The sequence below is a fragment of the Protopterus annectens genome, chromosome 3.part0, assembly GCF_019279795.1.
Source record: "Protopterus annectens isolate FY-2018-M chromosome 3.part0, PAN1.0, whole genome shotgun sequence".
Classification (NCBI taxonomy): Eukaryota; Metazoa; Chordata; order Ceratodontiformes; family Protopteridae; genus Protopterus; species Protopterus annectens.
This window is the reverse complement of record NC_056731.1, coordinates 1,593,155,343-1,593,227,431: the sequence shown is the minus strand read 5'-3', so window position 1 is coordinate 1,593,227,431 and position 72,089 is coordinate 1,593,155,343.

Below are 72,089 nucleotides of genomic sequence, written 5' to 3'. Positions count from 1 at the left end.
GTATGTCAGAGTATTATCATGAGTGTCAGTGAGCAACATACCCAATGTGTGGTGTGGGTGTTGGGTATACTGTTGTGACACCATGGTACCCCTAGCACATGTTCCAAGGTCCACTGTATGAGGACCACTGTCACCATCAACCATACATGTAACTGAGTACACTATACAGACCAATGATGCTTGTGCTGTGTGTAAGATATCTGTAACAGAATGGACTCACTGACACAGTAGTTTGCATTGGTAAACCCAGGTCTGTCAGATGTGTCTATGACTGTAATGTGTTTGTCAATGTGTCTATGACAGTATGGCATACTATGTGTTGTCCAGTAACATTCAATACATCCCCCATTACCATACTGTACAAGGCCTGGTGATGTTCCTCACCTAAGAAGAGACTCAGGACACACCTCACCCTACAGCTGTGTGTTGTGTGCAATTATGCCAAAAACATTATTATCAATATGTACTTAGGTAGGGGTTGTACTGTCAGTGCTGCCAAGTACGTGTGTGTGTATGTGAAGGGATCTACTTCAGGTCGCTGAATATACATGTCACAGGAGGTCATCTGTCCATGAACTGACTGGCATATGATGACATTTCAAAGGACTCCTGTGATGGGAATTATTTCCATCAAAACTAGTGGTAGATGTGTACATGCCCTCTTTCCCACTGTAGAGCTGAACATTGATACTGGAGTTGGTGTATATAGTTGGCTGTTAATGTTGTGGACACATCCACCCTCATTGGGGTTATTGTTGTGTGTATCCCGATGCTTAGTCTGCTGTAATACTGTCCAGTGCATGTTAACAGGTTATGTAGTCATCAGTCACATGATGTGCAACTGTACACCACTCCACAATCTCCAAAGTGTAGGGCTGTGCCACACACAGCAGCACACTTATGTTTACCAATGCCAAGATTGCCATAAATATGGGAAGGGGACACATACCCTGCCAGTACCATTGTTGATGACATTAAAGTAGCAGACTGATTATGTACTGCTGTGATGTTTTGCCTATTATGTCTTGGTGGAATTAAATAGGCTAAAATGTGTTCACTGAAAAATACAGTACATCCCTGTGTACAGTAATGTGTGTGTATAGCATCAACACCAAAGACTGTGTGTGTGTCTGTTATACAAAAACATGTGGTGTGTGCCACCCAGTGCACTGTACATTGTCCACTGTAGACTGGCTGCTGACATCAGCCACCATGCACTGATGTGTATACACCCCTCAGACCTATGAACCATGTGGGATATGCAGTAATTATTATACTGACCTATTACCTGCACAGCTGTACCCAGGATATGACACAATCAAAATGTGTCACCACAGTGCCAAACCCTTGTAGGACACAAAAGCAGACCAAACTCCTGATGACACATACACACCTCCAACAGAAATGGAATACATTATGGAGACCACTATCAGTCAGTGGTAATACCAACTATATTGCATGATGCATACACAGCTACATATCCTGACATGTAAGCATTAAACTTGCCCACTGAAAACATATTACACAGCATTACATTGATGTACCTTCATACATTCACCCTGTGCATCAGAACCATAGTAGCCTGTCTCTGCATCAGTGGTATGAATGACAGGGATGTGGCACAGGTATCATCATATGCACAGGGTGTGGTGTGGGTTTGCCAAAGACCTAGGCTGAGCTGTTTGGTTGACATCATGTGTGTGTGTTGGGGGCATTGCTATTAATTGGGCTGTGAAGATGTGGTGTGTGTAGGTATGGAGGTGCCCTAGTTCTCCTGGTGATGTTTGTGTGTGTGTGTGTGTGTGTTTGTGTATGTATGCACACAGTTTGGCCATTTGCCTGCCCTAAACATGGGTTTTGTTGGTCAGCTGCAGACCGTATATAGCAGGGTGTGCAGCTCACTGTCTCCAACCACAGACACAAGAACTATGCCTACCAGAGGTTCCATGGGCACTACCAGGTACAAGGCCAGATATGTTACTCTCCCCTGAGGATGACACCTGTCTGCTGGATCTGGGTCCCTGTTGGGACTGGCCAAGGCCATGTGTATGTGGACTGCTATGGTGTGGTGTGGACAGCACCCCCCTGCAGTGCTGGTGCTGGTACTGCCACTATGGGAGTGGCTACGATGTCTTGCATGTCCACGTAGACCACCACCTGTTGGCGTTGCTGACCTACGTCCACATGGCTATCACTGTATTCCCACCATACACTCTAACACAGACAGTGTATGGTTGACCAGTCCCACCAGCTCGCCAAACCATCTATCCTTGACCTCTGCAAAATAAGGGTGGGCACCTGCGTGATCATGGATGGCATCAATAACAGCTCAATGAGTAGCCCTCTGTAGCCTCAGACCCTGTCTGGTATACCATTCCATATGTGCCTGTGCCTCCATGATGGCCCAAAACATGTGTCTGGTGACACCAGCTGTGGCACTGCTGCCAGGGACATTATGTCCGGCAGCTCTCCTATGAGCACCCCTGTACATCTGCCTGTGTGGTGACCTGCCAGACATCTGGCTATGGCTGCTGTGTACAGACACACTTGCCATAGTCCCCACACTGCCCTGTTAAATGCCACCACCCGCCAACTGCCACTGATCTATTGCCACTGGTGATTGGGTATGTATAGGCAATGTGATTGTGTGCGGGGCTGGGGTGGATAACAGTGGAATGTCAACCAATGGCACAGCTTCAGCCACTGACAACCCCACCTGTGCCTCACCCCACCTATTATCATTGTCAGAGTCTGTATGGACACTAACTTCAGATTCCCTGCAGGAGGGACCCTGACCCACCTCGCCACCTGTGAGGGGAAAACAGAAACCTTACTTTCAGTCCTGTATGTCATTGCTTACCTCTACACCCACACCCCCACACACACACACACCCCCGACACACACACACACACACACACACACACACACACACACACACACACACACACACACACACACACACACACACACACACACACACACACACACACACACACTTACAGGTGAGATGGCATATAGATATTACAGACACCTCTGATTACCCACATGTCAGCATGCATGAAATATAGCAATCAACAGCATGCAGTGCAGCTATCTCAATCCCTGTTACCATTATACATCTCTGTGATGTGTGAGTTGTGTTAGTAGGTGATGGCCCTTCCCCTGGAACACACTGCACCCATGTACACAGTATTGCTGTGCACCTGTTCAGCACCCTGCCATGTACTGTGCACCATGCCTCACAAGTGTACACACCATTGCTGACTGCGTATATGTGTGACAGTTATATTTGCTCTGTTGCCACAGCCCCTATGTGTTTGACAGATACATACCTGGGCTGATATGAGGACAGATGGCAATAGTGAGTGCCTGATGTTTGATTTTCAGAACTCATCATCAGCAGTGCAAGTCTCGGCAATGAAATCCAATTATACTGACAACCTCCCAAGCTTACTGTGGCTATGAGGAGTGCACACACCCTTATTGACATGCCACCATCTTCCCTGATATGCCCACAATACTGCATATGTTACCATTACACATACCTAATATGTGACATATAACCTGTGCAATCACATGCAGTATCAAACAAATGTGTTAGTTGTGCAGATGTTGATAGTGATGCATACAATATGTGGGTTGCATAAATGTGCACACCCTTAACACAATATTTTGTTGCAGCACCTGTACGTGAACAACAGCAGTAACTTTACATCTTCACTTGACATTACGTGGTAACCCCTCCCTACAAATGTCCCCCAGCTCTGCCAGATTGCAAGCATGGCTCATCACACAGTCCTTACACTATTGCTGTTGAGTCACTGTTATGTCTTGCACAATGCATGACCTTGACTGTGTTCAGATACAGCCATTCTATGTGACCTTCGATATATGGTTTGGTTCACTGTTGTGTTTCAGGGTGACACACCACCCCATCCTCAGCCATTTTGCAGATGCATGACAACTATGGGCCACACATGAGTGTCACTGGGCAGTGTCCCACAAGCAGAACAGCATGTCTACCACCATAGTTTCTGCTAATTAACAATAAACTTACAGGTGTACACTGGCACCAGCAGGGTACAGATGGGGATGGTGGGCATGAGGTGGACTGAGGTGATGCTTGCGCAGCTCATGTATCTTTATTAATATTGTCTGTACGTTTCAGCCTTGGTCTTGGAACACCATAATGCATTGCAATACATGCCTGTGGGAGATTTGATGCTATGTATATGGTACCTGGAGAGAGCCCTGGTTGATGTCTCCAGTGGAACAACTGTTTGATCTGAGTACTCTAACCCATAGGCCACAATTATGCAAAGTCCAGGTAATTGTTGACAATGTGCAGGCAGTACCTGTTAGACATTCCTGCAAGTCCCCACTGTTACTGCATGTGTTTGGGCAGCCTCCATGACCAGTTTGCAGCATGTGCTGTCATCTGTCTTGGATGGGCATTTGTTTATTTCTGACATGAATGTTGTCCCATACGTCATACACACATACATGACTGTCTGCACTGTTTGCCATGGTATATGCAATGTTGATGTAAGGCTACTTTTCATACTCCTGAGTGCTACCTTTCAGATATGGAATGTATTCCATGGTTTGTAACAGGTGTGCAAGTCAGGGCTGCCTCTGTTGCAAGTGAGTGGGCAGATGTCATGGACAGATGTCTTGGGCAGCAGAACATTACTTGGTGTTACATTTAGGCCCTGTACGTGATGGAAGGTGTGTATTCCAGAAGAGTAAATGCTGTCATTACCTCAATCTGCTTCCACAGTATGTTATTTGCAGTGTGTGCACACATATGCATCCAGTGTTTGTTAAGGTATGTATTCCCCATAATTGTTGTCCTAACATAGGGTTCCATATTACACATGAAATGCTCATTTTAGGATCAAATTACAGGTTGTAAACAGTGTGTAATGTGGTACTGTGATTTGCCAGTGTGTAGATCTGGAATAGTTGCCATTTTGATAGCGGTGTATACAGTGTTTTACACACTGTAGAAGGGTACTGTGTCAAACATATCTGTACTGTAGGCCATTCCCCCCACCATTATGTTCATCTCTGTCCACACATCTTGCACTGACAAGTTGTGTGGTATACTGCAGGACCCATACATACCCTTCAGATATGGCACCAAGGTAACCACTGTGATGCAGTGCAGTTAACAGCAACAATAAGTGAGCATGTACAGCATGCATTATGGGTAGGTGTGTTACATGTGTGCATGGCACATAGCATGGCCATAACATGGCCAGTGTATTGGCAAACATGAAATAGAAAAAACTCCATACTCACCAGCTGCAAGCTGCTGCCCTAGTTGGATACCAGAGGGACCTACATAGTTGTGTGAGAAATGTAATGTCAATAGCCACATCTGTGTCACTGGTATAGAGTGCGAGCAGCATTTCAGAATATCATCTATACAAACCCACAATACTAGAGATTATGCACATCTGCTCTACACTGCAGCAACAGACTATATTATCTGATATATACATATATATATATATATATATATATATATATATATATATATATATATATATATATATATACTTTACAGATGAGGATAGATAAGCAGCACTGGTCTACTAATGTGCCCTGGGGCCTTACCTGGATGCTCCTGCTCCATTGTGTGAGTGGCACCCACCTCCACAATACTTTCTTTGGCTGCTGGAATTTTCCGGCATGTAGGTGCCTCAAGGTTGGCGGGAGCTCCTCCACATGAGTCAGTGAAGGCTGGATGGTATGACCCCCACCTGTGGCTTGCTGGTCCCTTCTGACAGCAGCACCACATTGACGGGCGAGGCAGATGAGGTCAGTACAACGATGTTGTACCTGCTCATAACTTTGGTTATGCAGGCCGACATCATTTACCCTGCAGACAAGCACAATCCAGAGGGCAGTCCTCTACTGCATGTCATGTGACGTTTGTGAAAACAGGGTTTTGTGACGCTGCATGAGGTACTGCACAATGATGTCCATTTTGTCTGCAGTATATGCAGGCAACCTTTCCCTGGACATGGTACCTGAAAGACAAACAGGTGACAAGGTCTGAGGACATCATACTGCAAGGTTATCGGACTTGATACTTAACATCTCCCTCACCCCTGTCATATATGCATACCTAATCTGAACACACACATCACTCGGTATGTTTACAACAAACCTTCTGTTGGGACATATATCCTATTGTGCAGCACATACTGAACTTTGTTTTTATTCATGTTCCATGTTTAAACAGTATCACTGGTGTCCTATTGCTAACAATGTCACCTGCATGCCATTGTAATGGCCACTGCGGTTCCATATATGCATCTGTTCTGTTTGCTATGCAACCATTCCAAATCTGATGTTTTGGGTTACTGGGACTATGTATGCATGCTGTTATAGCTAATCCTGGATTATGTTGACTATTTCTGACAACATATGTTGTAACACTTTAATTCAATATCACATTTGGGAAGGCTGCTCCCAGCAGACCCACCACTTCCACCTCATCTGGCCATAGCTGTAGGCTGCATCACATTTGGGACCCGACACGGGACCTCTTCATCTGCTGGTCCTGCACTAGCTTTATGTGGACCCACCTCAGGGGATTTGGCCTGTGCTCCCCCTAGGAGTGCATGCAGACAGGATCTTGTAACCTGACGTCAGGTCCAGGGTCTGGTGCATAGAGAGCTCTGCAGAGAATTGTGTGATCAGCAACACAACCGTGCTGTCCTCATGTCACATGCAGAGGTTCAGTCTGCCCCTACTGCTTAGCCCCCAGCACAGTCACCTTCAGGAATGTGAAGGTGCAGTGGTGACTGCCTATGTGTGGGGAACTCAGCCCCACTATTTCCATTTGGCCTGTATAGGGCTTCCTATTTCCAAACATCCCTCCCTGTCCAAGGTGTTTACCCACCACATGTGTCATACACCAAACCTGTATGCTGTTTTGTCCATTATGTCTGTCTTCCAAACCACCCTACCTCCCCATATATACCTACTATCCTTCCTTAACATTCCACTCTCACCTTAACACACACAGGGCAATGTGTTACCAACACAAATGTCACACTATACATGACTGTCTATTTTGCACCCACTAACATGTGCTTACAGCTCCCTTAATCACTATGTATTTAGCAGCCCTTGTTCTGGCCAGCACATACATTATCAATCCTTGCAAGTGTGTAACCCAGGACCCTGCACACCATAGCCACATATATTTACCAGTAAGCCACCTGGGCTGCAGGTATGTGTGAGGTGGTACCAGTCATATCATACAGCACAGCCATTCAACAGCAGGGACATTTTTTAATATATATATATATATATATATATATATATATATATATATATATATATATATATATATACACACACACACAGATTCATATCACTTCACTGAAAGACCATTTCACTGAAACCCATTTCACTGAAACAAATTCACCTATGGTTAATGCCACCTAACAGTCATTGCACCTAATAATCATTTCACTGACAAGTAGTACTGTAAGGCAAGTCAAAGGTATATGTCATTTTCCCCACTGTATTGCAATCCTGGTGTTAGTATATATAGTTAGGGGTGGTGTGGGGGGGCGTAGCCCCACACCAAGTTGGGTTTTACCATATAATGTAAAACAACACTAGACAACAGAAAACCAATGTATTTGGGGGTCTACACCCCCCATTGTGGGGGGGTGTGCCCCCTACAACCCCCCTAAGTATATCTACTAACACCAATATCGCACTATAGTGGGGAACAGGACATATACCTTTGATGTGCCTAAGACCACTACTTGTAAGTGAAATGGGCTTTGGATGAATTAAACTTTCAATGAAATGAACTGTAGGTGATTTGGTCTTAGTGAAATGGTCATTCAGTGAAGTGATACGAATATATATATATATATATATATATATATATATATATATATATATATATATATATATCTATAGTGACCTCAGACATGAAGTCCACACTCTGACACACCTTCCTGAACTGCTGCACTGTTCTGCCTTGCTGCAACACAGAGCATCACCTGTGAACACACCCTCAGATTAGGGGGAATATATAGGTAGAGATTGTAGATAGGCCTATTACACACCTATGATGTTTGTGCATGATACATTTCACATTGGCATGACTGTTCTACAGGTGGTGAGGTCTGAGACTCATGTGTGTATAATGACTTCATTTCTCCCACCTTCAGCAATTTGCTAGACTCATATACATGTTTTGAGGAACAGCACAGACATTATGATGGGTTACATCTTGCCATTCTATGCAGATCCACACAGTTGACAGGTATGGCCCACTGCCCACAGGGCCAGATGCTATGTCCATAGTAGTTGTTCAGCAGGCCATCATTACAGAAAGTCTTGATAGCACATATCAAGCCTTCAAAATCATCAGTACCATTATTACAGACCAAATACTACATTCATATACAGTGGTGTCATGGTTCACATACCTGTTGTAGTAGTATGCTCTTTTCTGTGTTGCAACTCAAGGATGTCTGGCTTGATTGCTATTTTTCCTGTTTGTATAACTTTTGTTTTGAACTTTTAGTTCTGTTTTGGCTTATTTTGTTTTTGGGATCTCAATCTCCCTCTCTGTCTCAGTCTCTCTCTCTCTGTCTCTCTCCACTACAGGGATCAAGCTACTTTGAATAGGCTGCAGCATGCCTTTTGTAGATGTTGCTCAGGAGCAGGCAATGGCCTCTGCACCAGTTGGTGTTACTTACTTGCTAACTGCAGCCAGCTGTGTAGTACTTCCAATAGCCAATCTCATAGCAACCCACTACTATAAATGACTGCAAAATTATGGGGGTTGTCCCTTTACCTTTCCTGTATGGAAGACATCCTTTCTGTGTGTAGGCAGCATTGTTACAAACAGCAGGTAGCAATACCTTCCACAACAGGACTTGCGGACACAGGACACATACAAGTTTGCATAAGGTTCAAGAGCTACAGACAGAATGTAAGTATCACTGTGTCTGCATTGAATACTGCTGGTTTTACAGGATTCGTGTGCACATGCCAGTTTTGCATGGAATGCAGTCTGTCTGCATAGCTCTCAACTGTGGGCCTATCCACATGATGGCCAGAGGGTTGGCTGTTATGTTTTGTCTGCTCACCACACAGGTCATGTGTCTAACAGATCAGTGGCATAACTCCATTGATTTCTATCATACATGGCAGCATTCCGTTGTGTTTCTGACTTCATATTCCTGAGTACAGGTATGTTGCAACCAATACTGTAACATCAGCAACTTCCACAGTGTGCAGCAGCAATATTGGAAATATGGCCCTGTGTTCCAGCCTCTGTCCTCCACATATATGCCAGGCTTTGTCCTGATGCAATACAGTAAGAGGTTGTTAGGTAATGGCATATCATTATTTACTGCTAACATTCCTGCTATCATTCCAGTCAAGTTGTGGACTCCCACACAAATTGTGGGGTAGGGTCCATATATATGAGGGCAACAGCTGGACAAAACATGTGTGACTTTGTACATTCCAGAGGTCAGTGTGTGGTACACAATATTATTTGCCCTTGTACAACTTTTTATGAGGGAGGGGTATTCAATGCTTTTAACCTAGGCTGTTACAACATGTGAGGGATATCTGTGTTAAGACACATTGAGGTATATGGCTGTACATTTCCATACATTTCTCCATGGGAACAGTGGTGGCCTACAGCTTACAGTGGTACACACAGTTCTGTTTGTGAGTGCGATAGTGACATTTTAAGTTAAGCATTGTTATGTAACAGATACATTGACATTTTCACAACTACTACGTTTCCCCCTCGGGGCTGAGTACAGAGCATAATTGGAGGCTGTTGAACTACATCTGTAATTAAGTGTTGATTGTTTCTTATCTTAAAGGCAAGTGCTTTTTTTACTGTTGTACTACTTGAAGGCCTTAGCCAGGACAGCATAGTATGTTATATTTTTCACATTACTTGCATCAACTGTTTTGCGTGAGACTTGCATTAATCAGTGATTATGTATCAAACACCTATGTGCTGTAACAAATGGCATAAACAATTCAATAGTACACAAATACATTTTTCTGTGTATGCATATTTGTGTGTGGTGTCATGTCCTTTGCATTGTGTGTGGATATATCTTTCATGCAAATATTATCATTTGTGGGAATGAATGACACACTGGACATTTTAACAGGTGGCAAATAAAGGACTTATGGCTGTTGAATATACTCTGCACCCTCTACATCTACTCTTCTTCTACATATCTATAGGTACTAATATCTTTTGCAGTGATAGGTTCAGGATGTGGTTGTGATGTGCGATTGCACTACACATTTGTGTGTATATATATATATATATATATATATATATATATATATATATATATTTATGTATATGTATATATATATATATATATATATATATATATATATATATATATATATATATACATACACAATTTATGTTATATAAATATGTTTTAGTTATAAATATATATATGAATATATATATATATATATATATATATCTGTATATATATATATATATATATATATATATCTGTATATATATATATATATATATATATATATATATATATATATATATATATATATATATATACACACATACTTCTACACATATAAAAACATTTCCCTAATGTTGAATGATTGTGCTGCATGATATGTTTGACAATACCTCAATTCATGGCACAGTTCATATGGTTCATAGGTTCATAGGTTCATAGGTTCATACTAGGCTATCTGCCCGAGGGCATTTACAAGCATAGCCCATAGTTTTGTGGCTTACGCCACCCCTTTAGTATGGGGAACTATACCCATTATTTTGCTGTGCCTCTGTCGAGCAGAGACACTGAGGTAATCCCTGGGGTATATCTGCGATCTCCCATCCATTGGTCAAGATTTCTCTTGAACAAGGCCAGCGAGGTGCTCTGCCTCACATGTACCAGGATTTTGTTCCACAGCATAGGGAGTCTTTGGGTGATGAATCTATCCCTCCAGCACGTCCTATTGATAGCCGTGTCGAGGTTTAAGTCTCCCGCCCTTGTGGCTCTGATGGATCTAGATTTTTTGAGGTGAAGCATATTCATCAAATCTGGGTTTGACATGGCCTTGTATGTTAGGCAAAGGTCACCTCTGAGCAAGCGGTAGCGACTGAATAGGGCGGGAGTTCTTTCGGTCGGGCAGCATAGGACAGATGTTTGAGCCCTTTTATCCTTTTGGTGGGGAATTTTTGGGCCCTCCCCAGCTGTTGAAAGTGTGGGGTCAGATACATTCCGAATGGGGCATTGTACTCAATCATTGGTCTGATGAGTGATGAGTAAAGGGAGACAATGACCTCCCTTGATCTAGATGAGAATCCCTTCATGATAAGGTGGGCAATGTAGAAGGTCTTCCTAACTACTTTAGCTACATGGGTGTCGAATGACAGACTACTATCAACCTGGGTCCCCAGGTCCCTGATAACTTCTTCTGTGTTCAGTGGATTGCCACCTATTTGGTAGCTAGGGGTAACCTTGTTTTTCCCGAAGGGTATGACTATGCATTTTTTGGCATTTAACTTTAGGTCGTGGCTCTGGCACCAGTTATCCATTTCTGTGAGACCCTTCTGAAGGATATCTGTGTCAGATGTGTTTTCTACTATGGCGCCCAGTTTGCAGTCATCTGCAAACTTTGTCAGCCATAACCCTCCTGTGTTTGCTTGTACTTCGGAAAAGTAGATGCCAAACAAGAGTGGGCCCAGGACTGAGCCCTGTGGGACACCACTTGTGACAGGCTTTGAGTCTGACATGGCGCCAGCAACTCTGACCCTGTGGGTTCTGTCACTCAGCCAGTTTGCAACCCATCTTGTGATGTATGGGTTAACATTTAAGCTGATGAGTTTTTCAATGATACCCGAGTGGGGTATTGTATCGAAGGCCTTAGCCAGATCAAGGTAGGCTGTATGGACTGCCTTTCCCTCATCAATGGCTTTGGTGACTGTTTGAAAAAGTCAACCAAGTTTAAAAGGCATGATCTGCCTTTGACAAAGCCAAACTGGGTTGGATCCAAAGTCTGCAAATTCCCTATGTCTTTATTTATGAGGTCCATTATGATCCTCTCCATGGCTTTGCAGATAAGGCTTGTCAAGCTAATGGGCGGTAATTTCCAGGGTCTGTGGAGGCACCGCCTTTGTGAAGTGGGACCACAGTTGCAGTGCGCCACTCCTGGATGCGTATCCAGAGGTAAGACTTTGATTAAACAGTTGTCCTAGCTGTGGGTTTAATTCCTCATTGAGTTCGTGGAGCACACAGCCGGGGACACCATCAGGTCCCATGGATGCTGTGTTTTTGCTTTGGAGAGAGCAGTTCTCACTTGGGCACTGGAGATGTTTGGGGGCTGCACTCATTTGGTATAGATATCTCTCCTTTTGGGGGAGGGGGAAGTTTGCACTGAACCTGTCAGCCAGTATGTTGGCAATGTCTGTAGGATCAGTAATCTTCACATCATTTTGAACTAGTTCTGAGCATATCTGGGAGTTTCCTCCTAGGTTTCTAACATAGCTAAAGAAGGCCTTATGATTGTCTTTTGAGTCTTTAGCTATTTTTCTCTCGAAATTTGCTTTGGATGATTTTATGAGAGCTCTTAGTTTTTACTTATAGTGATCAAGGGTGTCTTACCTTTTAAGGATTTTGCTCTATCTTGTAGTAGCTTCCTCCTTTTGTTGTAGAGTTTGTTTATGGCTGGGGTCCACCAGACTGGACGCTTGCCTTTGGTACAAAGAGTCTTTGTTTTGCTTGGGATTGCCTTATCCATGCAGTCCTGCAGGTGCTGGTAGAAGGCATTTGTAAGTGATTCAGCGGCTTGAGTATTGTTTTCCGCCGGCTCGGGGCCTGAAAGGAGACCACACTAGTCTTTAGAAGTGTGAAGTCGGCTTTTGAGAAGTTCTTTACTGTGGTCTTTTTTATTTCAGGTGGGGTGGGATGAGGACCTCCAGCGAGATTAGTTTGTGATCTGATCTCACCAGTGAGGGGTATACTTCGGTGTTGAACATTGTGCTCCCATGTTCGTGATGATGAGATCAAGTATGTTATCTCCTCTTGTGGGGATGGTGACTAGTTGTTCCATGGCATTTGAGTTTATGAATTCCAGGAACTTTTGGGCTAGGGTGTTTGGGCTTGAGTAGTGTTCCCAGTCTATATTAGGGTAATTGAAGTCACCTAGTATGATGGTGTTTGGTGATCCATTTATCCCCTCTAGTGTTTTCAGGAAGGCCATGTGAGGTTCCTGAGTTTGTGAGGGTGGCCTGTAACATGCTACAATTTGCAGAGCAGTCTTGCCTATGGTTAATTGCACCTGGATGGTCTCCGATGCATCGTGCGTTGCCACCAGTCTTGAGGTGTGGGTGTCCTTGATGAATATGGATACCCCCCCCTCCTTTCTTGGTATTGTCCGGATTTTGGGGCGGAACGCATGATATGAGGTAAAACCTGATAGCGCTGGGGTGCTCTCAGGAGCCTTGAACCAGGTTTCTGTCACAGCACAGACATCGATGTTCTCCATACTGAGAAGGGCCTCGAGTGCGTGCATTTTGAGATTTAGACTTCTGGCATTGAGCAGCATTACCTTTAGTTTTTTCCTTTTATGTGTTCTAGGGTGGTAGGTTTAGAATTTGAGCCTTGCCTAAAAAGGCACTATGGGGTGGCAAGAGCCTTTGCCAATATCCGAATCCCAGGGTGACAGGTGCAAGCCGTCCCTTGAAGCAGCGTGGCTTGTCCAGCATGTCATCCCAGGCAGACAGATACTGGATCCCCTTTGAATGACACCAGTGTTTAAGCCAAATGTTAAAGCTGATCATCTTATCTCTGTATTGTGGCATCATTCTTGGTGAAGGTAGGATACTGCTCAAGGTCAGGGTCATACCTGCCTGGGCTACATGATCAGAGAGCTCCTCAATGTCTCTTTTCATGTAGTCCAAGGAGGTACGTCTCAGGTCGTTTACACCAGTGTGGACAATGACTGAGTCATATTTGTACCTGCTGTTGAAAGACCTGAGTGCTTGCGTTATGTGGCGGATTCTAGCGCCCGACAGGCAGCTTACTGTGACCTTCTCCTTACTCAGTCTGGTGAGCGGGACGTCAGTGTGTCTGACTATGGAGTCACCAATGATTAGTGTGTCTGGCATTGTGTTTGGCCTTAAGGGCTGTGACTGTTTGACACTCTGACTGTGAGGTCTATGTGTTGCGGGTGTTGTGTTCTGAGGTGGTTGTTTGGGTGTCTGCTTTGGTGGCCTCTGCTGTTTTGGTAGATTTTTGATCAGAGCCTCCGAGTATGTCTTTGTGTGTTTATGTGTATGATTTGAGGTTGTAATGGTACTATGTGAGACTGGGTCTATAGTGTGTGTGGTAACCTTCTACTCCTGACTGGTCTTGCCAGTCCTATGTTGAGAGAGCTCAGCCTCCAGTTTGGCCGTATAGTTGCATCTCTCGCATGTATTTGTGTTTTGTGGGAGGAGGAGAGGGTTGTCTGTGTACATGAGGCAATTGTAACATTGCCTCAATATTCCCAGGTTCACCAGCTGAGCAGGAGAGGACACTAGCAACTGATCCCTTGACAAGCTAGAAGGATAGACAAAAAACTTTAAAAAAAGATTCCGGGGGACATGGGTGACCGAGAACTGGGGGGTTGCCTTTTTGGGGTACTATCTATGACAAGGGTGCCGTATCAAGGTAATAAGTACTGCAGGAGCAAGTGCTAGGTTTAACAGATAGAGAATAGTCTACTTGGAGTCAAGTAGAGATGATCTTTTTAGTTATAGGATACGCTGATTTGATCAGTAGTATAGTTCGAGGAAGGTAGTTTTAAGGGAAAATTTGAAGAGTGGACTTTAGGTAGCCCGAATAGTTTAAACCTGCTTAACCGGCGCTGCCCTAGTGTGCAACAGTGGCAGCTCCGCGCTAAATCGCGCTAGCAGCGCTTAGCGTTTTTATACCAGGGGCTGGAAAAGCTAGAAACTGGCCCAAAACGACCAATAAACTACTAGTTACTGGCTGAAACCTCACAAAACTGGACAAAAGGCAGCTCAATGCTTCCCACTCCCACTGGTAAGCAAGGTAACTTCCTTTCCCCCAAATAAGGCAAGGAAACAGTACACAGGAACTACAACCAAAGCCCAGGAATCAGCAACTCTGAAACTGGACTAAACTAGTAAAGCAGGAAAAACAAGAGATATTTTTTTTTCTCTCTTTTTTTTTCACAAAACAGGCAGAAACAGGTACAGCAAACACTTATAAATGCTATGAATCAGCTACTACAGCTTACACAGAAGAATTTGCTACAAATACAGTCAAATAGTAACAAACAAGGATTCCAAGTGCAATATTAAGTTAAATACAGTAAAAACAGCTTCAATGTAACAGAAAGGCAGGCGAAATACAGTCGCTAGGTATTCAGATGTGGAAAGCAACAAAAATTATACTTATTATCAAGAAAAGTCGCTTATTCAGCTCTCTGCAACCTGGATTACTCTGCTGGCCCATGGTGTAGTGGTAATTAACTGTGGCTATGGTGTGTAGGGCCCTGGGTTTGAGACTTGCAAAGGCTGATTATTTTGTTGCTGGGCAGAACTAGGGCTGTTGGATACAGAGTGACTAAGGCACTTTTAAGCAGTTGTAAGCGGGTTTGTGCTGGTTTGCGCGATGGTAAGCAATGCTAACTTCTGGTTAAATAATGCTTACAGAGAGTTAGCTTCAAAACTGCTTATTCTGTGTGCGCATTTCTTACCCCCATGCAAACAGGCTTAAACCCACTTACTACTGCTTAAAAGTGCTTACTCCTGCTTACCCCATGCTAATTTCTTTAAAAGAAAAGAAAAAGGGGTGATAGGAAAGTGGTGAAAAAGGGGGCACAAAGAGGGAAAGACAATAGGGAAAATAGCTGGGGACATGCAGGATGGGTGTAGGGAAAGTCCATAGCTGCCCATTTCTTCTACTGCAACAGCTGTGCCTATACACTGAATGTGAAGGTAGATTTGGACACTCAAACCTCTGAGAGAGGGGTGAGGACAACAATAATCAGATTATGTGTCCAGTAGACATGTGTGCGAAATGGACAGCTATGTATGGGGCGAGATTTTTTTTTGGGAACAGATTGCCCTTTTTTTTTTAAGGTGAGAGTGGGATGTTGGGGCAAGATAGTAGGTATATTTTGGGAGGTAGGTTGGGTAGGATGACAGTCAAGACAGACAAGACAGCATACAGGGGCAGTATATGACACATGTGGGGGGGTAAACACCTTGGAAAGGGAGGGGTGTTTGGAACACTACATTACCATATGATACCATAGTAAACACAAGCAGTCCAGGAGTTAGACCTTTATTGCCAGGCTGTTACCTTTTTATTTAAATACAACCTATATGAGACTATTCCTGCCATATTGTCTGGTTTATTCAGTACATACCATACACAATACAGTTTTTGTACTGGCAATAAATTTTCTACTACTTTTATATTTATTTCTTATGACAGTACATGCAAGATTATTACTAACCTGCCTCATGGCACAGCCTTTGCAGCCTACATGCATGGGCTTCCTGATTCACAGCCCTCTCCACTGCAGCTGTCAGAGACATAGAGGAATATTTAGCCATACCTATACATAATATTGAGCTAGGCAATTATTAAATAGTAAGTAGAATGAGTAATTACACACTGCTGGGACATCACCTCTCTGCCTAGCTTCTTGGATCCACTGATTCAAGAGCTCCTTCTTCTTCCATTTCAAGTCAGCATAATGATGCCTGTCCTTCTCACCAGTTCAAGAGATACCAGTGGCATTGGTGAGGTCACGGGTGAGACGGTCCCAGGCTTCCACTTTATATTGGGACCCCTGGTACTAGCCCTGCAGCAGTCTCTGTTCATGATCTTTTACCAGGAGTCCTACCATGACCTTAGACTCCTGGATGCCCCAGTGCTGCGCTCGGAAGTGCGATCCTTTCCCAACACTGGCCATTGTGCCTACAGGAGGAAGCTGCAAACAGTTATGAGATGTATTCCCACCTGTGGGGTTCAAATAGGGCCAATTTCCCACACTTTGTTGTGATCGGATGGTTTTGAAAATGCTAAACTATGGGCAAACCTGCTTACCTAAGGTTGGCATTGCTTAAAAGGGCATACCAATGGGCAAATCTATTTAGCTGGGCTGCTCATTACTTACACCTGGTAAGCAGAGGTGTGCAATGCTTAGCATTGCTTATTTTTAATTTTACACACTATTTGCTGTATGGCATTGATTTATCATACATTACACGTTATACATTTGTTTAGTATCCTTGATTTATGTGTACATATACTGTATGGGGTACTTGTGTTTATTGGGGGATTTCACCACTTTATTACAATGACACCTCACATTTGAACTTAATGCAGTACTCCAATTCACAAATATATGTTATTTAGTAGGTTATACAACAAAAACATTGTTTATAAATTCCTTTCACATGTAAAATGTGAATTTGCTATAGTGAGGATCAAATCAAGAATGAGTGCTTGCAAAGCGAATGCTCTAACCACTACATTATTACAGCACTGCTTCTATTGAGTGAATCTTGCTTTTTAACTTCTTGTGCCGTTTACGCTGGAGCATGCATAGCTAAGCAACAGGCAATCCCATGCAGATATGGTTAAACTTCATCACTTTTATAAAAAATATATAATTGTGATTGTTGTCATAGCTGTCATACAATCAGGGACAACTCTCAACAGAATTAGGGACAAATCCAGACAAAATCAGGGACAATCAGGGACACTTTTGACATATTAGTTCTATTAACCTGAGACATTTATGGCATTAGAGAATGTGAATTAATGTACATTTCCTGCAGTGAAATAAGCGATCAGCTCTTAATTATTGTCATTATTTATTCAGCATAATTCCAATGGCACCAGTGTTAAGAGGGATTCAGAGGGACAATGCTAACATTTGAGTGTACATCAGGGACGTCCCTGACAATCAGGGATGGTTGAGAGGTATGCATTTGTTGTACTATGAGCATTCTCACTCATTGTAACTGCTGAATGGCAATTCTTGAGTGCAGGGGCGTGTATATTGTGAGAGCTCTGCTCTCAGACACACCCCCTGCACTTGTCCATGCTCCTTGTTCGTTTAGGTGCAGAGGCAGCGCGCCTTCATAAATATACATGGTGCACTGCGTTGCTGCACTTAAACGGTCGTTTCCATGCAGGAATAAGTTATTCCTGCACAGAACATTGGTGAATCCTGGGGAATGCCTGTGTGGTAGAGAGTGTGTAGCTATCAACTACCCAGGTTAGGTGATCCAGGCTGTACTAGGGAATTACAGAGTTTAGAGACATGTTTACCGCTAAGCCAGGATGCATCCATCTGGTGACACCCCATGTTGACACAGGACCTCAGAGAACTATGAAATGGACTCCTTTCAGTGTGCCTGACAGACCATGAGACAGGAACTACAGGAGATGTTGCATGAGCAGGCAATACAGAAGCCTGGTAACTTACTTCTGTTTTAACATGTCTTACGACAAAACATAAGCTAATAAATAAATAAACATATTGATTTATTTTACTACACAGCGGCAAAAACACACTTTATTGAAAAATAAATTTTGCGTTCAAGAACTTTGGATTATTTCAGTGGATTTTTTAGGCTACTTGGATCATCTCTCGCACCTCACATCTTTTATTCATTTGTTTGCTTCTTTGCACTTGGTTTGTCGGTTTGTCATGGCTACTGAAGGTGCGGGAAGTCCAAGTACACCTAACATTTTTGGAAGTGTTAATCTGAGAAAAGGCTCGACTGATACAGATATAGGGGCCTTACTTCTTTCTATTTCACAGCGAATGGACTCACTTCATGCGCGAATTGATTCTTTTGGAAAATAGAATCAATAACGGAACAGGTTCAAATGGTTTATCGGTTACGTGCAGTGATCGTAACAACGCTGATTTTCCTGCAATTCTGCCTTCTACATCAGGGAGCGATGTCTCCATTCCAAATGCTCAGCGGTCTCATCCACCTGCTATTACTGAGGATACTTACAGCAATAACAATACTGGCCCGGGGCTTATTGGCGTTCCTACGATCTCAGACTGGATTACTAATTTACAACCTTTCATTTTCACACCAGTGTCAACAGAGGAGCGACCGGCTATGGGAATTCATGTCCAGCCTATCTCTATAGATACTATCATCGACAATTTAAAGAAATTGGACATGAAATTGCTCAAACTTAAAAAGCTGCAACTTGAAGTTTCATATTTCAATCAATGCTTAAGTGAAAATATTATTCCTAAAGGGTTGCGGAGTGCTTTTTCTCCGTTGGGTCTGATACAAGATCCTTTGTTTTATTCAGACTTGATGACATTGTTTGAAAGGCAAGGAGCCCAGTTGCTTGAAGTACTAATCAAGCACTACAACTCTAATATCACTAAACTTACAGAAGAAATCAGTGAACTTGATGACATTATAAAACTTGATTCTGATTTCTTAAGATATAAGTTTGACTACAATAGAATATTTAATAGTATAGATGTATTGATGGTAAAATTGAAGCAAAATAAATCTAAAAAACTGTGTAGAGATAGAATGGCTTATCAAAACCAACAAGCCTATCCAAAATTAAAGATACCTCCTCCACGAGAGGTTCTTACAGCAGTTAATAGTTTGGATGCTTTTGAAGTGTGTGACCATGACCCACCTTCTGTGCCCATTGAAAATAATGATGAGGAAATAGCACAGAACAACGGAACAAGGTCGAGTAATAGGATTAGAGCCAATAACTCATATAAAGGCAGGAATTCCAATAATAATGAACATCAGAATCACTTGAAAAATAACAGTAACCGAAGTAATCATTTTTTAGGTCCACAGCCTCAACGGACCTATTACACCAGGAACAGAGCTCGGAACAACTGAGTCCTGACCCCCCTTTTTGTGAGATTATTAATTTTGATATTGTTAATGAATCACAGATGGCCATTCAAGAATATCCTATCATACAAACTAACCTTAAGGGTGATTTTAAAGTATATAATTTTTCAAGTGTCAGTTTACAACCTGAACTTATTGAGTTGTTAGCTTATGGGAATACATTCATCCCTAGTTTACATTTTGATTTAACAAAAACCATCATTGATTTGAAGAGTTTTGTGAGGAAACTAAATTTGAACTTATTATTCAATAATGAAACTAATGATGTCAGGCCCTGTTTAAAACTACCTAGTGTTTTTAACCCCCCTTTGCATATAGGGTTACGTGTCTTTGAAAAAGTTTGTGAAGTAGACATTAGACATATCAAGGATATGTTAGGGTCAGGAAAACCAATTACCAATTTCAATATAAGTAAAGAACAGAGAACAGCTTTAAATAACTTCAACTCTCTTCCAGTCCGTGTTGTAAAACCTGATAAGGGAGGAGGTTTGGTCATCTTTGATAATGATATGTACATAGAAAAAAATGTCATTAGTATTGGGTTCACCAGCTTATGGGCCCTCTTCACTTAACAAAATGAATGTCACCTACAACAGCATCAGAGGATATCTGAGAGATATGTTTTAATCTGGGAAGATTAACATAGATCTATATAATTTCCTGGATATTTCATATCCTAAGACCCCAGTTATGTTTGGAATTCTCAAGATCCATAAGGATCTTGGGAATCCTCCTATGAGAGCATTAGTGGATGGAAGGCTATCAATGACCTACCCATGTGCTAGACTAATAGATGACATCCTGGGTAAATACATTAAGAACATTCCGGTCATTTGTAAAGACTCGTGGTCTTTCCTTAGTAATATTAACAACATTACATATGATGACCGTGACAACTTCCTTACTATCAAAGTTGTTGATTTGTATACATCCATTCCTCATCAGGAAGCTATAGAATGGATAGCTTTATTTTTACAGGAATTGGAGGTTATTCAAAATGAAATAGATATCATCACAGAACTTCTAGATATAGTTCTTAGTTCTAATTTTTTCATTTTTGATAATAAATACTTCCTTCAACAACAAGGAGTAGCCATGGGATCTCCCTATGGTGCAAGCATGGCAAACTTTTTTATGGCCTTTTGGGAAAACAAGTTTTTATTAAAAAAAGCTGACCTAAAAGGAAAAATTCGCTTGTACACACGTTTTTTAGATGACATCTTCATATTATTCCACGGTGATGCATCAGATGTAGAAGATTTATTACATTAAATTCACACACCAGTTTTCAACAAATGAAATTGATTATTTAGATGTGAAGTTGACCAAGGACATTACAAATAAAAGATATTTGTCTTCAGTCTTCCGAAAACCTACTTATTGCAATTCTCTACTTCATTTTACTAGTTTACACCCATTGAGGCAGAAACGATCCATAGTGAAGGGACAGGTAGTGAGGGCGTACGTATGTGTAATACGAGTTATTCCTTTAAACAAGAATGTAATTTTCTTAGGAACTTATTCCTTAATAAAGGTTACCCTGACACTCTCATTGATGGGATTATTGAAGAAATAGAATTCAGATGATCAATTGGTTTTTATAAACCTTTATTAGAGGAAAATAAAAGTCATGAATTCCAAAGTGTTCTATTACCAAATGTATCACATGAAATTATAAATTCAAGTTCAACTCAGATTGATATCACAATAGATAAGAAAATTGATTTTTCAACATGTTTTATCACTACTTTTAGTATTGATTCTAAATCAATTTTTGATATTATTTTTAAAAACTGGCACTTTATTAGCAATGATACCTTTCTTTCTGAAAGGTTAGGTTTATTGCCAAAAGTGGTGTATAGGAGAGGAAAAAACTTGAAAGAATTGTTACAAAGAAAACCATACACCAACCAATTTTACAGAAGTAAGGGGTCATCACTTTGTGGGGCTTGTAATTGGTGTAAATTTTTTAGAACAGGAGAATCCTTTTCCATAAAAGGGAAAAGATATTATATCTACCAAAAAATTAATTGTGAAAGCAAATCTGTCGTATACGTGGCTTTTTGTCAATGCTGCCCAGCATTTTATGTTGGTAAGACCGATCGAAAGTTACGAGAACATGTCTACCAACATATATACGCTATTAGAAACAGCAAAGTTGACAATGCCCTTGCTAAGCATATCAGTAATTATCCTGACCACAAGTATGTCTTTATTGGTGTTGATCAACTGCTTCCAACCTTGAGAGGTGGGCCCCTTTCTCTTATGTTAGAATTACATGAATTGGAATGGCAAATTAAATTGGATGCTTTTAATTCCCCTGGTTTAAATGAGAATTGTAATATCTCAGCAGTCCTTAGACTAAAAAGCTACCAGAGATAGGATTTAACGTTTGGGGTAAATAATTAACATATTATATCATATCATGGATTAATGTGTTTTATTTATGTTCATTTATTGATTAAATAATTGATATAAAATTCTCTGTGAATCATGGTCCACGAAGACATATAGTTGTGATAAATATTTAAATATATGAATTTTTTATTGATTTTAATAGAGTATAATAAATGTTTTTAAATGATCAAATAGTAACTAGGTATCTTCAGGAATTTAATGATCTCAAAGTAAATATAAATTAATGAATTAAATTTAATATATTTTAAATGTTTTAATTATTCATTATATTTATATAAATTTATATAATTTTACTGTTTGACTGTTCCACGATATAAGTGCCTACACAGGAAGTGATGTTGTTTAAAGAACTTCCTTTGCATATTTAAATGTCCTGTTGGAGCCTTTTCAATGTTTTGTTTCTGAGGAAGCTGCAGTTTATTTATAGCGGCGAAAACGCACTTTATTGAAAAATAAATTTTGCGTTCAAGAACTTTGGATTATTTCAGTGGATTTTTTAGGCTACTTGGATCATCTCTTGCACCTCACATCTTTGAATATAAATAATTGCTTTTGTGTCATGTGTGCTTTGTAATTCAGTATTTTAGGTTTATTTGTCATGCCACAGAAATGTTCTGCGGCCACTACATTTTGCATTTTGTTGCACAAACTGCACATATTTGTGCATATAGTATATTGTGCATACTCAGTTGATATTTGCAATTTTCATTTTACCAAATGTTAGCTCTTGGTACTTCTGACTCAATTTGTTCTATGTCCTGGTGTTTTGCACAGTAGACGTCAGACACTTTATACACTTTTTCTCACCTTTTTTATCTGCAGCACCACTTTCTCACTCATGTGCTCTCATTAAATGTTTCACATTGACCTGTCTCAGCTTAATGCACCTGTGGCATGTAGTTGTGTCGGGATGCATTAAGCATGAAGTACTCCATCTCATTGTTTTTACATTCTCATTTCTTTGTTCATTATTCATTCATTCCATTTTAATTTTCATGTAGATATTTTTAACATGCCAATTTTATCAGTTTTACATCTGAAAGATCTCACCTGTAAAAAGGGACATATTTGTTGAGACTTATTGGGTTATGGCTGTCACAAATGCATACATAAAATGTGTTTCTGTGTGTTCTATTATGCATCTTTTCATAATACTATTCCCCCTATTTTACTTAAAAGCTGACTAGCTGTACTGTAATATCAGCTTGTGCTTGATTATCTATTTTCACCCTAATTTAGATTATACTTCTCAACCACTTAGGGCCAGACTCAAGTACAAATATAAAAATAATGAGGGGACAAAGGCCCAAAAGAAGGGACATAGTTTAAGTATTGTTCGTATCAACTTAGAAAGTTGCTAGAATGACAGGTTTTGTGTTGGTACACATTTTTCTAAAGGATAAGAAGTCTAAAACTCAAGTATCTGTCATTATTTGGCAACTGCAATCTTCAATGATTTGCCATAAAACAACAAATTTTATGAGAGACAGACCAACATGTGAGGCAAAAATCGGGACATTTATTAAAATTATGGACAGTTGAGAAGTATTAGATGTAGGCTGCTCTAGCCTGTAGTCTATTTCTTAATCAGCTGTCTCAGTCATACTCCTAACATAGCCACTAACTTTGCTCCTTACAGACTTAGTAATTTGTTGAACCATTAGACCCCATGACCATTCAATGCTGTACTATGTGTAGCAGATGCAATGCTTTATAAAGAATGTAGTGCCTTGAAAAGACTTCTGTTTCCTGCTCATATCTTGAAAACTGAACTCAGTCAGCACTGAGGGTGACCACATGTTTAGCAGCCAAATGATGTATATGCCACTGGAAAGTCCTCATCCTGTCCCCTCAACATCCCTCAACATTACAGCACAAAAATTCCCCCAGCTGACGTACCATTTCTTCATCTCTTCAGCCATTCTTCTAACTACAGTGGTCTACACTATTATGGCAGCACAAGGATACCCCTAATATTATTATCCTCGTATCCTGTGGCAGTTGGTTCCCACTATTAAGGATGACATATTTCTGTCATAGATCTACCATCCTCAGTTTCAACCCCTTCCCAGATAAAACCCCAAACTGAATGCTCTGCTAGGAATTACTGTCATAAGTTTAGTATATCTCTTTATGGTGAGTAATGCTTAGACCATACTCAGCCTAAGCAAGGCCAATGAACAGGCTAATTTCCCAGTAGTTTGCTTTCTTTTTTTTTTTTTTTTGAGAGGACTATGTAGATAGTAAGCTGATGCCCCATAGACAAGAGCAGAGACTCCATACAGATAATTCTAAAAGCATGTCTAGCACCAAGACAAATGTTCTGTCAGATGGTATGTTCCACCAGTGTAATGTGTTAGAAAACACTTGTGAAAGTAATTAGCAAACATTGAGCTGCTATTAAGTGATGAAGATGTATCCAGTCCATAGGAGGTGCACTGTCTAGTAGACAATTGTGGAGGCAAACCAAGTAGCATCCATGCCTAGGGATCACAAGAGATGAAGGGACGTAGGACATAGCACATTCAGCGGAACTGAACTCCATAGTCACAGAATGAGAGGCAAGGTGTCAAAGGAAAAAACTTCAAAGACCAATTCATGTTATGTTCAAGCAAGGCACCCTTTATTACTTGCAGCAAGGAGACAAAGCATGTAGGCACAAGGTTTGTCTGAATCATTAATGATTAGTAGGTTATACTTATACAGTTCTCTTCCTGTCACATAGAAAATGTTACATTCTATTGCTGACGTAGTTAGACACAGCTTTCTGTATATTCTACAGAAAATATTTTTAGACTTATTGCTGACCAAGTTAAAATACCTGTCATTCTGCAAAACATTTTGAGAAAAACAACCTTGCCTTGGGTTTATGTCAGTCCATTTCAGCATTACAATTATTCTATTGTACTGTTCTAATACATGTGTTATTTTACCTAGATTCAAGGTACATTTCTAGCTTTAGTACAAGTAAATGCTGACGACGGTTTAAACTTTCAAGCATCTATTGTTTTCTTTATCAATAGCTTCTAACAGCTGTATGTTTTCTCATGGCATAAGCAGAAATGAATATCCATTTGTTAATTTTCAAGACATTAGCAGAAATGAATTACTTCTTATTATTTGCTGACATTTGCAGAAATAGAATGCTTCTTGTTAAGTTTCTAATGGCTGTGCAGATTCATGCAGTGTGAACAGAATAAATGTATTAACCCTTTTAAATCTCGAATGTACCAAATGCACTAAGCATGCATATTACTATTACATATTTTTCTAACATTCCCCCCCTTTTAAAACTTTTATTCTACTTTCAAGATAAGCATAAACAGTTTTTCTTCCCCTAACCTCTTCCTACTCAGGATTTGCAGTTAAGAGAGTCATTCAGTTTAAACTTATGAAAGTATTTTCAGATTTTTAACAATTCTTCAAGTTCAGCACCTTGGTATAAGGTTTCTGAAACTGACATGTCTATAAAGTCTTTAATCAGTCTTTTCATGCAGGGGATGCAGCAGCACACACATACCACCAGTGGGATAATTTCTACACAGATGGCAATCAGGATGTTCATCAGGATACTGCTCCACCCCCAAAACAATCTCTGGAAAAAGTCCATCAGTGGATTTGGTCCTGGTTTGGTCAAGGCTGACACCTGCTGAATTACCTCAAGATGATTGTCTAACTCGTGTTTATGGTCAGAACTATATGAACAGCACTCCTCCTGGATTAAAGCGCACGTACCTCCTCTCACCACTAGGGTGAAGTCGAGAGCCATGCGGTTTTGAAGCACTACAGTTCTCATGGCAGTCAGTTCATCAGTCACCAATTCTAGGGCAGAAAAGGTTGCATTGCTCATTATTTTGAGAAGGTTAGACAATTTTCTCAGTTCCCAGATTGATTTTGTTGCTCCATATGCTGGCAGTACACCTGCCCACGAGATGATGGTATCACCCAAGTCCATATGTGACAGTCCATTTTTCCCTAAGCCCACAGCATGATGTTTTTTTCAGCCCGCATTGATTTGCCCCACTGGATTGACAGGCTTCTTGATTTCTCGTCGAACATTTCAAATTTTCCCTTGAGATACAACTGCGGTGTGTCGTATGGCCGGAACCAGGTACCCCAAATAACAACTGCAGGACCAATTCTCAGGTAACCACTTGTATGCTTTCCTACCACATACAAAATAACAGTCTTCTACTTTGGTAGTAACTTTACTATGTCCTGGCTCTGGATGAAACATTTTTTTGTCTATCATAGACATTTGTCTATAAAGGTCAGCATTATGTTTTACTTCATCAGTTGTCCTATGCATCAGTTCAACACATGAATCATAGCTCATGTTGCAATAGGATCCTGTGTTATCAGTTTTATTGTAGCATCTATAGGGAACAGTCACATTGCAATTGCTCCAACCCACCTGAACTGTATGATTTTTGTAAAAACGCACAGTCCCCTTTTGTCGAACAGACAAGTGCAATGCTACTTTATCTTGTGATGTGACATCTGATGTATCATAGACTAAGTTTTCCCAGGTCTTGTTGGCTCCTAGGGGGACTGAAGTTAACAATAACCCCTCGTATGCTGTTGGCAAAGCTGTGCAAATCCAGCAATTCGAAACATTGAAGGTCTCAGCATACACATATTTGATTGCCTGGTAAGTGTTAAAGTTTGGGTGCCACTCTGCGTACAACTCTGCACACTTGTTTAGTCCAGTTTGTGTGGCTGAAAAAAGGAATGGCCACAACAAAAAGATTATTGTCACTAGTACAGTCAACAGGATGGTTATGCAATACTTCCGCGGAAACGGTTGTTCTGCATTCCTGTTTTCTCCAACTCTTCCGAATAGGTACATTTGGATCTTACTGGATTCTGTCATCTTGATTTCAGACATGTGTTCTTACTCTCTGCCCTAATAGGACCTTCAGCACCAATGCTTTCTTCACTGGGGTTGAGACGGATCAGTCCTATTGATCTGAACCCCCTTTGTAGCCAGACGTTGTGCTGAGGGCCCCAATGGAGAGGTAAGATTTTTGTCCAGTTCAAAGTTCTTAACTAGTTTGCAGTGCATCAGGTGGATCCACGAAGCTTGCTCTGCTATCTTGACTACAGTGGGTGTTGAAAGAAGCACCTGGTAGGGACCTTCCCACCTCGGCAATGACCAATTCTTCCTCTTGATAACTTTTATCCACACCCAGTCTCTGGGTGTCACTGCCACTTCTGATGTCTCGGTTTGCTTTCTATCTGAAACAGAATTTGACTGCAACAGATGTTTAGAATTCATTACTTTCTTCATATATTCAGCTAGTGTAAAATCAGCTTCCTGGTCTAATGACATGAGAAGTTTCCACTGGGGTGTATAATAAGCCCTTCCAAATAACTTTTTCAAAAGGAGTCAACCCTTTTGCTGTAGGGACAGTTCTCATGCTCAACAGTGCCAGGGGTAAACAGTATATCCAGTTTTTCCCTGTCTCAGCTATCACTTTTCTCAATTTGCTTTTTAATATACCATTATGCCTTTCAACTAGCCCTGCAGATTGTGGATGGTATGCACAATGATTTTTTAAAGAAATACCAAAATGCTTACTCAACTGCTGTATGGTTTGGTTTACAAAGTGTTTACCATTGTCACTGTAGATCCTTTCCGGAATGCCGAATCTAGGGATGCTTTCTTTGACAAGTACTTTTGCCACCATGGCTGCATCTGGATTTTTGGTTGGAAAGGCTTCCACCCTTCTGGAAAACATATCTACAATGACAAGACAATACTTCTTATTTTCACATTTGTTCAATTCTATGAAATCCATACAGATAGTGTGAAACGGATATGGTGGTGTAGGGAAACCCCCTTGCTTGGGCTTTAACACCCCTTGTGCATGATGTTTGTTACAAATCTGACATGTTAAACAACATTTTTTTAGAGTAGTTTGAAAATCCATACGTTGTGAACACCTGGTTCACCAGCTGTACCATCCCCCCTGTTGAGACATGGCACTGCCCATGGCTCAACAAAGCTGCATATCTAAACAAATTAGATGGTAGTATCGGTTTCCCTTCTCTAGAGATGTACAGCCCCTTTTCGAGAATTGCTCCTCTTTTTACCCATCGTTGTTTTTCAGCTTGCGTAGTGAGTGTCTGCATTGTTTTTAACATTTCTAAGTCTAAAATCTCAGAGGGTTGTAATTCCTCATTTAAAAGAAATACTTCTGTAGCTGCTTGTTTTGCAGCTGTATCAGCTCTCGCATTACCTTTTGAAATCCTATCTTGTTGTTTGGTGTGAGCTGTGCATTTACAAATGGCTACTTTCTGAGGTAACTGAATAGATTCTAAAAGATCTAAAAAAAACTGTGCATGATTGATAGGTTTGCCAGTAGATGTTATCATTCCCCGGTTTTTCCACTGTTGCGCAAAAACATGTACAGTAGAAAAAGCGTACTGGCTGTCAGTAAAAATGTTTACACATTTACCCTTTGCTAAGGTACATGCCCGTGTCAAGGCAATCAATTCTGCTGCCTGTGCAGATAAGTTGTGTGGTAAAGGTTTTGCTTCTATAGTCTCAGTATCAGAAACTACTGCATATCCTACTAGGTTCTGTCCTGCAGGACCCCTTTTTCATGAGCCATCCACGTAGCATGTCACCTCAGCATCATCCAAGGGAACATCCATGAGATCTTTTCTAGGTAGTGTCTTTTGCTCATTTACCTGCAGGTAGCTGTGCGGTGTGCCGTATGCAGGGGTTGGGAGCAGAGTAGAAGGGTTCAAAGTTGTGCATCGTTCAATTGTCATATGAGGTTGGCTCAAGAATATAGTCATACAGAAAAGATGCCTAGCAGGGGAAAGATATGCCACCTTTTCTTGTAGTAAAATAATCGTGACTGCATGAGGCACTCTCAAAGTGAGAGGGTGGAATAAGATTACTGAGGCCGAAGCCTGTACTGCCATTGCAGCTGCAACTACTGCTTGTACACAGTGGGGTAAAGATCGTGCCACTGGGTCTAGTTGTGATGAATAGTAAGCAATGGGGCGTTGCTTAACCCCATGCTGCAGTGTTAGTACTGATGTCATGTAACCCTGTTTACAATCTACAGTTTGGAAAAAACGCTTATGATAGTTTGGCAATCCCAGAACTAATGAGGACACTATTAACTGCTTCAGTTTGCAGAAAGCAGATTCTGCTTCTGGTGTCCATTGTAACAAATCCTGCGTTGCCATAGGCTTCTTATATATAAGGTCAGTTAGCGGTGCAGATTCCAAAGCATAGTTTGGGATCCAGCTCCGGCAAAAATGAGTTGTACCCAGGAAGGACATCATTTCCTTCTTGGTAGTGGGTTTTGGTGCTTGCAAAATTGCTACCTTTCTGTCCTCATCTAGTGTTCTGCCTTCTTTGGATATTACATATCCCAGGTATTTAACTTGTTTTTTCCAAAGCTGTAGTTTACTTTTATTTACCTTATGTCCTTCAGCTGCTAAGAACTGTAGAAGTGCTATAGTATCTTCTCTACAATCCTGCTGGGTGGGGGCTGCCAGCAAGATGTCATCAACATAAAGTAAAATCTGACTGCCTCTTGGTGGGGTGAATCCTGCCAAGTTGCTTGCCATTTCTTGTGAGAATATTGTTGGACTTTCACAATATCCCTGTGGTAGTCGCGTATATGTATACCTTTTCCCCTGAAATGTAAATGCAAACCAATACTGGCTGTCAGGGTGTATCGGTATCGAAAAGAACACATTGCTAATCTCTACCACAGAAAAATACTTCTGTTGAGTTTTTAAATCATTCAACAGGGTGTGTGGGTCTGGCACCAAAGGTGCACTTTGTATTACTGCATCAATTACAGCTTGTAAATCTTGGATCATACGCCATTCTCCATTTGCTTTTTTGACTGGAAATAAGGGTGTGTTACATGGTGAATCGGGAGATTCTACTAGTATCCCTCCTTTAAGTAAGGCTGCTATAATAGGCTTTATCCCTGCCTCTGCATCTTTTCTTAAGGGATACTGTATTTTTTTGTGGTCTAAATGCTGATTTTGGCGTGATAGTAACTGGTCCCGATGTACGAATAAGTCCTACATCTGACTTTCCTGTTGACCAGAGAGTCTCTGGTATATTTTGTAAGGCATTTTCTTCCTCCTTTAACACGAGTGTCAATCAGCTGTCCTCACCAGACTGTAAGTGCACAGCTGGGTTGGTCTGAGTTATCCAATTCAACTTCTGTATTTGTATTCCCTGTTCTGACAGTTCTAGCTCTGTCTGTTTCTCCCATCTCGTGACTTGTTCTCCTAGGTCTGCCCATTCTATATTTCTGTTTTTGGTTAAGCTAACATGTGGTAATCGATTAGATTTATAGAGTGCAAAGAACTCCTGGGGCAATGAACAGCTGGCTACACTGTTCCCTTCTGTGTCCCAGTACAGGTTACGCAATATCAATCTGTTTGCATGATTCTTAAACAATTCTTGCTCATATTCCTTATCAGGTCCTGGTGTATTACAATAATACAGGGTACAGTGCAACAGGTTTTGCTTATCAATGTCAAGGGAGGGGAACTTGCTGACGGCTACATTCATTAACTCTTCGGTTACAGTCCCTGGACCAGTCGTAACCAAGTCCTGGCTGTACCAATAAAACATTTCACCCTCCGATTGCACTGCAAAGGTATCAATTTGTCACTGTGCTTCCATACCCTGCATGGCTGGGACTACTGCTATACCAAATAGCTGCATGAGGTCTCTGCCCAAGAGGTTCACTGGGCATTTTGCAGAAACAACAATTTTGCTTTTTTGTGTCAATCCTGAAACTGGATCAGTTATTGCAATGTCACAGGAGAGAGGCTCCCGATACAGCTGTCCATTAGCTGCTTTGACCAGTATGTAATCAGGTGTCTCTGTGTTTTCTGGTAGTTTGGAGGGATGTATCAGGGTTCGTGATGCCCCTGAGTCACACAAGAATTTAACTTCCCTCCCTTCTACCAAAAGTGTAACTTCTGGTTTTGTGTCTGCCCAATAGAGCTCCAAGCTCAATAAAGCTAGGTCTAATATTTCATCTTCTTCATTTTCACTAACTTCTCGCACTTCCTCTACTCCCGCTATCACATTCTCATTTGTCCCTTCTTCGCTAGCCCCTTCTAGTGATTCCTGACTACCATATAGTCAGTCCTCACCCTCCTTGTCTTCCGTTGTTGCCTTCTTATTTTTCCTGCAATCCTTTGCGAAGTGTCCCTTTTTACCGCATTTAAAACATTCACCCCTTTTCTTTCGCCCTTCAAAGTCCTCTGATCGTTGATCAGATTGTTTGTTTCCCTGTGCATTTTTCTTGCCCCTTTTCCCGGACTGTACTACATAAACTTCTGCTCCATCTTCTACAGAAAATATTTGAACTCTCTTTTTCTTTTTGCTATTAAAATGCCTTTCGGCATGCCTAGCATATTCAAGTAATGACTGTAACCTGCTTGTACGATGATCTACCATGTGTTTTGTAATAAAGCTGCTTATAGGTGCAATACTGCCCTTTAAAAATGCATTCTTTAACTGCTGTTCATATGGGGAATCTTGTGTTTGATCTTCAGGAACCTGCATTCCACAGTGGTTATTAAAACACTCTAATAGTCTGGCATAATACCGGTCAATAGTTTCACCTTCTTGTTGGATGCATTGATTAATGCAAGTCCAGTCTGGCCTGGGTTTCCATTTTTCAGAGATGCAGTCTGTAAGACCTTTTACTCTGGTGTCTAATTCTGCGCTGCTGTGTGGGAGGGGTCTTTGTACAGTGTCATGGGGATTCCAGTTCCCACTAATCATATGAAAATCTGGCCCTACAATTTCTCTAACTACTTTTTCTACCTCTTCTCCGTTCAAGTTATAACTCAGCCTCATTCTTTGTAAATCTTCAGAGAATTTTCTAAAATTAACTTTTGGATGGGGATTCCCTCAGTGGCTTTCCGGATGTCTTCCGGAGTCCAAGGTCTATACACTAAAATAGTTGGGTCCTGATTGTCCTGACCTGCCTGAGGGTCAGGTACTTCTATAAGTGGACATATTTCTTCTTCTCCACTTATAGATCATGAATTTTAACCATTTGCCATAACTCGATGCCTTAATTTGAGTTACCTGCCTTTGTTTGAGACCTGGTCTCGATGGGATCTCTAATAAACGGTTTTATTTTCATAATGCCTCTATCTTCTGTGACCACAGGATATCATGGGGGTGGACTAACCTGTTCACTTGCTTCATATTCCGGTAAGGGAGGTGGAGGTGCTGATGCTATTACTAAGTTATTGTCCTCCTTGTCTAAAAACATTGCTTTTGAATTCTTGTTCTTTTGTTCCCTACGGTTTACTTCTTCAATCCACCTGTGTGCCTGAGGAACTCCTAACTTACGTTGCTTTTTTTCCCGACCTTTGGAATCAGTTTTGAGCTGTTTGATAAGTTTGATAAGTGAGGATTTTTCTAATTTTCTGTCGAATTCGTACTTATTAACCCATTTTGAATAATACTTAATATTGTCGGCGCGCTGCGACTGCATGTATTTTGCGTCTTCTTTTAACGGCAGATTTTGGGGTCTTTTTGTGCAATTATTACCCATTTTGTTTTACCCTTTTATCATTACGTAACTTCTTAAATTTTTAACGTGGTACAACGGATTTTGTTATAGTCCCTTCAGAATGACTGCCTACCTATTTTGTTTCTCCTGATCTATGACAAGACAGTAATCTTTTTTGTCCCTGACTTGTAAGAAAAATAAAGTCTAACAAAAACAATACGTATCTAGTCCCTGATCTAAAACAGAAAACAGAAAAAAGTAGATTCACCTTACCTGAGCCCACATGATTGATCACCAATTCATGGAGACCCGTCCTTCAGTCGCAGATCAGAAAGTGGCTGGCCTCTTTTGAACGACAATTCAGTCGGAGGGCTTTTCAGATAAGAGGAACCGATTTGGTTTCTTCCCTTACAGTTTCAACCACCTGGCCCGTCTGATCTGAGGTGAAGAGAGGGTTCTGGTCTGAAGGACCAATCTGTCAAAGGAAAAAACTTCAAAGAGCAATTCACGTTAGGTTCGAGCAAGGCACCCTTTATTACTTGCAGAAGGAGACAAAGCATGTAGGCACAAGGTTTGTCTGAATCATTAATGATTAGTAGGTTATACTTATACAGTTCTCTTCCTGTCACATAGAAAATGTTACATTCTATTGCTAACGTAGTTAGACACTGCTTTCTGCATGTTCTACAGAAAATATTGTTAGACTTATTGCTGACCAAGTTAAAATATCTGTCATTCTGAGAAACATTTTGAGAAAAACAACCTGGCTTTGGGTTTATGTCAGTCCATTTCAGCATTTCAATTCTTCTATTGTACTGTTCTAATACATGTTTTACATTTTACCTAGATTCAAGGTACATTTCTAGCTTTAGTACAAGTAAATGCTGACTACAGTTTAAACTTTCAAGCATCTATTGTTTTCTTTATCAATAGCTTCCAACAGCTGTATGTTTTCTCATGGCATAAGCAGAAATGAATATCCCTTTGTTAATTTTCATGACATTAGCAGAAATGATTTACTTCTTATTATTTGCTGACATTTGCAGAAATAGAATGCTTCTTGTTAAGTTTCTAATGGCCATGCAGATTCATGCAGTGTGAACAGAATAAATCTATTAACCATTTTAAATCTCGAATGCACTAAATGCACTAAGCATGCATATTACTATTACATATTTTTCTAACATTTCTCCCCTTTTAATACTTTTATTCTACTTTCAAGATAAGCATAAACAGCTTTTCTTCCCCTAACCTCTTCCTAATCAGGATTTGCAGTTAAGAGAGTCATTCAGTTTAAACTTATGAAAGTATTTTCAGATTTTTAACAATTCTTCAAGTTCAGCACCTTGGTATAAAGTTTCTGCAATTGACATATCTATAAAGTCTTTAATCAGTCTTTTCATGTAGGGGATGAAGCAGCACACACATACCACCAGTAGGATCTTTCCTACACAGATGGCAATCAGGATGTTCATCAGGATACTGCCCCACCCCCAAACAATCTCTGGAAAAGGTCCGTCAATGGATTTGGTCCTGGTTTGGTCAAGGCTGACACCTGCTGAATTACCTCAAGATGATTGTTTATCTCGTGTTTATGGTCAGGAATATACAAACAGCATTCCTCCTGGATTAAAGCACACGTACCTCCTTTCGCCGCTAGGGTGAAGTCGAGAGCCATGCGGTTTTGAAGCACTACAGTTCTCATGGCAGTCAGTTCATCAGTCACCAATTCTAGGGCAGAAAAGGGTGCATTGCTCATTATTTCGAGACGTTTAGACAATTTTCTCAGTTCCCAGATTGATTTTGTTGCTCCATATGCTGGCAGTACACCTGCCCACGAGATGATGGTATCACCCAAGTCCATATGTGACAGTCCATTTTTCCCTAAGCCCACAGCATGATGGTTTTTCCAGCCCATCATTGATTTGCCCCACTGGATTGACAGGCTTCTTGATTTCTTGTCGAACATTTCGAATTTTCCCTTGAGGTAAACCTGTGGTGTGTCGTATGGCCGGAACCAGGTACCCCAAATAACAACTGCAGGACCAATTCTCAGGTAACCACTTGTATGCTTTCCTACCACATACAAAATAACAGTCTTCTACTTTGGTAGTAACTTTACTATGTCCTGGCTCTGGATGAAACATTTTTTTGTCTATCACAGAAAGTTGTCTATAAAGGTCAGCATTATGTTTTACTTCATCAGTTGTCCTATGCATCAGTTCAACAAATGAATCATAGCTCGTGTTGCAATAGGATCCCGTGTTATCAGTTTTATTGTAGCATCTATAGGGAACAGTCACATTGCAATTGCTCCAACCCACCTGAACTGTATCATTTTTGTAAAAACACACAGTCCCCTTTTGTTGAACAGACAAGTGCAATGCTACTTTATCTTGTGATGTGACATCTGATGTATCATAGACTAAGTTTTCCCAGGTCTTGTTGGCTCCTAGTGGGACTGAAGTTAACAATAACCCCCCGTATGCTGTTGGCAAAGCTGTGCAAATCCAGCAATTCGAAACATTGAAGGTCTCAGCATACACATATTTGATTGCCTGGTAAGTGTTGAAGTTTGGGTGCCACTCTGCGTACAACTCTGTGCACTTGTTTAGTCCAGTTTGTGTGGCTGAAAAAAGGAATGGCCACAACTACAAGATTATTGTCACTAGTACAGTCAACAGGATGGTTATGCAATACTTCCGAGGAAACGGTTGTTCTGCACTCCTGTTTTCTCCGACTCTTCCGAATAGGTACATTTGGATCTTACTGGATTCTGTCATCTTTATTTCAGACACGTGTTCTTACTCTCTGCCCTAATAGGACCTTCATCACTTATGGTTTCTTCACTGGGGTTGAGACAGATCAGTCCTATTGATCTGACCCCCCTTTGTAGCCAGACTTTGTGCTGAGGGCCCCGATGGAGAGGTAAGATTTTTGTCCAGTTTAAAGTTCTTAACTAGCTTGCAGTGTGTCAGGTGGATCCACGAAGCTCGCTCTGCTATCTTGACTGCAGTGAGTGTCGAAAGAAGCACCTGGTAATGACCTTCCCACCTCGGCGATGACCAATTCTTCTTCTTGATAACTTTTATCCACACCCAGTCTCCGGGTGTCACTGCCACTTCTGATGTCTCGGTTTGCTTTCTATCTGAAACAGAATTTGACTGCAACATATGTTTAGAATTCATTACTTTCTTCATATATTCAGCTAGTGTAAAATCAGCTTCCTGGTCTGATGACATGAGAAGTTTCCACTGGGGTGTATAATAAGCCCTTCCAAATAACTTTTCAAAAGGAGTCAGTCCTTTTGCTGTAGGGACAGTTCTCATGCTCAACAGTGCCAGGGGTAAACAGTATATCCAGTTTTTTCCCTGTCTCAGCTATCAATTTTCTCAATTTGTTTTTTAATATACCATTATGCCTTTCAACTAGCCCTGCAGATTGTGGATGGTATGCACAATGATTTTTTAAAGAAATAAAAAATGCTTACTCAACTGCTGTATGGTTTGGTTTACAAAGTGTGTACCATTGTCACTGTAGATCCTTTCCGGACTGCTGAATCTAGGGATGATTTCTTTGACAAGTATTTTTGCTACCATGGCTGCATCTGGATTTTTGGTTGGAAAGGCTTCCACCCATCTGGAAAACATATCTACAATGACAAGACAATACTTCTTATTTTCACATTTGTTCAGTTCTATGAAATCCATACAGATAGTGTGAAATGGATATGATGGTGTAGGGAAACTCCCTTGCTTGGGCTTTAACGCCCCTTGTGCATGATGTTTGTTACAAATCTGATACGTCAAACAAAATTTTTTTTAGAGTAGTTTGTAAATCTGTACGTTGTGAACACCTAGTTCACCAGCTGTACCATCCCCCCTGTTGAGATATGGCACTGCCCATGGCTCAACAAAGCTGCATATCTAAACAAATTAGATGGTAGTATCGGTTTCCCTTCTCTAGAGATGTACAGCCCCTTTTCGAGAATTGCTCCTCGTTTTACCCATCATTGTTTTTCAGCTTGCGTAGTGAGTGTCTGCATTGTTTTATCATTTCTAAGTCTAAAATCTCAGAGGGTTGTAATTCCTCGTTTAAAAGAAATACTTCTGTAGCTGCTTGTTTTGCGGCTGTATCAGCTCTCGCATTACCTTTTGAAATCCTATCTTGTTGCTTGGTGTGAGCTGTGCATTTACAAATGGCTACTTTCTGAGGTAACTGAATAGATTCTAAAAGATCTAAAATAAACTGTGCATGATTGATAGGTTTGCCAGTAGATGTTATCATTCCCCGGTTTTTCCACTGTTGCGCAAAAACATGTACAGTAGAAAAAGCGTACTGGCTGTCAGTAAAAATGTTTACACATTTACCCTTTGCTAAGGTACATGCCTGTGTCAAGGCAATCAATTCTGCTGCCTGTGCAGATAAGTTGTGTGGTAAAGGTTTTGCTTTTATAATCTCAGTATCAGAAACTACTGCATATCCTACTAGGTTCTGTCCTGCAGGACCCCTTTTGCACAAGCCATCCATGTAGTATGTCACCTCGGCATCATCCAAGGGGACATCCGTGAGATATTTTCTAGGTAGTGTCTTTTGCTCAATTACCTGCAGGCAGCAGTGCGGTGTGCCGTCTGCAGGGGTTGGGAGCAGAGTAGAAGGGCTCAAAGTTGTGCATCGTTCAATTGTCATATGAGGTTGGCTCAACAATATAGTCATACAGGAAAGATGCCTAGCAGGGGAAAGATATGCCACCTTTTCTTGTAGTAAAATAATCGCGACTGCATGAGGTACTCTGAAAGTGAGAGGGTGGAATAAGACTATAGAGGCCGAAGCCTGTACTGCCATTGCAGCTGCAACTACTGCTTGTACACAGTGGGATAAAGATCGTGCCACTGGGTCTAGTTGTGATGAAGAGTAAGCAATGGGGCGTTGCTTATCCCCATGCTGCTGTGTTAGTACTGATGTCATGTAACCCTGCTTACAATCTACAGTTTGGAAAAAATGTTTATGATATTTTGGCAATCCCAGAACTAATGAGGATGCTATTAACTGCTTCAGTTTGCAGAAAGCAGATTCTGCTTTTGGTGTCCATTGTAACAAATCCTGCGTTGCCATAGGCTTCTTATATATAAGTTCAGTTAACGGTGCAGATTCCAAAGCATAGTCTGGGATCCAGCTCGGGCAAAAATTAGTTGTACCCAGGAAGGACATCATTTCCTTCTTGGTAGTGAGTTTTGGTGCTTGCAGAATTGCTACCTTTCTGTCCTCATCTAGTGTTCTGCCTTCTTTGGATATTACATATCCCAGGTATTTAACTTGCTTTTTCCAAAGCTGTAGTTTACTTTTATTTACCTTATGTCCTTCAGCAGCTAAGAATTGTAGAAGTGCTATAGTATCTTCTCTACAATCCTGCTGGGTGGGGGCTGCCAGCAAGATGTCATCAACATAAAGTAAAATCTGACTGCCTCTTGGTGGGGTGAATCCCGCCAAGTTGCTTGCCATTTCTTGTTGGACTTTCACAATATCCCTGTGGTAGTCGCGTATATGTATACCTTTTCCCCTGAAATGTGAATGCAAACCAATACTGGCTGTCAGGGTGTATCGGTATCGAAAAGAACGCATTGCTAATGTCTACCACAGAAAAATACTTCTGTTGAGTTTTTAAATCATTCAACAGGGTGTGTGGGTCTGGCACCATAGGTGCCCTTGGTATTACTGCATCATTTACATCTTGTAAATCTTGGATCATACGCCATTCTCCATTTGCTTTTTTGACTGGAAATAAGGGTGTGTTACATGGTGAATCGGGAGATTCTACTAGTATCCCTCCTTTAAGTAAGGCTGCTATAATAGGCTTTATCCCTGCCTTTGCATCTTTTCTTAAGGGATACTGTCTTTTTTGTGATCTAAATGCTGATTTTGGCGTGATAGTAACTGGTCCCGCTGTACGAATAAGTCCTACATCTGACTTTCCTGTTGACCAGAGAGTCTCTGGTATATTTTGTAAGCCATTTTCTTCCTCCTTTAACAGTTGTGTCAGTCAGCTGTCCTCACCAGACTGTAAGTGCACAGCTGGGTTGATCTGAGTTATCCAATTCAACTTCTGTATTTGTATTCCCTGTTCTGACAGTTCTTGCTCTGTCTGTTTCTCCCATCTCGTGACTTTTTCTCCTAGGTCTGCCCATTCTATATTTCTATTAACAAATTCCTGGATTACAACAACTACTTGCAACAAACAACCGTCTCCAGCTGAAAAAATGTAAAATCCAGGCACGTCCAACCAAAGCTCTCTTTTATTCTATTAAATGAACCAACGATAGTTGAGCGCTTTCATCCAGATACAACTGGACTTCATCAGAACAACATAACAAAACACCCACCTCCTTTTTATACAAAAAGTTCCCGCCTAAAACATTAATTATACAATTAATTATTCAATTAAGAAAATACAGATTTAAAAACACAGTTCAAAATATATTGTTATACACTTTGCATTTGGGTTAAAACAATTCCACAATGATTAAAATGCTTCAACTATATGTAGTATGCTCTCCTCTTATTAGAATTGATTTCTAAGGGAGTTCCATACATACTATAAACATTTCTTCTGCTAACACAAACATTCGTTCTGATTTTAACTAGTGATTAGAAATAATGTCTATAAATATGTCTTCCTTTTCAATTAATATTAATTCTCCCAAAGTTATTTGTAATTGTTGATTTAATATTACATAATTATATTTATAAATTGTTTCATTACATACACTAAGCACATCTAAAATTTTATTCTATATGTACCTCCATGGTGTCAAGATATATACAACTTTTAATATTTTTATTTTTATTATTATTTTTATTTTTGGCATTACACGCAGCATACCCTTGTAACTTGGTATTTATATTACTTGTTACCTACTATTTTAACAATGGCTTAGTAGGTATTACTTCATTGAGTCCTGGTACTACTGCCGCATTAAGTCTAATCTGCCATCTGACTTCTTTGTCGCTCACTAGTGCCTTAATATTTCCTCCACGTGGATTTGGTCTCACCAGTTCCAAAATGGCAAACTTAAACCCTGTGCAGCTTTTGTTATTCATAAGGAGCCTTGACAAGGCATTATTGGGATCTTTCTTTTTTATACAATACAAATGATCATATATTCTGTTTTTCAGATATCGATCAGTTTTCCCAACATAATAATTCATACATGTGTTGCACAGGGCTAAGTATATAACATGCTGGCTCATACAGTTCCCATTCGTAAATCTAATTCTTGTTTTAACATTGTTATTAAGTATAATTGAATCTTTTTCAAGAATATAACTGCAGTAATTACAGTTGCCACATTTTTTAGTGCCCACCTTCACACTCTTGGTATTACTATTGAAAGAGTTATAGTTAATTTCTAAAATTCTCTTTATATTATTACCAGTTTTATAAACAAATTTGGGGGTATTAGGAATTTTTTCTTTTATACTAATATCACTTGTTAGGATATTCCAATTTGAATGAATTATGCCCTTGATCTCATTACTACACGCTCCGTATTTCAAAATACAAGCTTTATAGTGTCTCTTGTCACAATTTCTCTTTTTACCATTTATATGGCTTGTTGGTCCTGTTTTGTTTTCCAGTCCTATCCCTAGTAAGGGTGGATATTTCCGACCCCATTCGCTAGACACATATGAATAACAAAAGCTGCACAGGGTTTAAGTTTGCCATTTTGGAACTGGTGAGACCAAATCCACGTGGAGGAAATATTAAGGCACTAGTGAGCGACAAAGAAGTCAGATGGCAGATTAGACTTAATGCGGCAGTAGTACCAGAACTCAATGAAGTAATACCTACTAAGCCATTGTTAAAATAGTAGGTAACAAGTAATATAAATACCAAGTTACAAGGGTATGCTGCGTGTAATGCCAAAAATAAAAATAATAATAAAAATAAAAATATTAAAAGTTGTATATATCTTGACACCATGGAGGTACATATAGAATAAAATTTTAGATGTGCTTAGTGTATGTAATGAAACAATTTATAAATATAATTATGTAATATTAAATCAACAATTACAAATAACTTTGGGAGAATTAATATTAATTGAAAAGGAAGACATATTTATAGACATTATTTCTAATCACTAGTTAAAATCAGAACGAATGTTTGTGTTAGCAGAAGAAATGTTTATAGTATGTATGGAACTCCCTTAGAAATCAATTCTAATAAGAGGAGAGCATACTACATATAGTTGAAGCATTTTAATCATTGTGGAATTGTTTTAACCCAAATGCATTCTATATTTCTGTTTTTGGTTAAGCTAACATGTGGTAATTGATTAGATTTATAGAGTGCAAAGAACTCCTGGGGCAATGAACAGCTGGCTACACTGTTCCCTTCTGTGTCCCAGTACAGGTTACGCAATATCAATCTGCATGATTCTTAAACAATTCTTGCTCATATTCCTTATCAGGTCCTGGTGTATTACAATAATACAGGGTACAGTGCAACAGGTGTTGCTTATCAGTGTCAAGGGAGGGGAACTTACTGACAGCTACATTCATTAACTCTTCAGTTACAGTCCCTGGACCACTCATAACCAAGTCCTGGCTGTACCGATAAAACATTTACCCTCCGATTGCACTGCACAGGTATCAATTTGTCACTGTGCTTCCATACCCTGCATGGTTGGGACTACTGTTATACCAAATAGCTGCATGAGGTCTCTGCCCAAGAGGTTTACTGGGAATTTTGCAGAAACAACAATTTTGCTTTTTTGTGTCAGTCCTGAAACTGGATTAGTTATTGCAATGTCACAGGAAAGAGGCTCCCAATACAGCTGTCCATTAGCTGCTTTGACCAGTATGTAATCAGGTGTATCTGTGTTTTCTGGTAGTTTGGAGGGATGTATCAGGGTTCGTGATGCCCGAGTCACACAAGAATTTAACTTCCCTCCCTTCTACCAAAAGTGTAACTTCTGGTTTTGTGTCTGCCAAATAGAGCTCCAGGCTCAATAAAGCTAGGTCTAATATTTCATCTTCTTCATTGTCACTAACTTCCTGCACTTCCTCTACTCCCTCTATCACATTCTCATTTGTCCCTTCTTTGCTAGCCCCTTCTAGTGATTCCTGACTACCATATAGTCAGTCCTCACCCTCCTTGTCTTCCATTGTTGCCTTCTTATTTTTCCTGCAATCCTTTGCCAAGTGTCCCTTTTTACCGCATTTAAAACATTCACCCCTTTTCTTTCGCCCTTCAAAGTCCTCTGATCGTTGATCAGATTGTTTGTCTCCCTGTGCATTTTTCTTGCCCTTTTTCCCGGACTGTACTACATAAACTTCTGCTCCATCTTCTACAGAAAATATTTCAGCTTTCTTTTTCTTTTTGCTATTAAAATGCCCTTCGGCATGCCTAGCATATTCAAGTAATGACTGTAACCTGCTTGTACGATGATCTACCATGTGTTTTGTAATAAAGCTGCTTATAGGTGAAATACTGCCCTTTAAAAATGCATTCTTTAACTGCTGTTCATATGGGGAATTTTGTGTTTGATCTTCAGGAACCTGCATTCCACAGTGGTTATTAAAACACTGTAATAGTCTGACATAATACCGGTCAGTAGTTTCACCTTCTTGTTGGATGCATTGATTAATGCAAGTCCAGTATGCCCTGGGTTTCCATTTTTCAGAGATGCGGTCTGTAAGACCTTTTATTCTGGTGTCTAATTCTGCGCTGCTATGTCGGAGGGGTCTTTGTGCAGTGTCACGGGGATTCCAGTTCCCACTAATCATATGCCAATCTGGCCCTACAATTTGTCTAACTACCTTTTCTACCTCTTCTCCATTCAAGTTATAACTCAGCCTCATTCTTTGTAAATCTTCAGAGAATTTTCTAAAATTAACTTTTGGATGGGGGATTCCCTCAGTGGCTTTCCGGATGTCTTCCGGAGTCCAAGGTCTATACACTAAAATAGTTGGGTCCTGATTGTTCTGACCTGCCTGAGGGTTAGGTACTTCTATAAGTGGACATATTTCTTCTTCTCCACTTATAGATCGTGAATTTTTAATCATTTGCTGTAACTCAATGCCTTCATTTGAGTTACCTGCCTTTGTTTGAGACCTGGTCTCTATGGGATCTCTAATAAACGGTTTTATCTTCATAATGCCTCTATCTTCAGTGACCACAGGATATCGTGGGGGTGGACTAACCTGCTCGCTTGCTTCATATTCCGGTAAGGGAGGCGGAGGTGCTGATGCTATTACTAAGTTATTGTCCTCCTTGTCTAAAAACATTGCTTTTGAATTCTTGTTCTTTTGTTCCCTACGGTTTACTTCCTCAATCCACCTGTGTGCCTGAGGAATTCCTAACTTACGTTGCTTTTTTACCCGACCTTTGGAATCGGTTTTGAGCTGTTTGATAAGTTTGATAAGCGAGGATTTTTCTAATTTTCCGTCAAATTCGTACTTATTAACCCATTTTGAATAATATTTAATATTGTCGGCGCGCTGCAACTGCATGTATTTTGCGTCTTCTGTTAACGGCGGATTTTGGGGTCTTTTTGTGCAATTATTACCCATTTTGTTCTACCCTTTTATCATTATGTAACTTCTTAAATTTTTAATGTGGTACCATGGATTTTGTTATAGTCTCTTCAGAATGACTGCCTACCTATTCTGTTTCTCCTGATCTATGACAAGACAGTAATCTTTCTTGTCCCTGACTTGTAAGAAAATACAGTCTAACAAAACCAATACATATCTAGTCCCTGATCTAAAACAGAAAACAGAAACAAGTAGATTCACCTTACCTGAGCCCACGTGATTGATCACCAATTCATGGAGACCCGTCCTTCAGTTGCAGATCAGAAAGTGGCTGGCCTCTTTTGAACGACAATTCAGTCGGAGGGCTTTCAGATAAGAAGAACCGATTTGGTTTCTTCCCCGTACGGTTTCAACCACCTGGCCTGTCTGATCCGAGGTAAAGAGAGGGTTCCGGTCCAAAGGACCAATCTGTCAAAGGAAAAAACTTCAAAGACCAATTCACATTAGGTTCAAGCAAGGCATCCTTTATTACTTGCAGCAAGGAGACAAAGCATGTAGGCAGAAGGTTTGTCGGAATCATTAATGATTAGTAGGTTATACTTATACAGTTCTCTTCCTGTCACACAGAAAATGTTACATTCTATTGCTGACGTAGTTAGACACAGCTTTCTGCATGTTCTACAGAAAATATTGTTAGACTTATTGCTGACCAAGTTAAAATATCTGTCATTCTGCAAAACATTTTGAGAAAAACAACCTGGCCTTGGGTTTATGTCAGTCCATTTCAGCATTTCAATTCTTCTATTGTACTGTTCTAATACATGTGTTACATTTTACCTAGATTCAAGGTACATTTCTAGCTTTAGTACAAGTAAATGCTGACTACAGTTTAATCTTTCAAGCATCTATTGTTTTCTTTATCAATAGCTTCTAACAGCTGCATGTTTTCTCATGGCATAAACAGAAATGAATATCCCTTTGTTAATTTTCATGACATTAGCAGAAATTAATTACTTCTTCTTATTTGCTGACATTTGCAGAAATAGAATGCTTCTTGTTAAGTTTCTAATGGCTATGCAGATTCATGCAGTGTGAACAGAATAAATGTATTAACCCTTTTAAATCTTGAATGCACTAAATGCACTAAGCATGCATATTACTATTACATATTTTTCTAACACAAGGTGAAGTGTATCACCCAGGTGTGAGGCCACTGGTTTAATACTGCCACAACTGATATTTAATAGCAAGCACCTGGCAGATGTTCTTTACTGGAAAAGCTGCTTGAGTTTGTATCCAACAAGCTAACATCATTTTTAGTGGACAACTAAATTAAGCTAGCAGGTATGCTGAGGTGGAGTGAGAATACTTAAATGCCATGATACTACTCATGAAGATCAGAATATATTCCCCATGAAGCAAATAGCTTGGAAGGGTGTAACAACACAAAACATACAACCTGCAATATCTGCAATACCACTCTGGTATAAAGCTTCCAAGTAACATACTACTTCATAAGTCCTCATACAGTACATAACCAATAAGACATTCAACCTTTCCCCCAAGAAGCCAGATAAATGCTCAGGTCCCTGTCCCTACCATATCATTTAGTTATTAACAAAGAGCAGGCATCAGCAATATACACAGAAGCATATTATTACTCACATAGATGAACATGCAGGAACGTTTTGTCTACACCTATGTCTAAGAACACCCATTAATTTGCTATGTGACACATTTCAAAGCTTATTTATTTAAACAGCCCATACCACCTAGGAGCGCCAGGGGGTGTGAGGCTATTATAACTGTTTCAATCTGTCTACAGCATCTTGGTCTGAGAAAATATTTCTAATTATTTATTTATTAGCATTTGTTTACCAGGAAAATCTGAATGAGCCATGACAGACACTCTTTAACCAGAGACCCAGAGAGAAAACCTCAGCAGTTGACAAATCTTACAAGATGTCCATCATGTCATACAATACAAGGCAAAAATGTTAACTATCACATAAAATATATGAAAATTAGTATACAAAGAAATAAAAAAACAAGAGATAGAGTCTAGAATTCATTATATTCCACAAAATTATATTTCAGTTTTACTATAGCAATGATAAGCTATGGGATCTTTAGATGAAAGCCCAGAAGCTTAGATTTTACAAGAAGCCCAAAAAGTCACTCCACAGATAGGGGATAGAGGGATAGAACTGTAAGAACATTTAGCCAGGAGAAGAGTACATTGTCCAGTGTTTAGGATCGAGTGCCCTTTTCACCCCACTGCTGAGGAAGGAGAGGGAGGCTGCATGACAGTTGCTAACATGACAAATACAATATGGAGTGCAGGCAGCAAGTCATGTGTAAACACATGACCCTTAGTAAACTGTATAACTGCAGATATCTGCCTGTAGTTAAAGACAACAAAAAATGCAGTTGATAGTTATATGTACTTTCTTTGTAGACCATGTCACATATTATGCCTCTGGATGTGGACATTTTATCTCATTCACACTTATGTAAAAAGGGAGGGCTGCCGGGAATTTGTAAGAATAAAATTTGTAACAAATCTGTACTGCCTTAAGCGAGTTATTTCAATGAGAATTATCTTTCCCCTGAATGCAGCTAACTTCCTAGATGAAAATCATGGTCTCTTCATCTCTGTTATTTTTAAGTACGATTAATTTCCAGACACTTATTACTGATTTTGCATTATTGTGACAGTGCTACACTTTTTGCCCATCTTTGTCAATGGCCATTTTATGCTATTTAAGAGATGGAATTTTTTTCTGTTTTTTCTCTTGTTAACCTGACATGATGTGCCACAGAAGTCTGCCAACTCTACTGACTGCCTGAATTCAGGAAACTTTTTAAAACTGCTTCAGCCATTTTATTTTATGAATCTTATATTCTGCTTTTTTTTTTTAGTTATAGGGCCACACATCTAATGCTGACATTACTTACCTAAAGAGTTGCAATTCTACACTTAATAATTGCAGAACTATGTCTGTCTGACTATCTTCATTAAACTCCAAATTGCACAACAAAGTTGGACTGCATTTTCATTCCTGCTGGCCTTGACTAGAACAGACTGTACTGTTGCTAAGTTTTGCAATCGGGAGTCAATATCCACTAGATTTCAATATAGGGGCAAATGGCAACTCTTATAAAAGCAATGACATAAAAATCATTCAACATGCAACAAACAGCCTTCCACCTACTTGGATGAACACTGCAATGCAGTTTAAATGTAAATTCAGTAATCCTTTACTTTTCAGACTTTGTGCCTCGTGTATTAAAATGGATTAAGAATATTGGCTTGATACTGCTATCACTAACAGGACTCCTGAAAGCACTTTGTTACCTAATTACAATTTATTCAGAGAAGCTGAAGTCTTTAAATAGCTTTTGAGGTAAACACTAAAACAAAACGAATAGCTAATATTAAGGAAAAAACTTGCAAAACATTCATCTGCTTCTCTTTGTTACCCACTGGTTCTCTTTGTTACCCAAGGGCATTCATTCTGCAGTAGTAGGGAACTGGGTTTGACCCCCTCTGTAGTTGCCTCAAAGGGTTGATCAGTGTAACAGGGCTGAGTGGCTTATATGCTATTAACATTTTTCTGATTTTTTTTTTTTTTGCAATGATGCATCAACATAGAGAACAGAGCTTGAGGACCCTATAAGCATGTGAACAAACCAGTGCGGCAGTCTTCCACTGTTCACCACACATGGCACTCTGGATGCCATGAGCTGTGAAAACAATGCACTCTCAAGCCAAGATGGCTGGCAAGATTCATTAGACAGAGCATAACAGAACATACAAGCTGCTCCTTGAAGATGTTCCTCCATCAAGTTTTCAGTCCTACAGGGAACACATAAAGCAAAAAGTGAGGAGAAGAAAATTATTTCAAAAATCCTAAGTTGTCAATACTTCAAATGCAGCTGCTATGTTCTATAGATTTCTGTGCTTATTTTTTAACTAGGTAATGGTTTTAGAACAAATTAAGCAGAGCAATGATTTATGCTAGATCTTACAAATTCAGAAGTATTTGTTATTTAACACTATGCTTCAGGTTATTCTGTAACTGACTTGCTTTTGGCGACAGACAGTATTTGTGAAAGCTCCTACACTGTGGTTGTGTGACCTCAGACTCAGTTATATTAAGGGGTGTAGTAGGGACCAAAGCCATCTGCATGGGAGCCACTTCACCTAAGGCTTTAGATGTCATATTGTAATTTTTACATTTTTACTGAAACAGCTTTCTAATGAATGTGACTGTTGATACTATAATACTTCCAATTAGCTTCTTTGTAAATAATATTATTTCTGCTAGTGTTTGCAGTTTCTGTTGCAAATAAGTCTGCAATACGCAAACCTAGGTTTCCCCCAAATATTCAATATTTTACTAAGCAAGAGCTCTCTATTTTAACTAAGAAATTGAGCAAAGTTGGTAGGAAAGTGATGAAATAGTTAGAATTATTGGATCATACTGCCTGTTCTACAGATTGGTTTTATCTGTCTATCTATCTGCTTGTGTTTGTATTTGTTAACTGGAATAGAGGACTGATCCACATGGACATTTTTCAGATCCAGCCCATGAGCAATGTCTGGTTAAGCGATTTGCACTGAGTCACACAGTACATGATCAGACACTGAGGGAATCAAGCTTTGAACCACAGGTTCCAGCTGGGATGCTTCTGTGTGGACTGTGAATATCTACCCTGAGTCCACATGAGGTTTTGCCACATTGTCTGCATTCTTCCAACTGCCAAAGCATTGCTGATAATGAATTGGCGAGCTTTCCAGATTGCCTGCAGGTGTGTCTATTGTGCATGTTAACTGTGTCCGTGCAATATCATCCTTCACAGCACTGTTTCTTTGCCTTTTGCACACTGCTTACTGTGATATGGTCTGTCTCCCTGCCAATCAGGCAGAGGTAGTACCAGACAATTAATGAATTTTGGAGGTGAACCAAAAATGGTACACTGGATTGTAAACTAGTGTTTTTTTTTTTTTTTATAGAAGATTAAGGTAATACTCTATTAATGAGCTTCATCCTGTAGCTCTGGAGTCGATTCCCTCAGTCTCCATTTACAGACTGTGTGACAGAACACGGTAGTTAACCAGACAATTCTCTTGGCTCAGCCCTAAAAAGAAGCTTTTGTGTCTAACAGATTTGCCTCATTAACAAATAAATACAATGAAAATTAAAAAAAAATGATTATTAGATAGGAAAATGTGTGGTCTGGAACAGTACCCTCTGGGGTGAGGAAAATGGCTGAGATGTACAATAAGAGTCGGTATAAGGCCTCTTCCTTTGTATCTTTATAAGCAACTTTGCAGAGAAACTATAAGAAAATGTATAGTACAACAAATGTATTCATTTTATTTTTGCTAACCAGGTAGATGCCCTGACAATAAATGGTAGCGATTTTGAGTCATGACCTGAGACAGGTATTTGAGAAAAGACTGCAGCAAGAAAACACGGGGAAATATTGAAAAACCAAAGATAAAGTGCACATATTAATTTAGTAAAGCCACCCTCATTATTATTATATAATGGTTACCTGATGCAGATAATTGCATATATTGCTAATGGCCACTTAGCTAATGATGTTAAAGTGTGATAAATTACTTTCAGCAATAGAAGTTTCTGCAGGAGGAGTCTACTTTCCAGATAGGTACAGCAGGCTCAATATTATTTAAATTAAGCAAGGTCATTTCTGACTAACTGAAAATCACTTCTGAATTCTAGTTCAAACTGCATTTTGTAATTCAAAGCCAAGTGCTTCAGGTGTTCTAGCTCCATGATCCTTTGCAAAGAGTAAAAGTATAATGTATGAGTAAATGGAGTAAACACCAGAGTGGTGATTGTGTTTGTGTAGACTGTACAGTATATACTGTGTGTTCAGTTTCAGGCTCAGTTTCATTAGCCTGCTTATTAACTAAGCAAAGAATAAAATATACAGAAATTAAATATATATAGGTACAGACAAGGAGACAAGGCTACATTGTCAACAACCAATTTAAACTTTAAAAAATCCGCAGAATGGGTCTGTGGCATAGAGGGATAAATATCTGCTTGCAGTCCAGATAATCTGAGTTTGGTTAGTGGCTTTGACATTAAAAAAGCCAGGCTGGAGGATGGGAAAGACATGATCTTTGGTAAGTGTGTCTAGCTGGGGGGGAGGAATTTGGTGGATCCTCACTGGTGGACCTGTCACCCCTGGGTAATGGCATAAAGCCATTGCCCAAAGCAGGTTACTGAACAAGAAGAGATATAGGCATGGGCATCAAAGACAGTGAGGATAGCCCTTGTGGGGTGCATGTGTGGAAGGATGCATGTTCCTGCTGAGGACCATAGGTAGCTCCTGCAATGGTGTGATATCTACCTTGGGGAGTAGCTAAGGGAAATATAGAATATGAAATTGTGACTGCCTGGGTAATAGTTGTGCCCCGGATAGCTCTTGCCTGTAGGGGAACAAATGGGTTCCAGTGATTCTCATTCAAGAGGGAGAGATAATAAGTAGCAGATCTCCCATCCTAGTGGGGTATAAACTGGCAGAGTATAAGAGTTCAATGTTTGACAGGCATAAGGGCAAAAATAAGATATAGAAAAAAAGGAACTTAAAAAAAAAACTAAATGCAAATAAAATTTCAATTCAGTTAATCCAAACCCAGATGAAAAGAAATGTTTTTAGGGATGTTTTAATCCCACTAGCTGTTAAGGCATGCTGAAATCATTGAGGCCATAGGGTCCAAAGGTGTAGACCCTGTTATGCAAAAAATCAAGTCTCTAAAGAATCAAGCCACAGCATTAGAACCACCAGCTGCCACCGGGTCACACAGCGGAGACAGCAGGCTAGGTAGTAAAGCACAAAAAGCTCCTTCAGATGGGGGACTCGTGTTATGTAGGGCTAATTATATCAGCATCAGAAGCTTCAGTACCTTAAAGAGTATTAATGCATGAGAATATGGGCATGTAGTGGTGGCTGTGAAAGCCTGGCGTAAGATGATAGAAATGAGGAGAATCACTGAGTAACTAGGCAGCAGAGTTCTTAACTAGCTTAAGGTGGCCCAGTTTATAGTCAAGGAGCCCAAGGTAGAACAAGTTGCAATACTCCAGTTGTGAAGATACCAAGGCCTGCATATTTAGATGGAAAAAGGTGCTTGATCTAGGATATTTTACAATGATGATAGGCTGTCCAAACAGCAGTTGTGTTAGTATTAGCCTGACATCAATAACACCACTGAGATAATTGAGGTAAAACACAAAATCAAGGCTATGCCCTTCCCCCTAAACGTATATGACCTTTTAATAGCAATGGTAACCACACTGGCTGTGCTAAGCTTGAACCAATTAGCAACTATCCAGTTGTAGATAAGTCATCAGACACAGAATACAATTTTGATGTGCACATATTAGGGAAGAAGAAGCAGATTTGTGTTTTATCAACATGTGTGATACTGTAAACAACTCCCTGTTGGTGAAATGATATAGCTCAGTGGCAGAGCATTTGACTAGTTGTAGTTCAACAGGTCTCTGGTTCAAATATGTGTGCCTCCTTGAGGGGTGGCTTTGGTGTCTAGTGGTGGCACAGAAAACTAATATTCTGCTAAGGAGCTGGGGGTGCCAAGGGCACAGGGTTAAAAACTTCCCCCTCTTTGTCTGGCAGTTGATTTAGAGGATTAAGGGTATAAGCTTTTAATGTGCAACTTCCTGTGGTACAGGGGATTGAGTCCTTCAGCCTTGATTTGACAAATGTGTGACCTTGAACAAGTCACTTAAGCAGACAGTGCTTTGGGACAATTAAGAATTTGTGATGAGTTCATTAATGGTCTCCTGGAATGCATCTCTAATAATTACCCATGAACATATGAGAACATCATACAGGGGCATCCAGGATGCAGTATAATCTAGACCCGTGTGCATATTGCAGTCCATAGAGAGTTAATTTATAGATACCATTGTCTGTACACAGCTCAAGTAATATAGTTTAAAACAATCCTAGACCATCCTAGTAATACCATGACAACTTTAGAAAGATGGTCCAACAAAAAGGTATGAAAAACTGTGTCAAAAGCTACAGAAAAAAAATAGGAGGACCAATACTGACATGTTGACCGGTTATTTATTTGCCTTGAGGTTCAGTAAGCACAAAAGAACATTTTAAACTTAGTAAACATATTTCTAGGGAACAGGGAACTTTAGGTATGTCTTTCCAAATATCCAAACCAGTAAGATGCCAGACCTTTCCTGGAAACTTTCCATAAATCTATTGCCAAGTTATAACCAGAACTCTATAGTCTGAACTTTGTAGTAGCTGGAAAAGTGCTTTTTTCTCACCTTAATTAGTTCAGAGTTGTTAACACTGTGAAGTAAGAATCATCTAGCTGAAATATCTTTATTGTTTGGAAAAATGAGTAGCCAGTCTTCTAAGGGCCCATACAGTTTCTTCCATGTTATATAGGAAGGCAGATTCTGGGCATACCTCTCAAATTCATAGCACAAGAAATCCGGACAGAGACTAATGTTTGATAAAGAAATAGGGACAGATTTTAAATATTTCTCTTACAAACTTATGAAGTTCATAAAATAACAGGAGTCGTATTAGCATGCATTTTCTGAAGGCTATGAAGTTTGAAACTCAAATGTACAGTATGTCATTTTTTAAAGACTGCAGTCCTCAGTTATTTGTCAGAAGACGACACATTGTATAAGGAACAGACAAAAAATATGAAGTAAAAATCTGGACAGTTGAGAGGTATGATTTTTGGTTCCAATTTTATAGTTATAAAATTATAAGAGGTTACATTTTTAAAATCAAAATAGCTATCAGAGCTGTTTTAAAAAAGGTGGATAAGTATTCTTGGTCACAGAAATGTAAATAGACTTTGGGCAGGATTCACGAAGGCTTGCACGGAGTCTAAGAGTAGTGTAAGACTCCATGCAGCCTTCGCGATCCAGGAACAGCCCAAAGTCCGTGTAAGAGACAAGCTAAAACGTCTCTTACACGGAGTGGGCGTGGATAAGCTAATCACCTCACTTGCAGCCGAATAGCATGCAAATGAGGATGATTAGCGATCCAGGAATCCCAGAACAGCCCGTGTAAGAGCTGTTGTAGCTGCAGAAATGTACTCAGTTGACAACTGAGTACGTTTCTGCAAAAACCACAATGGAGCCATGTCAGCTCCAAATAAAGGGTGCATATGTGTCAGGCAGCATGCCAATGGCCAAATATGTGGCCATTGGCAAGGTAACCTGATGCAAAAGTAATAAAAATATATATTTTTTTCGGCGATCGCCAATGTTTAAACCCAGAGCAGCCCCGCGCAAACGGGCTGCGCTGTATAAAACATAAAAACGAAGGTTATAAACCCACAAATGTGGGTTTTATGCAATACATGGATTTACAACGCAGGGACCAGCAGACCAAAAACAACATGGCCACCGTGTAGTGGTTGCTAAGGGGGGAAGCTGAGTCTAAGAGATGTAACTAAACATTAGTAGGCAATCTGATGCAAATGAGTGTTAGGATACTGAATTCTACTGTCACATAGCAAATGAGCACATTCTGAGTAGTGTAAGAGTTACAGAAGGGGGAGGAACAGAGTAGGAGATAGGTGACATCACAGGGGGGAATGGCAGAAAGAAATGCAGTTCATTGGAGGTCAGAGTTACATGACAGATGTCAGACACATATCATGGAAAGAGGAGTGCCACAACATAAGCATGGGAAAGTCAAGAAATGGAAGGTGTACACTGTTGCCTACACCAAAGTTTCTTGCTGGGCGCACATGTGCACGTGTGCGCACCATGAAGCGCGAGTAAGACAGTGTGCGCACGTGTAAGGCAGACTGAGCATGTGGGAGCATGTTGGGAGATGTTTAACACTGTTTGCGCTGGTGTGCGCGCGTTTTAACCCGAATAAGCAGATTCTGAACCGTGTAAGCATGTGTGCGCGTGTAGGCCACTGTGAGCGTGTTTCTGCTAGTATGCACGCTGCTCCCCCCTGAGGAAACAGAAAGGAAAAAGGAAGCAACAGAATTAGTAGGAAGCTAGCAGGGAATACTGCTGGAGCTAGCAGGTGAAAACAATTAGAAGCAGGCAATTACACAGGCAGAATAGTAGCTCAGCCCAACACTTAAAAATCTGCAAACAGCAGTGCAAGATGTTTCTCTCAAGAGACACTGCAAGACAGGAGTAAGCTATTAGAAGTGAAAACCGAAAAAGCTGAACTCAGAGCAGAAATGTTAGGGGCTGCCATAGCTGTCATAATGAGACATAGGCGACTTGCTGAGGGTGGTGACAATGCAGATGGTGCCAGACAACCCACAGTGAGGAGACGGAGAAGAGTGTACAGGCCCAGGGTCACCTACCACGGTTTACATGAGCTGGAGATAGTAGAGTGCTATAGAGTGGACAGAGACCTCCTGCAGCAAATAGTGGAGCTGTGCAGGCCACGCCTCACACACAGAACCAACAGAGGGGAACCCATCCCAGTGGAAACCAAGGTATGTGTTGGCCTAAGAATACTAGCAACAGGTACCTTCCAGAGACCAACTGGTGATATGATGGGGATATCACAGGCATCAGCCTCCAGGGTACTGCACCAGTTCCTGGATGCCATGTCAGCACATGTCGGTGATCATGTATATTTCCCCAATGCCCGTGAGGTATTGGCCAGCAATATGCGTCTCTTCCAGCAAATAGCGGAATACCCTGAGGTAGTGGGTGCACACCAACAGAGGGGAACCCATCCCAGTGGAAACCAAGGTATGTGTTGGCCTAAGAATACTAGCAACAGGTACCTTCCAGAGACCAACTGGTGATATGATGGGGATATCACAGGCATCAGCCTCCAGGGTACTGCACCAGTTCCTGGATGCCATGTCAGCACATGTCGGTGATCATGTATATTTCCCCAATGCCCGTGAGGTATTGGCCAGCAATATGCGTCTCTTCCAGCAAATAGCGGAATACCCTAAGTTAGTGGGTGCAATAGACTGCACGCACATACGCATCAAAGCACCAGCCGGTGAGCAGGGTAGGGCCTACATTAACCGCAAGGGCTTCCCCTCCATCAACTGCCAGGTCGTGTGTGATGCCCAGGGCATAATAATGAATGTGTGTGCTGGCTGCCCTGGGAGCTACCATGACTCCCACATCTGGCATTTGACGCAGCTGTACCAGACATTTGCCAATGGGGACATCCCGCACGGACACCTAGTGGGGGATGCAGATTATGCACTGGAGCTGTGGCTGATGACACCCATCAGAAACGCACACACACCTGAACAGGAATGCCATAATGAGGCACACGCACAAACATGTAATGTAATAGAGCGTGTGTTTGGGCTGCTCAAGTCATGGTTCCGGTGTCTGGACACATCTGGTGGAGCCTTGCAGTACACACCAACTACATGTACCCAAATTGTCATGGTATGTGCAATGCTACATAATATGATCTTGCGAAAACAGCTGCAGCAGGACCAGCATAGGGCCGGGCCAAACAGCCCCCCACCATTGCCAAGGCCATCACAGGCAGAGTGTGACTCAGAGGAGGAACAACCTGAGCCTGCCCCAGTAGGCAGAAGGAGGCATGCCCAGTATGCCCTGGCCTTGGCAAAGAGGCAACGCATAGCACATACACTGGCTCAGTAGGAACCCTGGGAATGATACCCCCTCTGACTCACTCAGATAATAACAGGGATGCCTAAAATGACATGACCTGATCACAAACATGTACAGGGAGTGTAATATGTGCATCCGACAGAGGCAGCCCTGCAGCACCACCTGAGGCATGAATGCCATGTGTTACGTAATGTCACACCATGTACTATATGCACAACTGAGGACCCTGACTAACATCCTACCCTCACCAAGCATCATGCCACAATATGACAATGAGATGATCAAGTGCAATAATTGACTGAAGTATCGCAGTTAGTCAAAGGGGATCCAGTGTGTGCCAGCCTGGGATGACATGCTGAGCATGACATGATACTCCACCTGCTAGGACTGGCGTGCACCTATCAGTGCAGGCCGTATGGATACTGGCAAAGGCTGTTGTTACCCACAGCGTGCCCTGAATAGGTAAGGCTCAAAACACAAACCTACCTCCATAGGTATCAGAAGGGATAAGAATAAGTTAAGGGATAAGTCGAAACAGCAAGATGCATGCAGTCTAAACTCACCCAGTATGGAGAATGTTGATATCTGTGCTGTAACAGAAAAGTGGGTCAAGACTCACAACAGCACCCTAACACTACCAGGTTACACCTCATACTGTGCTGTACAGCCTAAAAACATGGAACAAGCTACAAAAGGAGGGTGACTAGCAATAATTGACAAGGATAACCACACCCCCATGTTGGTACCACAACAAGAAGCAGCATGGACTAGCCATGGTCAAGTAACAGTGGCTAAAACTGCCCCCCAGTTTATAGCCTGTTACAGACTACTGTCCCAACACCAGGAACTGCACCTGGCCTATGCTGGAATACATGAATATATCAAGTCCTCCAAACCACATTATATTGGGTGACTGAAAATACCCAGACATAGACTGGGAGCATTATACTAACTCCAACACTGTAGGACAAAAGTTCATAGAATCCATAAACCAAAATGCCCAGGAACAACGTACCACTCCCACAAGAGGGGTAAGCATATTGGATGTGATAATCAGCAACATGGGTACTGGATGGCAAGACGAGAAGTGTATTGCTCACTGGTAAAACCAGACCATAGAGTAATCACACTGGATATACAAATCCTGACCACAGTCCCTGGCCAGAAAACCACAGTGGAAAACATGTGTAAAGCAATATTTGCACTCCACTGAAGACAAGATGATCAATTTCAAGAATTGGCTTAAGTGTTGGTGTCATTCAAAGGGGATCCAATGCCTGTCAGCCTGGGATGACATGCTCGACAAGCCACGATGCTTCGCTAGGGATGGCTTGCACCTGTCACCCCTGGGCTTTCAGATATTGGCAAAGGCTCTTGCTACCCCCATAGTGCCTTTTTTAGGCAAGGCTCAAAAGACAAACCCACCTCCATAGGTATCACAAGGGATAAGAAACTAAGAGTAATGCTACTCAACGCCAGAAGTCTAAACCTCAAGATGCACGCACTCGAAACTCTCCTGAGCATGGAGAACATCGATATCTGTGCAGTAACAGAAACCTGGTTCAAGGCTCCCGAGAGCACCCCAGCACTACCAGGTTATACCTCATACCATGCTTTTCGCCCCAAAACTTGGACCGAACCCCAAAAGGAGGGGGAGTATCAATATTCGTCAAAGATACCCACACCTCCAGGTTGGTGGCACAGCACGAAGCATCAGAGACTATCCATGTGCAACTAACTGTGGGTAAAACTGCCTTCCAGTTTATAGCCTGCTACAGACCACCCTCACAAACACAGGAACCCCACTTGGCCTTCCTGAGAATACTGGAAAATATGAAGGTCTCTCCAAACACCATTATATTGGGCGACTTCAACTACCCAAACATAGACTGGGAGCATTACTCTAGCTCCAACACCTAGCCCAAAGGTTCCTAGAATTTATAAACTCAAATGCTATGGAACAACTTGTTACCACTCCCACAAGAGAGGAAAACATACTGGACCTGATCATCACCAACATGGGGACACTATGCTCCAGACCAGAAGTGTATCCCTCACTGGTAAGATCAGACCATAAACTAATCTCACTGGATATTCACATCCTGACCCCAGCCCCTGCCCCCAAAACCACAGTGAAAAACTTCTCTAAAGGACATTTCACATGCCTCAAAACCGAGTGAAATCCTTCAAAGCCCCGGCCTGTGGAAAATACGGCCCAGACCGCAGAATTCTTTATAAGCATTCTATGAACACCTTCAGGAATGCATGGATGATGCAATCCCAAATAAAACCAAGACCCAATCCTCCAAAGGCAGACGTCCTGTCTGGTGGACCCCAGCCATAAACAAACTATACAATAGAAGGAGGAAGCTACTACATGATAGAGCAAAATCCCAAAAGGAAGGCATCTCTGATCAGTATTAGCAAAAACTACGGGCACTCATAAAATCGTCTAAGGCCAGCTTCGAGAGAAAAATTGCACAGGACACTAAGGATAATCACAAGGCTTTCTTTAGTTATGTTAGGAGCCTGGGTGGGAATTCCCAGATATGCTCAGAATTAGTCCAAAATGACAAGAAATACACCGAGCCCACAGACATTGCCAACATCCTAGCTGACAGGTTCAGTGCAAACTTCTCCCTCTCCCCACCAAAAGGGCAAATATCTATCCCAACAGAGTGCTGCCCCCATGACATCTCAGATGCTCAGGTAAGAGCCGCCCTCTCCAAAGCAAAAAACACAGCATCAATGGGACCAGATGGTGTCCCGGGCTGCGTCCTACATGAACTCCAAGAAGAGCTAAACCCAAACATAAAACTACTGTTCAATCTTAGCCTTACTACAGGATATGTACCCAAAAAGTGGCGTACAGCAACAGTGGTCCCTCTCCGCAAAGGTGGTGCCTCAACGGATTCTGGAAACTATCGCCCCATAAGCCTGACTAGCTTGATCTGCAAAGCTATGGAAAGGATCATCATGGACCTCATAAATAAAGATATTGGGGATCTACAGACACTGGATCCTACCCAGTTTGGCTTTGTTAAGGGCAGATCCTGCCTCTTAAACCTGGTCGATTTCTTTGAAACAGTCACCAAGGCCATTGACGAGTGGAAGGTGGTCCACACAGCCTACCTGGACCTCGCAAAAGCCTTCGATACAATACCCCACTTGGGCATTATAGATAAGCTCACCAGCTTAAATATAAACCCCTATGTCACTAGATGGGTTGCAAACTGGCTCAAGGACAGAACCCATATGGGTAGAATTGCTGGAGCCATGTCAGACTCCAAACCAGTTACAAGTGGCATCCCACAAGGCTCAGTCCTGGGACCTCTCTTGTTCGGTATATATTTCTCGGCGGTACAGGCCAACACGGAAGGACTGTGGCTGACCAAGTTCGCAGATGACTGCAAACTGGGCGCCAAAATCAACTCTCCAGCCGACACAAGCATCCTCCAAAAGGGCCTCATAGAAACAGACAACTGGTGCCAGAGCCATGGCCTCAAGCTAAGCGCCAAAAAGTGTATAGTCATCCCTTTGGCAAAACAAAGTGCCCACAAATTACCACATAGGTGGTAATCCATTAAGTACAGAAGAAGTCATTAGGGACCTGGGGACCCAAGTTGATAGCAATCTCTCATTTGACAACCACATGGCCAAAGTGGTTAGAAAAACATTTTATATAGCCCACCTAATCATGAAGGGATTCACATCTAGATCAGGGGAGGTCATCGACTCTTTACTCATCCCTCATCAGGCCCATAATTGAGTACAATGCCCTTTGGGATGTACCTTACCAGACACCTGCAGCAACTGGAAAGACCCCAAAAGTACCTCACCAAGAGGATCAAAGGGCTCAAACAGATGCCATATGCTGCGGGTTAAAGAAACTCCAGCTCTACTCAGTGGCATACCGCCTGCTCAGAGGCGATCTGTGCCTGACGTATAAAGCCATGTCCAACCCGGAATTAATGGACATGCTGCACCTCAGAAAATCCAAATCCCATCGAGCCACGTGCTCGAGAGACTTGAACCTCAGCACTGAAATAAATAGGACATGCTGGAGGGACAGATTCATAACCCAGAGGCTCCCTTCACTCTGGAATAAAATCCCAGTCCAGGTTAGGCAGAGTCCCACATTGACTCTCTTCAAGAGGAATCTTGACGAGTGGATGGGAGATCGTAGGTTTACCCCGGCTATCACTTCTGTGTCACTGTTAGACAGAGGCACAGTATACTAACCTCAAAAAAAGGCATAGCAAAATTAATTTAAAATGGGTGGCGAAAGCCAAACACACTCTGGCTAGGCTTATAAATGCCCTAGGGCAGATAGCCTAGTATGAACCTATGAACCTATGAACCTATGTGGAATCCATTAAAGGTCCTGTGCAGGTGCAAAATATGGGCCACACCTCAGAACCTGTAATACAGCCATTCCATGAACACTGCCAGGAATGCTTGGATTATGCAATCCTAAATTAAAACAAGACACAATGCCATACACGCAGGCATCTGGCATGGTGGACACCAGCCATAGCCAAACCATGCAAAAGAATGAGGAAGCTACTACATGATAGAGCAAACATAAACAATGAAGTAATCACTGATCAGTAGTATGGCAATAAAATATGTCCACACATACAATCCACTAAGGCCAGCCACAACAAGTTGAATCTGTGAATCTTGAGGCAATGTTACACCTGCCCCAAGTACACAGACAACCCCCAAGAAATACAAATATATGTGAGAGATGCAACCATCTATCCAAACTGGAGGCTGAGCTCCATCAACTCAGTACTCCCAAAACTAGTCAGGAGGAGAAGGTAACCACACACACCACAAACACAGTCCCACATAGACCTATCACAACTGCAAACCAAAGACATAAACACAGAAAAACATTCCCGGAGGCACAAATTACAAACACAGCACACCAACAGAGGCCTCTAAAGCAGACACCCAATCAAACAACTTCCAAACATAGCACATGCAACACATAGTACACAAAGCTGGTTGTGCCAAACAGTCACAGGCCAGAAGGAGAAACAACATGCCTGATACAGTTGTAATAGGTGACTCCATAGCGAGACACACTGCTGTCCTGCACACCAGACTGAACAAGGAAAGGGTACAGTAAGCTGCCTGTAGGCTGCCACAATACGCCACATAACACAAGTATGCAGGTCACCCCAAAGCAAGTAGAAATATGATGCAGTCATAGTCCATGCTGGTGTGAATGACCTGAGATGTACCTCCCTAGACTACATGAAAAGAGACATAGATGAGCTCTCTGATTATGTAGTCCAGGCCGGTATGACACTCACCGTTTGCAGCATCCTACCCTTACCAAGAATGATGCCACAGTACAAACATGGAATGATCAGTTATAACAAGTGGCACACTTACTGGTGTCATTCCAAGGGGATCCAATGTCTGTCTGCTTGGGATGTCATGCTTGACAAGCCATGCAGCTGTTCCAGGGATGGCTTGCACCTGTTACCCCTGGGCGTCTGGATATTGGATAAGGCTTTTGCCACCTCCATAGAGCCTGTCGTAGGCAAGGCTGAAAAGACTAACCCACCACCCTAGAAAACATAAGTGGAAAGAAACATAAGGGTAATGCTGACCAATGCCAGATGTGTAAACCCCAATATGCATGCTCCCGAGGTCATCCCCAGTATGGAGAACATCGATGTCTGTGCAGTGACAGAAACCTGCTGCAAACCTCCTGACAGCACACCAGCACTACCAGGTTATACCACATATCATGCGTCATGGTCCCACATTGACTCTCTTCAAGAGGAATCTTGACGAGTGGATGGGAGATCGTAGGTTTACCCCGGCTATCACTTCTGTGTCACTGTTAGACAGAGGCACAGTATACTAACCTCAAAAAAAGGCGTAGCAAAATTAATTTAAAATGGGTGGCAAAAGCCAAACACACTCTGGCTAGGCTTATAAATGCCCTAGGGCAGATAGCCTAGTATGAACCTATGAACCTATGAACCTATGTGGAATCCATTAAAGGTCCTGTGCAGGTGCAAAATATGGGCCACACCTCAGAACCTGTAATACAGCCATTCCATGAACACTGCCAGGAATGCTTGGATTATGCAATCCTAAATTAAAACAAGACACAATGCCATACACGCAGGCATCTGGCATGGTGGACACCAGCCATAGCCAAACCATGCAAGAGAATGAGGAAGCTACTACATGATAGAGCAAACATAAACAATGAAGTAATCACTGATCAGTAGTATGGCAATACAATATGTCCACACATACAATCCACTAAGGCCAGCCACAACAAGTTGAATCTGTGAATCTTGAGGCAATGTTACACCTGCCCCAAGTACACAGACAACCCCCAACTCCCTCCAAGAAATACAAATATATGTGAGAGATGCAACCATCTATCCAAACTGGAGGCTGAGCTCCCTCAACTCAGTACTCCCAAAACTAGTCAGGAGGAGAAGGTAACCACACACACCACAAACACAGTCCCACATAGACCTATCACAACTGCAAACCAAAGACATAAACACAGAAAAACATTCCCGAGGCACAAATTACAAACACAGCACACCAACAGAGGCCTCTAAAGCAGACACCCAATCAAACAACTTCCAAACATAGCACATGCAACACATAGTACACAAAGCTGGTTGTGCCAAACAGTCACAGGCCAGAAGGAGAAACAACATGCCTGATACAGTTGTAATAGGTGACTCCATAGCGAGACACACTGCTGTCCTGCACACCAGACTGAACAAGGGAAAGGGTACAGTAAGCTGCCTGTAGGCTGCCACAATACGCCACATAACACAAGTATGCAGGTCACCCCAAAGCAAGTAGAAATATGATGCAGTCATAGTCCATGCTGGTGTGAATGACCTGAGATGTACCTCCCTAGACTACATGAAAAGAGACATAGATGAGCTCTCTGATTATGTAGTCCAGGCCGGTATGACACTCACCGTTTGCAGCATCCTACCCTTACCAAGAATGATGCCACAGTACAAACATGGAATGATCAGTTATAACAAGTGGCACACTTACTGGTGTCATTCCAAGGGGATCCAATGTCTGTCTGCTTGGGATGTCATGCTTGACAAGCCATGCGGCTGTTCCAGGGATGGCTTGCACCTGTTACCCCTGGGCGTCTGGATATTGGATAAGGCTTTTGCCACCTCCATAGAGCCTTTCGTAGGCAAGGCTGAAAAGACTAACCCACCACCCTAGAAAACATAAGTGGAAAGAAACATAAGGGTAATGCTGACCAATGCCAGATGTGTAAACCCCAATATGCATGCTCCCGAGGCCATCCCCAGTATGGAGAACATTGATGTCTGTGCAGTGACAGAAACCTGCTGCAAGCCTCCTGACAGCACACCAGCACTACCAGGTTATACCACATATCATGCGTCATGGCCCCAAAACCTGGAACAAAACATAAAAGGAGGGTGAGTATCCATATTCAGCACAGACACCCATATGTCCAGGTAACTGACAATGCACAAGGCATTGGAGTCCACCCATGTGCAACTAACTGTAGGCAAGACTGCTGTACAGTCTGTAGCATGCTACAGACCACACTCTCACACACAGGAACCCCACCCAGCCATCCTGAAGACACTGGACAGTATGAATGTCCCACCAAATACCAAACAAGGTACCACAAATTACCACATAGGTGGTAAACCATTATGTATGGAAGGAGTAATCAGGGACCTAGGGACACAAGTGGACAGTAACCTGTTATGTGACACTCACATTGCCAATGTGGCTAGGAAGACTGTCTACATTGGACACCGTATCATGGAAGGATTCACATCTACGTCAACAGAGGTCATTGTGCCCCTATACTGTTCTCTTATCACACCCATAATCTAGTACAATGCCTCATATGGGATGTACCTTACCTGACACCTGCAGCAGTTAGAAAGACCTCAAAGGTACCTCACCAAGAGGATAAAGGGTCTCAAATATATGTCATATGCTGCCTGGCTGTAGACACCCCAGCTGAATGCAGTCACATACTGCCTACACAGAGGCATTGCATGCCTGTTGTACAAGGCCATGCCCAACACAGGAGTAATGGACATGCTCCACCCCAGAAAACTCAAAGCCATCGGAGCTGTGAGAGTGAGAGATGTCAACCTCAACACATAATGAAATAGGATGTGCTGGAGGGACAGATACATAATTCAGAGGCTCCTCACACCCTGGACCAGAATCCCACTCCATGTTAGGCAGAGCCCCTCACTGACACTTTTCAACAGGAATCTTGCCAAGTGGATGGATGATCGTAGAGTTACACTGGGTTCTTCACTGTGTCATGTCCAGACAGAGGCACAGCAAAGCAAATCATAAATGGCCATAATATTCACATAGCAAGGGGTGGCGAAAGCCACACACACTCTGGCTAGGCTAACAAATGCCCTAGGGTGGATAGCTTAGTATGAACCTATGAACCTATGAAGATACAAATTGTACAGAACACTAAGGATAATCCCAAGGCTTTCACAACTGATGGTAAGAACCGTGTTGGGAATTCACAGATATGTTCTGAATCACACAAATATCACAAACAACATACCAAACACACACACATATTGCCAACATACATCCTGACAGGTGCAGTGCAACCCCCCCCCCCCAGAATGCAAAATATCTATCCCAGCAGACTGCTGGCCTCCTGACATTGCAGATGCTGAGGTAACAGCCAGCATCTACAAAGCAAAACACACAGCAGCAATGGTATGAGATGGTGTCCTGGGCTGAGTCCAACATGGACTCCAAGACGAATGGAATGCCAAATCACACTACTGCTCAATGTCAGCCTTACCACAGGATATGTACCCAAAGAGCAGTGTACAACAACAGTGGTCCTTCTCAACAAAGGTGTTGCCTGAATGGATACTGAAAACTACCACCCCAGAATCCTGAGAAGCTCGGTCTGCACAGCTATGGAAAGGATCAGCATGTACCGCAGACATAAAGATATTGGGGACCTACTGACACCGGACCCTACCCAGTGTGGCTTTCTTAAGTGCAGATCCTGCCCTTAAACATGTTTGACTCAATTGAAACAGTCATTAAGGTCATTGATGAGGGCAATGTGGTCCACACAGCATAGCTGGACCTTGCAAAGGCTTCTATACAATACCCTACGTGTTCATTATAGATATGCTCACCAGCTTAAATATAAACCCCTATGTCAGTAGAGGGGTTGCAAACCAGACCAAGGACAGAACAGACATGGTCAGACATGCTGCAGCCATGTCAGACTACAAACCAGATATAACTGGCATCCCACAAGGCTTGGTCCTGGGATCTCCCTCGTCTGGTATATATGTCCCATAGGTACAGGCCAACATGGAAGGACTGTGTCTGAACATGTTTGCAGAGGACTACAAACTGCTCACCATATATGATCCACCAGCTGACACAAGCATCCCACAAAAGGGCCACATAGAAACAGGCAACTGGTGCCATAGCCATGTCAGCAGCTAATTGCAGAAAAGTGTATAGTCAACCCCCATGGATATACAGCAAGTGCCCATCAATTACCACATAGGTGTTAACCCATTACGTACTTAACATGTAATGAGAGACCTGGAGACACAAGGTGATAGATATCCTGCATTGGACAAACATGTGCTGTAGTGTTTACAGAAACATACCATATACCCACCTAATCATGAAGGTTGTCAGATCTAGATAAGGGGAGGTCATTGTGGCTCTGCAGTCATCCTTCATCAGTGTTACAATTGACTACAATAGCCCCTGTGGGATGTACCTCAGCAGATACCTCCATCAACTGTAAAGTCCCCAACAGTGCCTCACCAGGAGTATCAAAGAGCTTGCACAGATGCCATGTGTTGCCTGATTAAACAAACTGCAGCTACACACACTGCCATACTGCCCACCCAGAGGCAAGCTGTGCCTGATGTATAAAGCCATGTCCAAGCTGGTATCAGTAAACATGCTGCACCTTGTACAATCTGAATGGCAGCGAGCTATGCACATGAGAGACCTGAACCCCAGCACTGAATTACATAGGACAAGCTGTACTGCATGATCCATAACACAGAAGCCACCCCCACCCATGAGTAAACTCCCAGTACAGGCTACCCATAGAGTCACTTATCGATTCTCCTCAAGAGGAATCTTGATGAGTGGATGGGAGATGGTAGCTTTATCCTGGGTATCACTGTCATGTCACAGGTAGACAGAGGCACAGTATACTAACCATGACATATGTCATGGCAAACTCCACTTACAATGTGTGTCGAAGGACAAACACACTCTCCGACTAGCATTAGAAATGGCCTAGGGCACATCGCTAGTGTTTGCAAATGTACACCTATGTTGTGGAATACACTACCAATGTTGGAGAAGCCTGGTTTAAGTAGTTCATATCTGAACATAATGCAACATGGTCAGATGTGCACAACTGGCCCCTAACCAGGCTGTTGTGCTCACTATGGAAATGTAAAGCAGTGATAGGACTAAAGCCCAGGATACTGTCCACCACAGTCAAAGTACTGAACCAGTACACTATACAGTACTACAGTGTTAGGTCAGTGTGAAAGGATGTTGACAACTGTATGCAAAGTATCCCATGCAAACCCTGCAGGCACAGTATAATCCTGTTGTGTTCACACACAAAGCAGTTGGACAGTAACTACACAACATGACACACAACACACAACCATAAACGGGAGATATTTGTTGAAGTTCACACTCATCCACAAATGTGGTGGGCTGCAGAGTTCAACATATGGAATGCTCACACTGGGCATGCTCACACACTTTGATAAATGAGACATATGTCAGACAACATGCCATGGGAAGGCTGAACTGGGCATGCTCACACACTTAGGCCAAATCTCAGTTTAGCAGTTGGCCACACATATCTGGTATTTTTACGTGTTATTCCAGGAACCAACCACATTACAGCAATCTGCCCAGTGCACACAGTTAAATGACTACAGAGACATACGTGATATAGTGGATCCCTCCCATATGCAAACATCTTCCACAGATACACAAGTTGTTCATACAAACAGGGAATGCTATGGCAATAAAGACGTGAAAACAATCTATCAGCAACAAATAATGTGCATTTGACAATTAAACATATGGGTGTAGAGGTCAACACTAGGCTGTTTGCCCTAGGGAATGACAGCTTAGCCAGAGTGTGCTTGGCGTCTGCCTCCCCACAGTATGCACATTCCCCTTTCTAAACACCGATGATGTCAGCACCCTATAAGTACAGCAGGAGAAGAGAAACCTCCCAGTAATGCGAATAGCGCGCTCTGCTAATGCATCCGTCTCAAGTGTCATAACATAGTTAGGTAGGAGTTTGAATCCTACAAATGCTCAGTGTGTGTGAGTGGGGTTGGTGTGTGTGCAAGTCCGTGGGAGGGAAATGTCCCTTTTGGCAACTGGGAAAACACACTACAGGATGCACATTCCCCTTTCTAAACACTGATGATATCAGCACCCTATAAGTATAGCAGGAGAAGGGAAACCTCCCAGTAATGCGAATAGCGCTCTCTGCTAATGCATCTGTCTTGAGTGTCATAACATAGTTAGGTAGGGGTTTAAATCCGGCAAGTGTGTATGTTTGGCTGAGGGGGGTTAGTGTGTGTGCAATTGTGGGTGAGGGAAATGTCCCTTTTGGCAACTAGGAGAACAGACTACAGGATGTACATTCCCCTTTCTAAACACTGATGATGTCAGCACCCTACAAGTACAGCAGGAGAAGGTATGTGGCATGGACAATGACTGAGTCATATGTGTCCATGCCTCTGACTGACCTGTATGCTTGTGTTATGTGGTGGACCATAGTGCCCCACAGGCATATCACTGTGACCTTCACCTTGTCCAGCCTGGTGAGCGTTACCACACTGTACCGGACAATAAAGGTAGCTAACACAATTGTGGCAGGTGTGTTGTCTAGCCGTACAGGCTGTGACTGGCACACAGGATTTGTGTGCTATGTGTTATGTGTGATGTGTTCAGGCATAACGTATGCCTGTGTGCCAGCTGCAGAGGTGTGTGCCGCTCAGGCAGGATGCTATTCTAAGGCTCCACGAATGGCTCAGTGTGTTCACGTGCTTGTATTGCTGTCAGTGTAGGTCTACATCAGACTGGTATTGTAGTCACTGTAGTATTGCATGCCACCTGACAGGTTATGCCAGTACTGGGTTCAGAGTGCTTAGTCCCCAGTTTGTCTATGTGGTTCCATCTCATACATGTGTTGTACGTCCATGTGTAGGGTAGAGGGTTGACTGTGTACATGTGGCAGCTGTGACATTGCCACATGACCCACATATTCCACAACTGTAGCATAGAGGTGACTGACAACTGACCTTTGAACATGCTACCATAGTATTGTGATTGCCATGGTGATTAACAGTACATAGGGCCAATGGGGAACAAGGTACATAGGTTCATAGGTTCATCGCATCATACTAGGCAATCTGCCCTAGGGCATTTAAGAACCTAGCCAGAATGTGTTTGGCTGTCGCCATCCATTGTAAATATATCTTGCCATGCCCTTTTCCGAGGTTAGTATACTGTGCCTCTGTCTAACAGTGACACAGAAGTGATACCCGGGGTAAACCTACAATGTCCCATCCACTCATCAAGATTCCTCTTGAAGAGAGTCAATGAGAGACTCTGCCTAACCTGGACTGGGATTTTATTCCAGAGTGAAGTGAGCCTCTGGGTTATGGATCTGTCCATCCAGCATATCCTATTTATTTCAGTGCTGAGGCTCAGGTCTCTCAAGCGTGTATCCCGATGGGATTTGGATATTCTCAGGTGCAGCATGCCCATTAATTCCGGGTTTGACATGGTGTTATACATTAGGCACAGATCGCCTCTGAACAGGAGGTATGCCACTGAGTAGAGCTGGGGTTTATTTAACCGGTCAGCATATGGCATCTGTTTGAGCCCTTTGATCCTCTTGGTGAGGTACTTGTGGGGTCTTTCCAGTTGCTGCAGGTGTCTGGTAAGGTACATCCCGACAGGGGGATTGTACTCAATTATGGGCCTAATGAGGGATGAGTAAAGAGGCACGATGTCCTCCCCTGATGTAGATGTGAATCCCTTCATGATGGGGTGGGCTATATACAATGTCTTTCTAACCACTTTGGCCACGTGGTTGTCAAATGAGAGATGGCTATCAACTTGGGTCTCCAGGTCCCTAATTACTTCTTCTGTACATAATGGAGTACCACCTATGTGGTACTTTGTGGGCACTTTGTTTTTGCCAAAGGGGATGACTATACACACTTTTGCATTCAGCTGGTGGCCATGGCTCTGGCACAAGTTGTGTGTTTCTATGATGCCCCTTTGGAAGATGCTTGTGTCTGCTGGAGAGTCGATTATGGCAGCCAGTTTGCAGTCATCTGCATATTTGGTCAGCCACAGTCCTTCCGTGTTGGCCTGTACCTCCGATAAATATATACCAAACAAGAGAGGTCCCAGGACTGAGCCTTGTGGGACACCACTCGTAACTGGTTTGGAGTCTGGCATGGCTCCAGCAATTCCAACCATGTGGGTTCTGTCCTTGAGCCAGTGTGCAATCCATCTAGTGACATAGGGGCTTATATTTAAGCTGGTGAGCTTCTCTAGAATGCCCAAGTGGGGTATTGTTTTGAAGGCTTTTGCGAGGTCCAGGTAGGCTGTGTCAACCACCTTCCCCTCGTCAATGGCCTTGGTGACTGTTTCAAAGAAATCAACCAGGTTTGAGAGGCAGGATCTGCCCTTAACAAAGCCAAACTGGGTATGAACCAGTGTCTGTAGGTCCACAATATCTATATTTATGTGGTCCATGATGATCCTTTCCATAGCTCTGCAGACCAAGCTAGTGTGGCTTATGGGGTGATAGTGTCCAGGATCCGTTGAGGCACCACCTTTCTGTAGAGGGACCACTGTTGCTGTACGCCACACTTTGGACACATATCCTGTAGTAAGGCTGGGATTGAACAGTAGGTTTATGCTTGGTTGTAGCACGTCTTGGAGGTCATGTAGGACACAGCCTGGGACACTGTCTCGTCCCATTGATGCAGTGTGTATTGCTTTGGAGAGGGTGGCTCTTACCTGAGCATCTGAGATGTCAGGGGGGCAGCACTCTGCTGGGATACATATTTGCCCTTTCAGTGTGGAGGGGGGTGAGAAGTTTGCACTGAACCTGTCAGCTAGAATGTTGGCAATGTCTGTGGGTTTGGTGTTTCTATTGACATTTTGGACTACCTCTGAGCATATCTGGGAATTACCACCCAGGTTCCTAACATAACTAAAGAAAGCCTTGTGATTATCCTTAGTGTCCTGTGCAATTTCTCTCGAAGCTGGCCTTAGACAATCTTATGAGTGCCTGTAGTTATTTGCTAATACTGATCAGTGATGCCTTCCCTATTTGGGAATTTGCTGTATCATTTAGTAGCTTCCTCCTTCTATTGTGTAGTTTGTTTATGGCTGGGGTCCACCAGACAGGACGTCTGCCTTTGGAGGATTGGGTCTTGGTTTTATTCGGGATCACATGATCCATGCATTCCTGAAGGTGTCCATAGAATGCGTTTATAGAGGAATCTGTGGTCTGGTCTGTAGTTTCCATAGGCCCGGGGGCTTTGAAGGTTTCCACCTCAGTTTTGAGGAGTGTGAATTTGCTTTAGAGAAGTTGTTCACTGTGGTGTTCTGGGCAGGGGGTGGGGTCGGGATGTGAATATCCAGTGAGATTAGTTTATGGTCCGATCTTACCAGTGAGGGATACACTTCTGGTCTGGGGCATAGAGTCCCCATGTTGGTGATGATCAGGTCCAGTATGTTTCCCCTTCTTGTGGGAGTGGTAACAAGTTGTTCCATAGCATTTGAACTCATATATTCTAGGAATCTTTGGCCTAGGGTGTTGGAGCTAGAGTCATGCTCCCAGTCCATGTTTGGGTAGTTGAGGTCACCCAATATAATGGTGTTTGGAGAGACCTTCATATTTCCACTGTTCACAGGATGGCCGAGTGCAGTTCTTAGGTTTGGAAGGGTGGTCTGTAGCAGGCTATAACCTGGAAGGCAGTTTCACCCATTGTTAGTTGCACATGGATAGTCTCTGATGCTTGGTGCTTTGCCACCAACCTGGAGGTGTGGGTGTCTTTGATGAATATCAATACTCCCCCTCCATTTGTGGTTCATTCCAAGTTTTGGGGCTGAAAAGCATGGTATGAGGTTAAACCTGGTAGTGCTGGTGTGCACTCAGTAGCCCTGAACCAGGCATCTGTTACTGCACAGATATCGATGTTCTCCATGCCAAGGAGAGTTTCGGGTGCATGCATCTTGAGGTTTAGACTTCTGGCATTGGGTAGCATTACCCTTAGTTTCTTATCCCTTGTGATACCTATGAAGGTGGGTTTGTCATTTGAGCCTTGCCTAACATAGGCACTATGGGGGTAGCAAGAGCCTTTGCCAATATCTGAAAGCCCAGGGGTGACAGGTGCAGGCCGTCCCTAGTGAAGCAGGTGGTTCAACAGAAGATGAATATGTGAGGGTGTAGTGCCTGTGATTAGTTAGCAGTAGCATATATGACTGCTCACGTGGACACATGCCAGGTAAGTCATATGCAATGTGTCACAGGCAACGTACATGTGAACAGGACAAACAGTGACATTCTGTCAAGTGAGACATGGACATAGATATAGTAAGCTATGCAGATGGCACTAGGAGTCCAAGCTCTATAACTATGCATTGCAGGTGGGATCAGTATTCCAGGGTAATTGCAAGCAAACATGCATGCAAACAAAGCTACAGTAAACAGGGCTGCATGTAGTCCATTGTACAACAAACAAGCTGTACCACTCCCAGTAGGTAACACTGCAAATATGCAGGCACTATGCACATGTACATGGAAATACACGGGTCAGATGGCTAGGGTCCAGTCTCAGCGCACACAAGTGTACAGACCATGTACTGTCAGGATGTACAATAACTGGATGGAAACCCATGTGCTCATACCTGCAGTAATACACATGTCAAATAACAGACACTGTGCCTTCACTCAGTGGTTCCATACTTAGTAGGATGTATGCTACCTGGCCTGCCACCACAGTATCCCTGACATATATGGGGACTCTCCCTCCTGTGACAGTTAGTTTTGTGTGTTGGGGCTGTCTAGCATGGTATGAGATGTGAGCTTGCAGTGCTAGGGTGCTCCTGTGTGTCCTGTACCAGTCGTGTAGTACTGCACACCTATCAACATCCTCAAACATCCGCATTGCAGAGTCCAGTGTGGGCAACATACCACTTGCAGTTTACATGTCCATCATTGCATATTACTACATTCATTATCTTATCCCCTGTGCTACCTATGTATGTAGCCTTCTGTTGACATCCTTACCACCAGTATGCCAACATGTGCAGTTGATACACTATGGTACTTACCATGGGTGTAGACAACAGTACATGACAATCACACCCTTACTGCATCAGGCATGCTGTGATATACCCACAATTAATTCAGCACACAGTACTGTTAACAACATGATACTATTACTACACGTCTATGTGGTCACCCTGCGCATCAGCAACATGTTAACCTGTACCTGCACAGTTGTTACAGATTGCAGGAGGTGGCACAGTTTCATCATATGCACAGGGTGTGAACTTGGTATGCCTGAGTCAGCCACCGATACCACCGATTGACATGTATGTGTATGTGTGTTGGTGAGGGACAGCAGTAGAAGGTGGGGCAATGTTGATGCAGTGTGTGCATGTATGCGGTAGCCCTAGGTGTTGTCAATTTGCATGTGTGTATGGATGCACACAGTTCCACCTCATGGCTGCCATATACTGGTGTTTGTGGACAGCCACAGACTGTACCTGCCAGGTCATACAGATCAGTGTCTCTGGCCATGGACATGGTACCTGTGCCTTGCAGGGGTGCTACGGACCATATCCAGTACCAACCCAGACTGGGTACTGTCATCAGAAGCAGGTGT